This window comes from Pezoporus wallicus, unplaced genomic scaffold (assembly GCF_028554395.1).
Source record: "Pezoporus wallicus isolate ANWC-B61680 ecotype Strahan unplaced genomic scaffold, APGP_CSIRO_Pwel_v1 contig_6155, whole genome shotgun sequence".
Lineage (NCBI taxonomy): Eukaryota > Metazoa > Chordata > Aves > Psittaciformes > Psittacidae > Pezoporus > Pezoporus wallicus.
The window spans coordinates 2,783,953-2,856,041 of NW_026637610.1; the positions used below are offsets into that span (position 1 = coordinate 2,783,953).

General features: G+C 41.6%; 2 protein-coding genes across 5 annotated transcripts in view; one reads left to right on the forward strand and one right to left on the reverse strand.

The window, feature by feature from the left end:
- Positions 1-35,326: 35,326 nt before the first annotated feature.
- Positions 35,327-55,174, reverse strand: TMEM114 (transmembrane protein 114). 3 transcript variants are annotated; one of them, XM_057406648.1, is made up of 5 exons: positions 54,961-55,174; positions 53,964-54,044; positions 44,946-45,083; positions 42,083-42,322; positions 35,327-36,263 (listed from the first exon to the last, which is right to left on the reverse strand). In XM_057406648.1, exons 1-4 carry the CDS (start codon positions 55,142-55,144, stop codon positions 42,090-42,092), a joined length of 636 nt encoding a protein of 211 aa, XP_057262631.1. In that variant the 5' UTR covers positions 55,145-55,174; the 3' UTR covers positions 35,327-36,263; positions 42,083-42,089. The 3 variants fall into 3 exon arrangements, with proteins under 3 accessions (XP_057262631.1, XP_057262630.1, XP_057262632.1); XM_057406647.1 differs by lacking the exon at positions 35,327-36,263 and having other exon boundaries at positions 41,732-42,322; XM_057406649.1 differs by lacking the exons at positions 35,327-36,263; positions 44,946-45,083 and having other exon boundaries at positions 41,732-42,322.
- A 13,688-nt stretch (positions 55,175-68,862) lies between these two features.
- Positions 68,863-72,089, forward strand: part of METTL22 (methyltransferase 22, Kin17 lysine) — an 11,223-nt gene continuing 7,996 nt past the window's right edge. For both annotated transcript variants that reach the window (XM_057406642.1, XM_057406643.1), the window contains exons 1-2: positions 68,863-69,121; positions 71,642-71,992. In XM_057406642.1, the coding sequence (XP_057262625.1) occupies positions 68,995-69,121; positions 71,642-71,992 (478 nt within the window). In that variant the 5' untranslated portion in view covers positions 68,863-68,994. The remainder of the gene's footprint in view (positions 69,122-71,641; positions 71,993-72,089) is intronic.

Sequence of the window (72,089 nt, forward strand, 5' to 3'; positions counted from 1 at the left end):
GTTTCGATAGACAGCCTGGAAAGATATTCAGTAGAAGTGTATCCAAATGAGAAATGAGAATTAAAATAGTATCAACTGTTTTGTCTTGTGCCTCCAGATTTCCTCTTCTGTCCAGCCAGTTCTACCGACAGAGATAGCACAATGATGTACAGTTAGAAGTTATTAGCAGCATTACCAATATACAAACATAACAAACAATATTTGTTTGATGCTGCAAAATGATCAGTAGATTTATAGAGTCAGCAAGATTTTCTGTTTACTTACAAATATACATATGGGGAGGATGGGGGTGGTATTTGAATGAAACCATCCCAGACATCGTATATTTCCTCTCATACGTACAGTCCTGGAGAATGTTTTCAGAGATCCATCCTCTAAAGAATATCATCCTATCACAGTCAGATAAAAAAGGGTAAACCTGAAAAGACACTCTATTCAATTTTATTCCAACAGAATTGCAAACACTTTACTTTTTTCACGGTGGGCTGCAAAATTCAGTCCAGCTTCCAGTTCTGATACCCAGAAGCTGCAAAGAGAACTTATTTGTTCATTTCCAAAGAGTAAGGAAGATTTGGGGCTTTAATGAGTGGAAGTTTCTTGGAAACTGCTGATTTCAGTTTTCATTACTGGAGATCAAGCTTTAGCATGGAGAGACTTTCATCATTTATCCCCAAAAAGGTAGCATATGCTCAGACTTTCAAAATTTATCTTTCTTCTGCCCCCACCTCTGATTATGTGATACAGCTGGTGGGGCTCTTAGACTGTAAAATATGACATTAAATCAGAGAGCTTGTGTTTGTCCTACTTTCTTCACTTTTCTGCTTTCAATTCCACATTTAATAGCAGCAAAGACAAAGGAAGGAGACATTTTTAATACTCAGACCCTAATAATATCCCTCTGGGATTACCTGCAGCTCAATACATCATTCAAAAGCAAAGATTAAAAGTAATAGTCACGTTAATATTGTTTCACAATCCACAAACATAAATCCTCATTTGTTATTCATAAGCTTATCACACACACCTCTTCAGGAACAAAATACTGCACCATGTGCAGAAAATGGTAACACAAAACAAACAGTGAAGGAGAGGCAGACAACTTTATAGCTCATTTAAGGTGAAGATATTGCAGGTCTGTTTGCTAGCGGAGTAGAATTGTTCCTGCCTGGCTTTGACAATGCCCCATGCACTAGTATTTATTGTCTCCCTAATCACTACTCAACCAGATTCTAGTCCCTAAGCACGTTGGGTTTTTGTGATGGATACTCATAGAAATTACTTTTTTGTAAGGGTTTGGAGGTGGTGGAGGGCACTGGTGCCTTGCACCCCCTTCATGCAGGGTGACAGACCCAAGTCTTTTATATGCACTGAATGAGATGAACCCCTTTCCCAAGGAAGCTCAGAGCTGAACCTAAACCTTTTGCCCACCACCACCAGGATATTTCTGCTTTCTGCATAGACATGAGCTGCTGACTTTGAGCACAGCATGTTTCCTATGCGTGTAACACACTGCCTTCTGCACACAAAGCTATTCACAGGAAGGTTGGGAGCAGAAGAGGCTGCAAGAATCACTTGCAGGCAGCATAGGTGGCCCCCATCCAGCACGCCATCACTGGCCAGAGGCAGATGTAAATTCAGAGCCAATTTTTATTTCACAAGTGATCTTCAGGTGTTAACTCATCACTTCATTGCCCACTGTCTGACTACTCTGAGCTTTGAAAAGTTCAATGCAAAGGCAGCAGTGCTCTGTACGTGACATGCATAGACTGCTTTGTCTCTGTAGCCATGCAGTGAACCTCAGCTAGAGTAAACATGTACACAGTCTTCCTGATGATGGTTACTGTAGAAACAGAAAGGAAACTTTCACCAATGTTTCTCTCTTATTTCCCAATAAATAGCAGCATCTCCCCGAGAAACTCTATTGATCTCTAGTTGTTCAAATAACTACTATTGCAGTAGTAGAACTCTCCCTTGATAGACCTGTCAGACTCCCTGCTGATGAGAAGGCTTCCATCCAATCCATATCCACAATTGCTTTGGAAGCAGACAACTGACATTCCCTCCCTTTCCCCCCTCCAGCTGTATGCCTGTAGCTTTTTTCAGTTTCCTCCATCTATGCTTTTTTAAGCTGCTACTTGTTTTAAGAAACAGCTCAAGACTGGGACAGAAACTTCTGAGTTATCCCTGTAACTGGCCTAACTATGAGGAAGGGAGAGAGTGAGAATGACAGTGCAAGGGAAGAGAACCTTGAAAACATTATGTCTTGGGAAGCTCCTATCATAAATAGGGCTGTGTTGTGCAAGCTTGCCATGCATCTGCAGTGCTCTGTACCGTGAGTATTTCCTCTCAACTCAATGTCTTTTCACATATTTATAGTTACAGGGTTTGATTTTATATATCAATCCTATTATGTCAGTCTTGTGTATTGCTATAACTATTGCAAACCATTTTCTCCAGCTCAGAAGAAAAGGCATTAAGTACACATTTAATTGCAACTGTTGCAAGTTTGATGATGAAGACTCAAACGCTGAAGAGTTAATGTAAGCAATCAGAACCTCATTATTACCTAGAACTACTAAGAAACCTAACATTCATCATGTGCTAAAGCATTTTATTATATGAGGTTTAAGCAAAAATTAGCATAGGCCATATCCCCAGCTGTCACAAGCCAAGAAGCTTGCATTGATTTCACTGGAACATCACTTTTGGGAGCACAGACTTTGGCGTGCAGTGAAGCTGTCCTAAGCAAAGACAATTTGCTTTCCTCCTAAAATAATTAATTGAAAGCTGTTTGGTAACTTTCTTGACAGATGGGTAACACAGTACACTGCCTGATTTTCTGATGCTCATGGGGTGACCTAACTGAGCCAGCAAAGCTCTTAATACTTCACCACCTTGGCATCCAGGGAAAGATTCAGGCATCTAGCTTTTAAATGTGGTTTTGTATTCTTGTTTAGTGAAAGAGACAGAAAAACAGTACTGCTTATGCTTTCCTGTTCTTGTGAAAAAGGGATGAAGGAACACCCTCCTGAGCAGACTTAATGGCATGCAGTCTGAACTAGAGCTGAGAGATTTCCACTGCTCGTTCAGTCTTCCCACAGCTGACCTGATGCCATGCAGAACACAGGGAGACCTGCTGGATAGCACCATCTCCAGCTTCCCCACAGCTCTCACCTCACCAAGCAATCACCATCCAGAACCTTCCTGAAGGAACAGCTAAAGCGAGGTAACCAGGAAAATGAGGGCATTCATCTGCCAACTAAATATGCAGGTAAGGAAAACTATGGTTACACACCTTGATGCTGTTGCCTCTGTAGTAGTCCTTCAATGGTGTACAAAACTGGGTGAGTGGTGGAATTCTATGGATTGCAAAGAAGCTGGCTACACTGATTCTTCCATTTCAAACTTTAGTATAAAATTGGGCAAGGGGGAGATTATAACTATACTATGAAAACAAAGCTTTAAAATTCTGCAGGTGTTAGCTGTCTGCTGAAAAGCTCCCACTTAAACTGTCATTTAGCAATGTTTTTGGCATTGCTGTTTTCCTAAGTGTATTTCCCTGTTCAACTTCCAGATAATTTCATTACCTGACTGAGTGAGACTCAAAGAAAGACTTAAGTAAGGGTTTCTGATCTGTAGGCACATCCCAGTCCAAAGCTGCCTATTCCAGCCCTTTCCAGGATTAAAACAAAATGCTCATTCCCAACCTTTCCATCTTCTCCAACTTAACAGACCTCCCTTTTCCATGCTTCTGTTTTTAAATGTAGAAAATACTGCTACCAGTCAGATATTGGAGCCCATCCCTCTCTTAAGAATGAGCAATTTAAGTGTAGAAACTGCTGCTTTCAGACACCAGTAAGAATCAGCAGATACATCTCCCAAGTTTTTTGGTTTTGTTTAAAGTGACATCTGCTTGAAAATTTGCAGGTGTCTGGAAAATTACAATAGGTCTCACGGGAAGGAATTAATAGGCTGCAGACACGTGAGGCAAAGCTAAATGCCAAATAAAATACCTCACCTAGCACTGCAGTTCATTGCATGTATGGGTTCCCATACCTGCAATAAACTTCTTCCATCTGTGCCTGCCAACACAGTTTTCAACCTTCTCCAAGAAGGGAACTCTAGTCACAGTAAGGTCGACCCTGGCATAACTGCTTTGACATTATAAAGTGTTCAATCCATGTAACAGGAAAATTGCTGACTCTGCCTCTCAAAAGTAAAACGAGCAGGCAAGGATTATGGTTTTTTTATAACTAAATACTCCAGAAAGTAAGACATGCAAAGCCTGTGAGTGGTAATGCACTCTGTTTCTTCTAAAAGGCTACCAAATTGTCTAGGCTGTAATGTGAAAAATGCTGTCTCAGTATTTGTTACTCAATTACTATTAAAGGGAAGACTGAAAGATACCCTAAGATACTCTAGTGTGGTCTCCATGTGTTTATACTGGATGTGTTGAAGGATGGAGGGGAGGAGGGGAATGTTGCTAATAATGTTTGAGAGTCTGACTCAGCAGTGAATGGCCCTTCACAAAGCATTGGAAGACCTGTATTTAACTTCAAAAAGTTAAATAAAAGATAATGGCCTTCTTCTCAGGCTTGAGCTCATCCAGGTACCACCACCTCAGCACAGAATGCAGTCACCAGATTCACTCACTCAACACAAAGGTGAGCTGTAACATAGAGACCAACAATTACCAGTAAGAGAAGAGAGCAGATTACACAGTTCATGCTGCTGGTTAATACATCAGTTACTGAGCTAATATCATGCTGAGATTACATCTCGGACCCATACACACTTCTGCCCCAGGGCTGGAGGGTCCCCAGCATGTCTGGAGTGAAGACTGCTTCCCCTTGCAGCAAGTGCATGGCCTCCATTTAGTGGGAGGGATGCACAGATTCAACAGGAGCCTCACAAGGGTTACAAGAAGGAGGACGCAAAGGCGAAAGGTCCTGGCAGCTTTCAAGTTGAAGAAAGAGATCAGGAATACCAGGAAAACCAAACAAATGGTGATGGGAAACAAGGTCTGCAAAGAAGAGCTGTAGGAGAGGAGAAAGAAACTGTCCCTACAAAGACACATAAATTAATAAAACAGAGGGTTAGGCCAGAGCTGCAAGAAAGAGGGACTGTTTTTCCCCCTACATACAGTAAGTACAATTAAAACCATCACCTACTTAAAGCAATGTTCATTCTATGGTGACCATAACACAGTAGCCCAATTCTACTTTCACATGGTTTGTAATACTCTGCCACTCCTCTGACAATGGCAAGTATTGGTTTTAGTGGTGGAGATGCCTGGACTGGCAATTCAGAAAACTGCAGATATTGATATCAGAGCAGTTTCCTCCACAGAAAGCACAAGGCAGCTGAGCTCAGCCCACCTCATTAAGTCCAAGCCCATTGGCAAATGGAGAGTATTTTTCCTGAAGGGTGCTCAGTGCATCCATCCCCAAACCAATAACAGTCTTACGCACTGACTTAACATTAACTCCAGTGAGCCTGTTCATATCCTTGAATTTAAAGTCTGCACATAAGTGCTTTTCTAGACTGAGAACTGGAGTGCACATCCCATGTCAAATCAAATCTTTATTACATGATTTGCTGCTCCATTTTATGCATATTTAAAAAATCCCTTCAAATCTCATGTCTTTTTATGTTTTTATACATCTATCTTATAAGATTCTTTAAGATCCCCATATAAAATGCTTCATATGAATGAGAGTTCATCCCGAGAAGCAAATTCTTTACTCAATCCTCATCTGCATCAGTGGTCTACCTCAAAAGCCAGCCATTAGCCTACTCTTGTGTAGTGTACCTCTGGAGAACGTGGACATGACTGTAAAGCACTTGCCCATATGGCAGGAGCTCTCTGCCCATTTAATGCTCTGGGAGCTGGGGTGTGGGCAGAATTCAGCAGAGTTGTACTGTTAAGCCAACCAGTTCTTACAATCTTTTATAGACGCGTGATAATTACAAGGGAAGACACCTGGTATCTAGGACCGTGTTTGCCTGATGTGTATTTAGCTCACAGAAGGGTAGCAGTTCCACTTCAGTAAATACCAAAATCCAATTCAATTCACAATTAACACTCCACACTTCAAACTTCTTGTAGGAAACCCTGAATGACAGCCTAACTGGCTGTACCAGACAACAAACTCTGGTGTCAGGGACCAGGAAGAGTAGGGCTGCTCCATGAGGGAAGAAGAACCAGAAGACAAGGCAGCACAGCCAGACTGTACCTGCTGCAACAGGCACAGACTTACAGTTCCTGCACCGAGCTGAGGGCTGATAGCAGTGCCCATGAAGAGTCTCAGACCAAGTGAAGGGATAAACTGTGGACAGAGGGGGAGGGTGGAGGCCACAGATGAGGATGCTCAGGTACATGAAGGACTATTAGTGCCCAGACACCTAGGTGGTTGAGGAGCCACAAATGATGATAACAAGGTCTTAATCAGCAGACAGACTGCTGCGAAGCAGAGTTGCTGAGGTGTCAGGAACAGACACAAAGATCTACAACTCTGGCCTCTAGTTTAGAAAATCATATTCCTTTCATGCACCGTTGAAATTTGTTTGAACAAGTTAGCGGCCACAGAAAACTCTTATTTTACCTTTTTCTTTTTTCTTTCGCTAACCAGCTTTATCTGCAGTTCCAAGGAGGAGAGTGTTAAGAGAATTAATGTTTGTTCTCATCACTTCCCCCAGTGCAGGCATCGAGATCGGGCCTGAATGAGGACCAGAACCCAGAGTTCCTGCTTCCCCCCCAGCCACATCACTGTTTGTCCTTGCACCCACGTTTCTATAAATAATGATCATACAACATTATACTGCAGGCATGACTGTTGGTTGACCAACGAAATGATCTCTGGGTTAGTTAGCCTTGGATCTCATGAAAATGTCTTTATCTTATTCAAAGCACCACACTGCTACATGAACTGAGCTTCTGCTGGAAAGGCTTCAGATTTCATGCTTTCTTTACGGGGGGACTGGATGATGCCTCTTCACCATCTTCAGACATGTTAGCCTGGTGAAGGAGCCATAGGCTGAAGAAAAAAAGAAAAAGTTTCTGCTTTTTTTGTTTATTTTTCAAATGTTTTCATTAATTGGTAATTGCTTGAAGCAGATGAAAAACTATTAAATTTTATGTGGAAATCTTGATGCAAATAAGGGACAGGTAGAGATAAAGATTTTTAGTAAATTCAGTTTGGAACCCCACTCTGTAATTTATTTGATGATGGCCATCACATGTTATGCATAACTGAGTGCACTTGTGTGTGCATGTGTATGCAATATATAACTTTTTAGTTTGACAATACTGATTGAAATGCTTTCAGTTTGACAAATGGGTACCTTATGCAGTGAACAGTGGAACTAGCCTTGATGAGTCATTGGCAGGATTTTCTCAACTCTTTGAAGGCATCCTCTCCCATAGGCTAGAAGTCAGAAATGTCCTCCCAGCATGTCTGCTGGAGCCCAATTTTTGACTGTGACTAGACAAGCCCAGGTATTACTTCAAGCCTGTCAGTTCCTCCCACCTCTTCAAATCCCTCTACACATCCTAATATACACACAGAGGATCACGGGATGGAAAGTCTCTCAGGGTTCATATGGACTTGCAATGCAGCTCTTTCATGTTAATTTTCTTTTTCCTTCACCTCAATTCACTCTGACTTTTTGCCACAATATTGTCAGTCTCAGAGAAAACAACAAGCCAAAGCAGATGTGCTGAACACATGGTCACCAACAGGAGCAGCTCCCAAGCAAAGTTAGCATGTGAAACCATTCCAAGAAAGGGATGTCTTATCCAAAAAATAATCTGCATCTGCTCCTGTTGTTTGGTGGACTGGAAACAAAAAACAAAAAACACACACAAAAAACCTTTTATGTCTAAGTTTACAGTTTGAGTTTATCCAATGCTCTCAGATTAGAAGGGTCTTGATTGTAGCCCTGATACCATTATAATGAATTTATCTTTTTTGTTCAAAAACAAAAAACTTCCCTAGTGTTTTGCTTTGTGGCTTTTTGTTAAGACGCAGTATGATATTGCAAAGCCCCTTATGTTCTAGTGTCACAGAAGTTATGACTGGCAACACCACATTTCTGCAGGTACTCTAAGAATATGAAGTCAGAAAGATGTAGGTTTACAGTTAAAAAGGGCTACTTTGCTTACAATGTTTCTCTAAATTTTCTATTTCATTGTCCTAGGTGACTAATCTGAAATTGGGCTGTGAACTCATCCAAATGTAATGTACAGAACAGCAATCATACAGTTTTACTCCTATTTCTGTTCCCTTAGTGATTTGTAGTCAGTGAAAATGGGAGAACACTAAGTAAACCCTCTGAAGAGCAACACACATCTGGCAAGCTCTAAAGATAAGCTCAGCCTGCCAAGGAGAGAGCACAGAGGGCTGAGGTCTGGCTTGGTTCTGAGGATAGGTGGGGTGATAACTTTCTATCTGAATCCCGAGTTTTTAGCTGGAGTTTTGTACTGGATAAGTCCATTCACTAATCTCCCTGGTAGTGGCTGTCACTGCCCTGCAATATAAAGAGAAGAGGTACAGAAAAGCAAATCGTAACAGTTGAAGGGATGTGACAGCAAAATTTATGCCCATGTTTGGGAGGAGTGGCCAGGAAGCTCAAAACATGCAGCCTCTGTATTTCTGATTGTCCAACTTCAACACACCCCAAGTGACATATCTATCGCTATGCTTTGATTACCCATACATTCAGATTGAGTATGCACCACCTGTTAACATACAGAACAAAATTCTTGCACCACAAGCATTTGATAAACAAATGGCTTGGAAAATATTAAGCTCAAACCCCAACATTTTACCATGTTTGATTTGCCACCAGATGCTATGGGATCTAAAGATACCAGGGCGGGGGGGGGGGGGGGGGCTAGGGGGGGAAGTCAAGCAGTGGTAACAAGAGACTAAAATACAAGGAAAAGACAAGGTTTTTGCAAAAATATGATCAGAAAGAAAAGCTAGGCTCTTATTCTACCCTGGACTATGTCATGTACATGGCAGGGGTGTTGGAACTAGATGATCTTAAGGTCCTTTCCAACCCTAACTATTCTGTGATACTATGAACAGTAAACCCAGCCTATTCACGGAGAGCAAGCATCCCTGACAGTCTTTACCATGTACCTTATAAAGGATATTGTGTCTCACTCAAACAGTAAATAATACACTAACATGATTCTGATTTTTTGCAGTGTATTGCCCCAGCTACACCAGGGGAGATTTAGATTGGATATTAAGGAAAAAATTCTTCAAAGACAGGGTAATCACATATTAGAACAGGCTCCCCAGGGCAGTGGTGGAATCAACACTGGAAATGTTCACAAACCTTGTAGATGAGGCCTTCAGTGACATGGTTTAAGCGATGGACTTGGCAGTCCTGGGGTCATGGTTGGACTTGATGGCGGACTCGATCTTAAAGGTGTTTTCCAACCTAAATGATTCTATGCTGGGACAGATTGATGTACAGATTAGTGGCAAAGAGGTAGTCTCTCCTGTTGAAAACACTTAATAAGCCTTCAAAGACTGCTTCTTGCTGGGAAGGTGGATGCCAGTAAGAGCACCTGGTAAAGATGCCAGCTCCACTATCATTTTTTGCCCCCTTTCCCAAATGGAGGAGCAGGGACTGTTAGTATGAACAAGCAGTAACATTTCTCTTAAATACCATGAGTTTAGCAAACACATACAGAACTTTCAGTCTTCAAGGGTCCCTCCTTTAACTGATAAACATTTGCAGGATCCCTTTGAGACACAGGTGCATGTGATTCTTGGAAAAGGAATGCTAGTAACATGCCAAAGACTGGTTAGAAATAAGCAATGGCCATTGAAATGAGACAAAGCTGTTTGAGTCTTCCCAGTTCACTCTGCTTGATGCCTTTTCACCCTGAGTTCACATTGGGACCAGCACTCCAGACAAGATCCTAAGGGAGGCCTTCACACGGTCCAACTGTCCTGCTACAGCATGGAAACAGAGGCAGCATTCTCTAACATCTCCATACTTCTAGCAGAAGGCACTCTGCCTTCTTGCACATGGAAGTGTTAGCATTGAACAACTCAGCTTTAGTATCACTGAATTTTTTATTGTTCTTAATCTATACCCAAGCCTCAGATTCAGATACAATTCTAGATACCTACAGTAGATTGAGCCACTAAATGCCTTCAAACTGAAATACACACAAAGATGGCACATTTTTAAGCCGATATGCTTATCTTCCTACTGCCAACAGCACTGTTACATGGTCATATCAAGAGACCACTAAAGAAGTCTATCCAGGAGCACATGCTTTGCAGCCAGCTCAGCTGGTTTTGGAGACCAGTGCTGGCTATCATGCCAATTTAGTCTCTTCTGGCATTTTTCTTCCCTTTATAATATTTGAACTGAATTTTACTCCACATCAAACTGACTCCAACACTGTCACAGGGGGGTAAGACCTCCTGAATACGTGACTGCAAAGTTCTACTTTGTGCGTGAAGCAAGCCTGTTACACTGAAACAGAGACCCTCACTGGAGTCCCTGCTGTCTTCTAAGTCATAGGATACTGCACCTGGTATCTTGGTCCCCAAGACAGACAGCACCAAAAAAAAAGACCATTTCTTCAAGTACCGGAGTTTTAAAGTCATCTAGTGACTTGGGAAAGAAAGATTTCCCCCCACCCCCTGCTTCTGCTTTAAAGTGAATGCAGGATGAAGTTATACGACTAGCTGGAATCAATGCAGGTTCTTAATGACGCATGAAATGAAATATTGCTGTCCAGTGCACAGTGACTACTCAATGTTCTGCTCTACAATAGATACATCCTGTGCTGATCTGACAGGGGGAAATGCCCTGCTCAGGAGCCACAAACTCTGTCCTGCAGCCCAGCCCATACTGTGTGTCAAATGGGATGCTATCTTCTTCTGCTACACACTCTTCTCTAGGCTAATATATCTGGCAGTCAGTTAAGCTTCTTTAGCCAAGAAGCAAATAGAAAGCATTTTCCATGTCATGGTTCCTGCTTTGGGAAAACAAAGGCAATTATGGACCTTATGGAATTGCTAAACAACTACATATCTTTATTCAGGACCTCTGCAAGGCTTTTGTCCATTGCACTCCAGCTTTTTGTCCTTTTAACACCTGTGAAAGCTTTGCCATTTGAAGCTGGACTTAGATGGACTAAAGCTCAGTAAGGACCAATGTATCTGTAATTCAAAGTTATTACTTAGAGAAGATGTGAGTAACATATGTACCCAAAAGAGACATGCTGGAGCAAGAGCAGGGAAACAGCCTATAGGTAGGCTATAAGGCATCAGTAGGTTTGTGTTTTAAAACCATATGATGCTCCATTTGAAACTGCTGCAAAAATAAACAACTTCAGGGCTTTTTACCCAAGAAAAGCTGACCAGCAAAGACACAAAGCAGAACAGGACTATGTAATAGTGGCTACATTGCTTCTGAACAACAGCTGCCTTTCCAAAGCGAAGAGGTCTTTCAGGATTTGCACCCACAAATACTATGCAGTCAGGTTTCTTACTCGGAACAGTTTTTTCTGCTTTAATTGTGCTTGCTTTCTTACGCAGTCAAGTGGCATCATCTTTGTCATTCTTGTGGAGATTAATTTGGTATAAGAGAGAATTAGAGAATAAGTAAATTAAAAGAGAAAGGTGTAGGTTTCCCTTCAGTAGTCCCAGCTCCAGTATAGCATTCTCCTTCCTCTTAAAGAGTGGACACAAGCGACTAGGTGAGACAAGCCTTTAAGGACATAATACGAAGACCAACCCTCTATCTGATGCAGATTGCTGCAACACTTTAGATTTCTAACCTGAGCATGGCCAGATGGCTCTGAGGCACAGCAGGCAAACCTTAAAATTAAAGCAAAGAATTCAGAGGGAACCTGCATCATTTCAGAAAGAAGTTGTTGCCCTTTTGCCCGTGGCACCACAAAGCAGACTGGGGCAATTGCAGCAGAGATCTCTGGCTGTCAAAGGGCCAACCTCTGCACTGGCTTCAGGGGCATCAGCTGGTTCACAGTAGCCGTCAGGCAGGATTGGGTCAGGTCTGGGAAAACACACATAGACAAACAGTGGCATAGGGTTCTGGCAGCTGCTGCCTTCTACTCCATCTCAACCAAATAAGCAGGACTGCCTCATTTTCATTGATCAGTCAAAAATACAGCACCCAAGGCAACAGAAGAACCTATTCCTGGCACCTTTCATATTTAATGGTACACACAGATTTCCATATTCCCTTTGTATCTGTTGATAAATAATCTGGATGCTTTTTCTCATTGCTCTTATCCAGCTACAAGGACAGTGAAGGCTACATGCTGTGCCTCATCTTTTCTCCTGGTGGGCTCTGTTCAAAATGAAAATGCAGCCAGAGAAAGGATACCAAGAGCTGTTTGTTCAGTATTCCCTCTGTGATTAGATGATTACACCGAGGAACAGAAAAGGAGGGACAGCAAAACTAAACAGTAGGAAGCCAAGACCCAACAATCAGAAAAAAACAACCTTTTTATCCCCCAGCTAGTGCGGAAAGTCAGAAGAGGAGCTGTTACTGAATTGCTATTTGTTCTTTCTTGTCCCTTTGCCAGGGAAGACTGTAGTTTTATTATCTTAGTCTCAAGTGTTTTAGGCAGTCTATGCTAATTCTCCATGCCTTCCTCCCCACCCCCTTCAACTCCTCTCCTATACACCCAACTTCAGCTTTATCTTCATCTTTTAAAGCAGCTTGAATTGCTATTTCAGACCCTCCAGATTTACGGTTAAAATTAAAGTTTTGGCAAGCCTCTGTCACTGCATTGCCCATTACTGTGGTACAATATAATGTAATTAATGTTTTTATGCTTAAGGAAGAAGAGGCACATATGTTCCTCAGCTGCTGATGAACAGATTTATAGGTAACACATCTGAGTCGGTGCCCATGTTTAGATGTTAGCCTGACACATCACTAATCATTTTCTAAAAGCTGTGCACCATTGCCCTGCTTCCCTAGATTTGCAAGCAGGATTGTGCTGGGAAACCATAGCGAGATGATAGATTTCAGGTGACACAAGGGGAGGAAGCAAAACATTAGTAAGTATTTCACCATATCCGTCTCTTTATAAGCAGATGTTCTTGTTAACAGGTACCATTAAGCTAGAGCACACCATGTGCTTTCTTAAAGAGACACCCTGCGCTTTCTTAAAGAGACACCCTGCCTGCTCAGGGTAGGCAGTTTATGAAGGTACCCAAGCCAGCCGGTGTTCTGGGCCCAAAAACTTAAGCAAAATCAAACAAAACCCTCTCCATGAAAGGGAAGCTGCCACATCCACAGCAGCCCAGAAGGAATGAATTTGTAACTTAGGTGGACCCTTTCCATCCCTTGTTGCCATTCCCATTTTGATTAGACTTAGCTAAGGGGTACAAATCTCTTGGTGCTGGAACAGTGGCAGGTGGCCCCCACCTCATCTAAAAGACAGGGCACACAGCTATTGGTAGCCAACCCTCCCGCTGGCTCAGAAAGATGCTCTAGATATCTATCAGAGCACTGTACAATGCCTTTGTTACAAGACAGAAGCATGCACATGCATGAACACGACCAGTTTTCACAGCATTTCTTCAAGTTTGCATCAATCTAGCCAAAACAAGGCACAGATGCCCACCCAGCCACTCTTACACTCCCCCTTCACAACAGGCCAGGGGGAAAAAGTAAGATGGAAAAGCTCATGGGTCAAGATAAAGAAGGGAGGACACTGACTAATCACTGCCACAGGTAAAACAGAATTAATTTGAGAAAAATCAATTTAATTTATTGCTAATTAAAATTAGAGTCAGATTGTGAGAAACAAAGACCTGAAACACACACATCCCATAACCCCCTTCTTTACTGACCTCAACTTCACACCTTCATCCTGGACTCCTCTACCTCCTGTCTCCCTCCCCTGAAGGACACAAGAAGAGCAATGGGAGCTGCGGTCAGTCCATAACACTTTGCTCCTCACACTTTTCTTCTGCTCCACCAGTCTCCTCAAAAACTGCAGGAGACTCTCTACTCCAAGACCTCCTGCTTCTCACACTGCTTTCCTTACTACCTCAGAGGGTGTTTGCCCTTTCTTTAATCTGTTTTCCAGAGACATCACCTGCACCACTGATGGGCTCAGCTGTGTCCCAGCATGGGGCCATTAGGCAAAGAATTGGAGCCAGCTGTGTCCAGAGAGATCCCAGTCTCTCCTCAGGTCCTGGGCACCCAGTGCAGTGCTATATATCCAACATGAAATGCACTGGAACTACGTCTACCTGGGTAATTGCAACAGCAGAAGCGCAGTGGAGAAAGTCAGATCTAGAGCATGCTGAAGCACAGTGCTCTGCTGTACCTTCTGCTGCTCATAGCAGTTTGAAACTCGTTAGAAATAAATACAGTGGTGGCCTTCTCTGGTCAGTGAACAAAAGTGTGTATGCTAAATATGTGTGATAAATGCAGAGATTTAAGTGGAGAAACAATTGCCTTGCAACAGAGGAAAATCTGGAGCTTATATCTCTTTTGCAACAGTCAAGTTTTCCTTTTCCTGTTGTTTGGTTTGTTTTTTTATGGTCTCCAATAAAAGGAGTCGGTAACCTGGGAACTTTTCTTTCCTTTTCAGTTCTGCCCTTAGGGGAGAGCATACTGGTAAAGGGGGAGATTCAAGGCCTCACCATACTGTCCTACACACCAGAGAAGGAAATTCCTCTTCTTCCAAAAGATGTAAGCTATCACTCAGGGATTTAATTAGACTAAAATATGGAGTTTTCTCCTATACTTATAGCTGGGGGCTGCTTATGCCTTTTGGTGAGTCATCCTCTACTTCTCAGCATAGGCTGTCTTTCAAAGCCCGGTGTATCCAACCTACTGACTACTGACTTAATGGCATTAAGAAAAAATAATGCAGTTTAAGAAAATCTTTGCACGGAGCAGATTTGCTAACCTGTACTAAAGCCCATTCTGGGCACTCTCATTCAGAATTAAAGTGCCTTTAATTCAAGATAGTGTTTGAGTTAAATCTAAATTAAATTTGAATTTAAATCATTAAATCTGCGTAGGGATTTGGTGCAGTTTACATAATCAATTTTAAGTTCATACCCTTCATTAATTTGGATGACTATCATCCAGTCTTTGCTTACTTAAAAATAGCTCTAATGCATTTATTAATATTATAATACTCAAACTGGGTTATTCGTGAAGAAACAGGGAGCTGGAGCTTTCTTTGAAGTTTCACAAAATGAAAGTATCTTGCTGAAGAAACTCATTTTGTTCCCACGCATATTAAGGGCAGGAAGGGCTTTTAATTCCACTTAAAGAGCTTCTGTGTAGTCACAGCCAGTAAAGCAGGCAGAGAGAGCATGGCTCTTCCCTCATTAGCACCAGCTATGGAGCCCAGGCTTGTGTTGCACTCACACGGCACACGCAGCCTCCCTTCCCAAACACGGGTGGCATCCATTCTGCTCCAGCACTAGGTCCTGCCTGCGCCCAGCTCACACTTTCTAGCCATCTGCCTGCTTTAGGTCTGGGAGCATCCCCAAGCTGGAGTTGTGCTGTGAAACCCACATTGAATAGTGATGCAAAGTCAAGCCTAGCCAAATTTGCCCCCAGAGCTTTGCACACGGAGACATTTACACACCTCCAGCACAGCCCCTACTCAGTGTTATCCTTTTCTGGAAGTGAGGACCAAATGCGACAGTGTATGCCAAGGCTGGGCAAGCAACACAACTTCCATCTCCTGAAGCAAACTGCTAGACTAGTATAAGGGGTTTATGTGGGCACTGCGCACCCATCTCTGCCACAGAAGTTGAGGTGCCTTTGCAAAATTCAACCTTTGGTGTAAAGTCCCTACTTTTTCCCCTTTTCCATGAAATGCCAGCCATTTTTTATTAAAATCCCACCTGCCACCAGCTTTCAGACAAATGCAGGTTGGATTCATTTTACAGTATCAGAACCAGCTGCTCACAAAAATAGCTCTCACTCTCCCAAGGTCTACTAATCATTTCAGGAGACAAGCATAGAAGCAGATATCTCAGCTGACACTGGAGAGCACAAATGTTGACACAAATATGAATCTGAATTTTCTGACAGGAGCTGATTGTGTTGCTTTAGAAGGTTTAACAGACATGCCACTCAGCCGACAAGACCCTGTTTAATGCTTCACTTTAAGTATTTGTATGATCTTTGGGGTTGTCAGTTCTGGAAATTGCAGTGCTTTGAGAGCAGTTTCAGCAATCTCCCTATATGTTACACCTGTAGAAGTACAATGCCTGCTTCTTTTTCAGGCTGTCCTGCTGATAATCTGGAATCACATGGTGCCTACTTGCAAGAGCAGTGGCTAAATCGTTTTCATGCTTTCCCTGCTTTACAGTGGCTACTTTTCACTGCTGCCATGTGCTCATTACACCAATCATCAGATACGTGCAAAAGCAGTAGTTGTGTCACATGAGGATGTGTCCTGTCCATGGTCGTTGGAATGTCATCTCAGATTGCTCATGCTTTAAAGCCTTGGACTAGAAATCCTGTATTAACCTGGGTTGTGTTGCTTCTAATTTTCAGTTGATCAGGGAAATCTAGTTTCAGACAGGTCAAACAACATTGAAATGTTTCAATACTGTCTTTCCTCTTTTGTTGCAAAAAAATATTTGACATGAATTTGTATCTAGTCATAGGTCTCCTCAAATAATGCTTAGGGCAACCAGAATATTTGGATGAAGGCTAGCCTATGTCTAGCAGAAGTAAACTGCTGTGTTATGTTTGTAAGGCTGCATTTGTACATTGCTTGTTTCTGGGGATCTTTAATTTCATGGGAATGCACTGAAAAATGATTAAAAATTAAACTTCATATCCTCTTTATATGCTTGGCATTAACATTGTCTTTCATTGTTTTCTAATAGTGATAATTAGGTGTTGCATTACTCTCGGGTATGCCTTGTAGCACCCCTGGGAGGGCTTTATGCACAAGATAAATACTACTGTATACATAAAACTAAATTCTGTTGAGATAAAGCCTCTGTTGTTTTCATTTTCATAACATTCACTTTCACCTTCTTCCTCCAGACTCTCAAGATTCTTTTAGAATTTCCCTTTGTCAGCTTTTTTTTTATTCTTTCTGCATCTGACTTGCCATTTATCTCAGACCTTTCATTCTGCACCAGTGTCATCCCAACCACGTGTAGACTTAACCAAGAAGTTAATGCTGTTGTGTTGTCAGATCCTCCTGTACTGGACTGTGCTAGTGCACATCAGCATCAGCAAGGATGGGAGTCAGACAAGCACATGGGAACTGTCACACAGGGACCAATGTCTGTTGGTCTGTAATTGATATGTTCCCAGTGTCCTGTTAGAACAAATGACTGTAAAGGCAAACTCTCCTCACAGTAAATATAACAGCAGACATTTTAAGTGCCTAACAGTAAGAGCTATGAAAACTGCATTCAGCTGATTCATGGACAGGTTGGGCCATCTCTGTATTGATTAGAGACATTCAAGGCCAGGCTGGATGTTTTTCTGAGCAATCTCATCCAGCTGAAGATGTTCCTGCTTCTTGCAGGGGGATAGGGCTAAATGAGCTCTGCAGGTCCCTTCCAACCCAAACTATTCTATGATTCTTCCATAAGTAGTCCTCACAGTCACTAGTGCTCTTTAGTGGGGACAAGGAAATAGGAGTTTGCCTATATGTAATAATAATAACAATGATGATTATGATAATAACAACAGCAAGAGTAAGAAAGAATAAGGATGAGGTTAAGAATAAGAATAGAATAAGAGTAAGGATAAGAAGGTAGGCCAATAATGATGGATATCTGTAAGTTTTCAGCATTTTTGGACACTGAGAGATTTCCTTAGCCTAACTTCAGGTTTCCAGTGTAAAATTCCTGGCTGCTACATGATAATTGGAATTCTTCACATGTATCTACATGGACACAGTGTCAAAATGCTCCAAAGTGAATGACTATTCAGTTCTTCCTACTGCCCAAAGAGATGGACATAGGCAAGCTGTTTAATGAGCTAGAAGAAATGCAGTAAGAATACTGCTGTCATACATGCCTCTTTTAGAAAATTTTAGTTATGATTCCTAGATGTTTTAAAGTGGGTCATGTGTTCCTGCTTTTAGGGTTTTCAAGAGTAAAAAATTCACTCTAGACAAAACTTGGTGCAGCAGTCATGCACATTAAAAAGGCACCCTGGAGCTCCAGGAAAGTACCTATCTGATCTGAAGGTCTTGACTATAGTGGTACAGGGATACTAATCCTAACTTTCAACAATAGGAAAATGGTGAAAGTGGTGATAAAAATAAAGCTGAGGTAATAATTGTCTGAGCATGAATTGTAAAAGTAGATCATCAGTATTGAAACCCCCCCCCATAAAAAAGCACATAGATTGCTAGATGTTATTTGTTTAGTATTATCACTATAGCTATTATTATAACAATTGGCATGAAAGTCTAGAGCTGAGTGACCACCTGCTGTTTGTGTTGATGCTCAATTTGCAAACAGTCAAGTACCATTTGGTTTGTGCCAGCTTGCTGCATTACTCCAGCCATAAAAGATATTGTGTAACCTAACAGCAGCTTTTTAACTAAAAATAGGTGTTCTGCTTATATCCAGTAGAAAACTGGTATTTAATGATTACAATACAACGTATTCACATTCTTTCAGCTGCTTCGAGCTGAAATAACAGCTTTTTCAGCTGCAACAAATGGGGCAAACCTCCTTAGAAGAAAATATAGTAACACCAGCGAACTCGGAGACAAGACAATTGGACAAATTTACTGCTGCCATAGCACTGCAAAAGGCTGCCTGTGTGACCTTGGGCAAGCCTTCAGATGCGGTTTCAGAAAGGTTAAGCATTTAAAACCCATCCTGAAGTTACTAGCTAAGCCAGGGCCTGAGCACCTACAAAAATCAGACCCTTTAATCTGCAACATTTGTCATTCTGATACCACACAAGGGTGAAAGGGATCTTTTGTGTTGACCTCAGGGAGTCAGACCAGGCCCTCACTTACAGGGTCCAGTCTGAATTCAAGGGGTTTTATTTTTCTTATGATGACAAATCACCTGTCCAGAAAGAGGTCAGTTGGTGCAGGTACCTGAGAAAGGAAGTGTGATCCTGTGTTTAGAGGGAGAAACTGAGAGTCAGAACTCTTGGGAGCTGCTATTATATCACACTGTGGCTTTGGGCCTTTATCTTTCAGTTAACCCAGCTGTAATATTTACATGACCAAGCACGGTAATACTTAATTGTTATTTATAAAGTGCTTGGGGATCATTGGAGATATAATCATCTAAAAATTAAGACAATCATTTGCAGCAAAGGTATAGAAGAGGGAATCTGTGTCTGGGCAGACAGAAAAGCTGTTCAGATCACTGTTGCTGCTGCTTGGGCACAGAACGTGTTAAACTGCAGCATGCAGAGATGTTTCTTATTCATTAACAGCCTTATTGTGTGATGAAAAGAAAGGCAAACTCTGCGACCATTTTGCTGATGTTAAGGATTTCATACACATAATAAATTATATGTGAACATTGTTGCCATGCATCCATCTCAGCCTTCAGCCCCTCGGGGGCTCAATCATGCTGTTCTCCTGTAGCTAGGAATGTCAATGCACTGAAACAATGAGCTAAATGTACACGTATCTCATCAGTGGATGTTATGAAGATAACATAAAAGGGGAGTGAAGGAATGTGGACCTCACTCCCTACCTGATCGGGGGAGAATGTTACTGACCTCATCATCTAATGTAATAAACACCATCCAGGTAGGGAGCTATCACAGAGCCCTGAGCAATATGAAGCCCCGTGGAATGAGATACAGCGTGGTACATGAGACTTTCATAAAGATTTCCGTGTGTGTAGGTTTTGTTTTTGATAAGAAGAAAGGAGGCTGTGTGCCCAGCTGTGGAATATGGACCAGCAGCGCCAAGCCTTTTCTCACAGCACCCTCGTGTGCTCTCAGCAGAAAGCACTCTGTGTCACAGGGGGAGTGCTGTGTCTTTCAGCGACGTTGGAACTTGTTGAAAGAACTAATTTAAATTAAATAGGACAGCCAGTACATAATAATTAAGTATCAATTGATTCTTAAAAGAGTACTTATTGAGGGTTCTCAAGTTGGGAAGGGATAAATCTGGCTGTCATGTAATTAATTCAGAATGACACAGGCAACAAATGCATATTACATATTTTTCCTCTGAATATTAACTTCTAAAGAATGTTTACATATCCGATTAACATTTAATGAGATAACCTTATACTATGTTAATTAGCTACATGCTAATTAAAAATGTACCAAAATTAATATAGACATTAAGCAAGTCAACTGCATAACTGCTTATGTGTAAGGGGAAATCAACACGAATATTTGGAAAAGCTCTTTGAGGCAAAATACGGGAGGATCTAGACCTGTTATGTCCCTGCCACTGACTCTGGAAACCAGCATCTGGGCAAAGCAAACAAAGAGCAGTGGGGTTTACTATTCCTTATGTACATGACTAATGAACTTTTTTCTGGCCACATCTCATCCCAGTGTTGTTGGTCTCTGTTTTGGAAGCTTTATGAAACTGAATTGGATTCTTCTCTTTGTTTTTGACCTTAAACACGGTGGGTCACCAAAAAAAAATGGGACTTTGAGAGCTATGTGAAATATGATATATATATGACAAATAAAAGTAAGAAACTCAACTGTTATTAAACTAAACACCTTGTTTGACCTCTTAAATACATCGATACTGCAAATATCTGACCAGCTCCTGTGTACGTAGTAACGTATCTTTCCTGCAGAGTATAATAAACCAAAGGCTCAGTGAACAATGAAAGGAAAATGAGTGGTTGTCTCTGTGTTTTAAAGGACAGAAACCGTTCTTGCCCATCAAAATAAGGCATTAAATAATACTTGTGTTTGTATCTATTTCACTGATCTTAGCATTTGAGCACTTGTTTTGGCACCAGTGAAAAATTATATACCGCTGGTGGAGGGTCATTTTCTAAGGCATTCTGCCTTGCCTTTACCACTAATTGCAGCTAACTGGAAAATCGTGCCTGTTTGATTCTAAACAGTGCAAATTGGCTTATTTTTAAATGTAGTAACTCTGAAAAGCAAAGCAGAACTAGGAAAGAATCACTAAGTCTTTGTCTCCTCTCTTGCACATAACAGACCTCTTGCTTACAAAGGCCCACAAAGTAGAAGTGCAGCTTCCAGGCGCCAGACAAATGTGAATAGTTGTCTATGTGGTACTTCAGTATACCATAAACCTTTGGAGAAATGTCTTATACTGATCAGTTTAACAGTTGACTCAGTTACATCTACTGCGTGTGTTTTACTTCTGGTGTGTATGTGCATGTCTGTTATGTGTACATATACACACATGAACCTCTGAATCTTTTTGAATTTCTCTGTTTCCAAACTGTAGCTCTGATTAAAGTGCTTTGAGATATAATTGATCTCTTTAATACCATTTTCAAGCCATTTACTTTCTAACAATATTCAGTTTTCATCTCACTTTAATCATAATATGGGTATAATTTCATCCCTTTTGTGAGGTTTTTAAGATCTATGTAGTTAAAAACCTGATAAATTATAATAGAAGAACAAATGCAAAACACAAACAAAATATTATAAGAAAAAAATAAGAACAATGAGATAAACATTGACTTGTAGCAGTGAAAGGGGGAATGGAGAAAGATGTCATGGGAAGAGCGAAGGAAAGCAACTAGGATGCAAACGACAGGAAGTGGAAGGTATGTGCAAAAATAATGGAAAAAGCTGAAAATAGAAGGTGATTCTACAGAGTTTAAGATTGATCAGCAGAAAGACAAGGAGGACATGGGAGGGAAAGACATATGTCATGTTCTTGTAAGGGAACTGACTGTGCTGATATCCCTGAGAAGCCTCTCAGCGCGCCCCTTGTAAATGAGATGTTTTCAGAAGCCTGAGAAAAATCAGACACAGTTGACAGCTTATGTGGTCAGAAAAAAAAAACTCTGGATGTAATCTGTGGGCCCTCTCTGCCTCTTACTGCTCCCTAAATCTTATAAGAAAGCGCAGACCTCCTCAAAAAGCCTTTTCCAAGTCCCTAGGAATAGGAACATGTGAAGAAATCTGAAGATTTTCAGCATACACGCAATACTGAGGAAGGCTTGCAGTCATTCTACTGCTGTATTTTCAGCTGTGTTAATAAGGTAATGACCAGTTCAATTCCAGCTCAATAAAATCCAAGCAGCAGGGATAAACAGCAGTGTTGGACTGCAGAAATGTGACCAGATGGTGGAAAGGTACAGAACAGTTCTGAGCGCAGTGAATAAACAGAGCTGCTAGTTAGTAGCTATGAAAAGGAAGAGACATTATTGTGGGCACTTGGAAGCACTTGACTCGCAGAAGCATCATTACTGCTAAATAGCATGGACAGGTAAGCTAGGCTGATGCTAATGCAGCACCAATATCTCTTCAGGGTGAAGGAGAAAGTCAAGCTGAGCATCAAGCATCATACAGAAGAGATGTTTTCTAATAGTAGAGCAAGATTTCTTGAAAGAAAGTGAAGAGCTAAAGGACAAGCTGAAATTAGAAACAGGCACCACATGAAACCATGAGAATGCAGCAAGTCATTCTCATCAGGTTAGGGAGCACTACATCTGCAGTGAAGAGGCAATTCTGCAGCTTAATGCTGCTGAAGTGCAGAGCAGTTAGAAATGCAGAATGATATAGCAGGAGGAAGACCAGGAGTCACAGTGGTGCAGATCAGGAGCCAAAAGCATTGACTCCAAATGCCTTGACAAATACAGAAAGGGGACAGATAGAAAAGGAATTCTTGTCAGCACTCTCTGGACCAGAACAATTCTGTGACTGGCTTTTGGCGTAAGGTGGATATGCTGGCTGATCACAAAGCCAGAACGTATGATGAAGAAATAAATGCTCAGTACTTCCACAGAACTACAAAAAAATACCCACTTTCATAAAAGGTGAAGGCATCATTTGGGAAATCCAGCCCTGGATGCAGTTTAGGGAAAGGATGCCCTTTTTAAGGTTCCATGGGGAGGAAGGAAGTTATGGATTACGTGGCTGTCTGAGGTGAACGTAACAGTGGATAGGCTAGACTTCTAGACAGAAAGAAACCATTTTTTACTTCTCTAACAGAGGAAAGGGAAAAGATACTGAGTAGGCCTTCACCTATCTATTGATGAGCTCCTAAATCCTGGTTTTAGATCTGGAAGTGTTGCAGGTATTGTACTGATGAAGTGCACAGCAGTTCAAAGTCCCACTCCCCACAGTTTATGACTGTTACATAGGACTGGTATCCAGGATGTGATTCTAGGGCTCAAGACTCTAAGAACAAAGCCTTTTTTTATAGGATGAAGATAATTAGTTTAATCTGATATCTCTCCAGGTCTTAGAAAGTTTTACTAGCTTCCAGGAAGACCAGTTTTGCCCTTCACCAAACTCACTGCAAAATTCAGCTTTTAACCTTATGACAGGCTTCTCATGGACCTTTCATAGTATACTGTAGCTCAGTGATCTGTAATACATTCTTTACTTCCAAGCTTAATCTAACGGGTTTTGCCTTTCTAAAACATTACTTAAAAATCATAGAAATCAGCATGTTCCCATTCAAATTTTAAATCACTGCAGTCTTTCGGGGGTTTAAGCACCTATTTGGAAAACAACAAGCAGGTAGAAGGTATCTACATTGCTGAATTATCTTCCCAGTTCTCCCTAGGAGAGAAATACTGGTTCACATGTGAAAGAAACTGTTAAGTAACAGGTCATCAGTACTGCAGTGGGGAAAAATGCTAGCTGTGGGAGGGTTTCTAAATGTCTTATTATGATTGAGCCTGCTCTGAAATTTGTGATCAGCCCAGAAAAACTCAGTGTACTTTACTGCCTTTGAACTACTACTATCTTTTTTGGGGTGTTCTGGTTCAGTGTATTTTGGTTTGAAAATGGTCCTGGATTTTTTGGGGTGCTCGTATTCCAGTAATTTCAGGCAGGGAGCTGAAGTAACAATAGCACTTGCTAGCCATTTTTTTAATTTTAATTGCTGCCACTCTTTTCACATGTGCTACTCGTTCGTGTTTCTTGGTGTCTCTGGGTGTCATTTCCCCCATCTGAACAAGCGAAATAATGAGAGCTACCTTACAGATGAGTCATGAAGCACAGTTATGCTCATGTTTGTAAAATACTTCCAAGACACTGAGTGGCTTGGCTTATAAAACCCTTTGCTATTATTAGATGTTCTGTTATCCTCTTTTCCAGAAATATATATGAACACTGTAAAACAAAGAAAGCAAGCTGCTACTCACTTTTAAAAGCCTATGTGTGTACATGATCTGCTGGATTCCTCACTCCTTAGTTGATCTATCCACTTTCTTATACTCTTACCAATCACAGAAATTGCACAATGAGGGATTTTAGACTGTATTTTTACTTGCGGGGGAGAAGGGAAATTTGAAATAAGAATGCCCATGGAAACAAGGGGGCAGGAAGTGGAATGGAAAGGCAGACAAACAATAAAATTTTATGTACTAACATACAAACATTTCTTACCTATCAGGTGATTTTAAATCAAATATTAAATATTCCAAATCAAATATTTGGAAGAAGTGGACTGCCTGAGATTTTTAAAGTGTTAAGATTGCTTTTACACAAAACTGTGTAAACAGAAGCAATCTAAGAATTCAAGTTAAATTATGTGTGTTTCCATGTTTTACCCCAGAACTCAAAGTAAAATATATGGTCTGTACACGGAGCGGGATGACTCCTATTTGGAAGCATGATAGCTGTAGCCCCAGAGGAGACAATAGTTATTTGCTATTTATTGTTACAGACGGCTGCATTACCAGAGGGATTTAAGGACATTTAGCACAACACATGCACTCTATAACTGAGTGAACATGCCCTTTTGCAAACACATCTTCCCCTCTCAGTGCCGCCTGGAGCACTGAAACTTTCAGGCATTGCCTTATCTGCAATTGCTGACACCAGTTCTATGGGAACAGATAATTCTAGAGGCCTGTCATATTCTTCTCCACCTGCCATCTCACCTTCCAGTCTCCTAAGGGCCCTGTCAACCTTAATCACAGTTTTCTTTCTGATGGAAACCACAGGTGAAGAGCCAAACAGGTTCCAGACTTGCCCACAGTGGAAATGTTTTCACTTTATTCCCTGGAAAAGGATGGGGAAAAAATGGGGAGACAAGGGCAATAATGCAGATGTACTACAATAGACAGCTACACTAAAAGCAAATGAGCATGAATAACTCTCCTGTTGGATTTTCTTCCTCACTAAACCCTTTCTCCATGTGGAGTTCAGGTATACTAATACTTCAGGCAAGGATCATGGTGTCGTAAAGTTTGGGCTGAATTATCGCTTGTCTTTGCAAGACTGAGAAACAATTTTCATTCAGAGATCTCTAACCTACACATGCCAGTTTCATTCAGGTCAACAGCAAAACTCTGATTTACTTTTGTAGAGCTGGAATTCCCATGTATTTTTCAGAACTTTTTCAGCCAGATTTTAAGGTGCTCAGCACACATAAAACCTTTTCTTCCATTAGGTATCTACATGAAAACAAAGATGAAAAAACAAACCCAGTGTTAGGACAGTGCTGGACAGATGCTTCCATAAATATAGTACATGAAATACTTGGAAAATATGGCTGTGCCAACGATGGTAAGCCTTTTGTGAAATCAAGTCCTCAAATAATAATTCCTTGTTTCTCAAGTAGGACTTCACCATAGGTATGGCTGTAGGGATGGTTACATGCCTCTGAGAAGATGAAGTAAGATTTTGTGAAGACTAGGACCAATGTGACCCTTTAAATTTCCTTTAAATTTCACAAAGTGGGGCTTGGACTGCATAGAAATTACATTCATCATTTTTCAGGTTCATTGTTTTGACATCACACCTCAACTCTGACCAGATCTAGCATTCAATGAAAGGATCTGCAGAAACAGCAAACCTCACCCATCGCTACTCAGAATCCTATTCAGCCCACAATTCTGACCACAGTCACCATGTCCTGCACTATGATTTGTGATGGGAGTTGAATACTGTGTTCATTGTCCAAAACTTACACAACAAAAGCTGTGCAGCTAAGGTAGAGTATGGTACTGGTCTTCCAGCGTTACTGCCATTTTTCTTTGCTGTCACATTAAAGAAGGGAGGAAGGGAGGAAGTGAGGAAGGGGGGGAGGGAAGGGAAGGGAAGGGAAGGGAAGGGAAGGGAAGGGAAGGGAAGGGAAGAAAAAAGAAGAGAGGGGAGGAGAGGAGAGGAGAGGAGAGGAGAGGAGAGGAGAGGAGAGAAGAGAAGAGAAGAGAAGAGTAGAGAAGAGAAGAGAAGAGAAGAGAAGAGAAGAGAAGAGAAGAGAAGAGAAGAGAAGAGAAGAGAAGAAGAGAATGGAAGAGGAGAAAAAAAGAGAAAAAAAAGAAAAGAAAGGAAGAGAAAAGAAAAAAGAAAACAGAAAAAAGAAAAAAGAAAAAAGAAAATCATGGTCTGGGGTATAGGATGCCTAATTTAACCAAAACTGTGAGAAAATGTATTGTGCTCCTACTGCAAGGTTGTGTGCGTTTGCTGCACTGTGCTTGTTAACGGCTCGGCAAAGACTCGTATTACCTTCAGTGGTCTTTGGATCTGCCACTAAGCGAGGCAGCATAAATAGATCAGGATTTGGAGGAAGGTTTAACTGTGCACCATCAATTTTATAGCACCTTTAAACCAATATTTACAATAGCTAGCATCAAGTGATTCACTATTTAAAATGCTCCCAAACAGACTATTGACAAACCTGCAATTTGCCTTCCATCTCCAAACTCTACATGGGTATTTTTTGCCCTATCTTTTTTTATATATTGACACTTAAGTTTTTCAGCACAGAATGTATATTGATGGAGCCATCAAGAAAGCAAACACATTAAACCTAAAACAACAACTGAAAACTCTAAATAATACAAAGCTGGACCTAGAAGCATGAATGCTGAAAAGCTTTAGATAACTGGGTTGGTAAATAGATCCTCAAGCTTCCATTTGGGCTCATGTAGCAAGCAAAACAAAAGCAAATCTTGCCATTTTACAGACCATAACAATTTATGGTCAGATCAGAGCCAGAGTTGGCTTCTCTGGCTCCAAGCATTCAGCAGTATGTTAGTCACACAAAGAACATGAATCTTTTGGGAGCTGCTTTGCTAAAAACTGCAAAGTCTGTTCTAACATTTCTGTACAGTTAAAAATCAGGTATTGCTGGTTTAAAGGATAATTCCCAGCTCAGGCAATGGGCAAGGCAAAGCACAGCTCTTCCTTAGCCCTGCCTGAGGGATGAATTTGCTGACAATTAGGCTCAAGAGCCACCGGGCACCAGGACATCACTAGGCAGCAGCTGTGACTCCCCAAGGCCCCACTTTCGCTGCCAAGGCTTCTGCTTGAGAGGAGAATCTGGCCCACCATTTTTGTCAGATTTCTTTCATCTGTTATTTATAGGAGAGAAAACAGCTGCAGGTCGAGTATACTTAGGGCAGTTCAGCAGCAGGGAGCATCTTGACCTGCATGCTACCATGAGGTAGAGACCAAGACACTGGAAATTACACATCTCTTAGCAGCACAGGAGTAACACAAAATGGAGAACAAAAGTTGCAGGCAAAGGTAATGCTGTTTTCTCACAAGTCTGAAGAAGGACGGACATTTTCAGTCCTCTGCCTTCAGTTCTAGACTTTGATTCACTTCTGTGTCCCTTCACTTCTTTACTAGCTCAGAAATCTTGAGGCAACTGTTTTGATCGCCAAGCATGTATGTTTTCTCTTTTATAAATCATCCCTGTCTCAGCAGGATGCACTGTTACAGCCCAGTCATTTGCTTCAGGAAAGGGTTTCCTTCCCTCTGGCAGTATGTTCCCTTCTCTTCTCATGTTTGGATATTGGCTTATGAAATAAACATTGGTTTCTTAACCTCAGAAACAAAACTCTTTGTTCTTGTGCTGCATGAAGGATCCTGGCCTGAATTTAGGTCCCTCAAAGGATTGAGATCACACCTGGAGGTCGCAGGATAATTTCTTTTTTGGAATTTCCTTCCTTTCTGTGACACAGGATCTACAGCATGCAGAGGCTTAACTTCTTCATACAGCCAGAGAGATGCTGGTATTTCTGTGTTTGAGCAAGTGTTCCCAGTGTGGGAAATGCCACGGCTCAATCTTACAAAGTTGGCATCAGATTCCTGCTACCTTTAGGGAAGAAAAGAATGCTTATCTCAGGTTGTATCTCTTCTGCAGATTAGAGATGTGGAAAAGCATATGTAAAATAACTGTAAGCATCACAAATCAGGGTAGTATTATCAGGAAAAATGCAGTGGCACAGGACTCATCATGTGCCACACAAGCCTGTCAGGAATACAGCTACTTCATGCTGGAATTTGTCCCTCAGCTTTGTGACTGAAGCTGGAGCTAGATGAGTAAACCTGGTTTGAGTATGGCTACATGGCACCTCAGAGTCACCTGCAGCTGTAGTGTCACTTCCTCCTTATGATCCCAGATCCATGGGTTGACACGCAAACAGAAGCCAAGTTAGGCTGCAGCAGTGGGATCTGGTAAGTATGGCTATCACTGATGGGTTGCAAGCACAGCGTGAAAACCTATGGATGGGGAATTACTGCTTTTAGTGTGCTAAGTGCAACAAGATCCCATAATGTCCCTGCTTGCTAAATAATTTCCTGTTGAGTTTATATATCTCTTTTATTGTTAATCCCACCTAATATTTTCTAATGGGTTTGTTTTATTTTTATTTCATCCTTCAGCATCTTCCTTTCTCTCTTTACTGGCAATTTCATTCCTCTTGAATTGTTTTGTATGAAATTTTATTGAAAAAGGAATTAAGCCTCTCCATTGCACTCAGACAATATGACAACTGCTAAAACCCTGGAGGAACTGGGAATATTTCTGTATTTTTAGTGGCAAATACTGGAAGGAGTAGTTTAGTGCTAGTTAGCTTATGTGACCTGAGATAGTTCTTTGCAAAGTTTTCTTAGCAGTGCCACGCTTCTAGAAAAACATCATTCAGACCACTGGTTGTAGCTGCCTTTTTAGGCTTAACAATCATGCCAAATTCACAAGCTCTTTATTTCTAAAATCGCAACATAACACTCCAGATTTCCCCCTTAGCTTGAAAGGAACAAGTGCTCCAAATCTAAGAAAGTATATGTGATGTGGCTCTTACAGCTATAGCCGAGCATTTCATACCTTTAATTCCAGAAGTCACAGTAATGCTGTGAGGCAGGGTACAGTGTCATTGCTGAAGAACTTAAGCATCAAGAGGTTTAATGATTTGCTGCAGTTCACACAAAGACCTGGCAATTCCCTCAGGATCTTTGTGTCCCTGGCTAATGACCATTCTCTTTTTCCACTTTTAAGGAGAAAAGATGGCGAAAACCTTTTCCACAGGCAAATGAAAATAGAAAGCACAGGTGAAAGAGCAATAGGTATGGCCTCCCTTCAATCCCCCTTGACTTCAGTAAGCTCCATCCATTGGTTTGTAGCACATTTCCTACCCTTCTTTGCAAAGGCAAACACACTCCTAGTACTGCTACCCACTCATATATGAGTAGCTTTTGACTCTCCTGTGTGGAACAACAGTGACATGCAGTGGCTTTTCAAGCAAAGCACAGCAATATAGAACTGGGAATGGTGTTATCAGAGGGACTGCTTCTGTACAGTAACATTACATTCATACTTAACAGCTAGCAGTAAGCTGAGCACCCATATTGTGATAATAGTTTATATATGAGCTTGGTGAAATGCCAAGTTATGATTATGTATGTTGCTAAATCCATTTCAAGTGCTAATTTATACTATATCCTTATTTCTTACATAGCAGCACTATTTAGAAGGAAATCACAAGTTAATTTCCAAATTAGTAGAAAATATTTGTATTGGCTTGCAGTGCTTGTATGGGTTGCAGCTAACAGTGCAGGCTGAAATCTCTACATAAAATGAAAGAAAATCTGATGAAAATTATTCAGGCTCTAAATGAGGTTTAGTAAAGTCTTTTATTCAACTTGAGGCAATTGAGGAATACTGCCAGTAAAGATGGTGCAGTACAGAAAAATATATCAGTTACTCCATTGTCACAAAGTCAGTTAGTGGTCAAGTAAATGTTTGGGGATGCACTTGCCGTTTTGGATGGACATGCTGCTTTCTAAGAGCCTTTAGTGTTTTAATACTTGTCATATTGTCTAAATTCCAAAGGAATTAGGAGTTGCAAGGGGATTTGCTATATGAACAGTTTGCTTTCTGTGGGATTATTTACTGAACTCTTTGGGGCAACTGTTCCCATAGGCAAACCCAAGACAATGGGGTTAATCACCAGGTTAGCTGGTCTTTGAAAGAGAAAGGCTTACCTGTATCAAATTCAGTCCTCTTCCCAAACTGGTGAATATATGGTTCATCAGGCTTTTGGAAATAAAATGGCAGAGAAGCAGCTTTAGAAGTAGTGGGTGTAGGAGTTACTACTCCAATAAAGAATGTAGAATTGCTCAGGGAAGGATTGATGAGCTCTAGACAGTGTGTAGGAAGAGGCCCTTGAAGTTAGAGAGGGCAGTTTGAATAAGACAGATAGCCCAGTTGTTATGGTGACAGAGGGTCCTGGTGCACTGCAGTTACTGCCAAGGAGGAGTAAAAGGACTCTCTGGTGACAGGAGAGCAGTAAAGTGAGCCCAAGACAGAACCTGAAGGGCAGGTCTCTGCCCAAGAAGGGCTTGGGAGTGGGAGTATGGTTTTCCTATTGGGCCAAATCAAGGTCCTATCATTTGTGAAGTTTGTCATAGACAGGATGCTCTTCCAAGTCTGCTGGCTACAGCTGTTGTCATGCCTGGATTGTACTATTTATAAACAGAAAGGCAGATAACTCAAATGACTTGTTATTGCAAGTCTTACAAAATTTGTTCTTCTATGCATTTTGCCTGATAGTTATAAAACTCTTTTTATGTGGTTTTTTTTTTCCTAATTAAATGCTTCACTGTATAAATATTAGTCAAGTGGGAGCTGTGGCAATAAAAGGTTTATGATGCCAAAGGGTTTTCACAGTACTGAGGAAGCCAACTCCAAAAGACTATGGAAATAGAGACTCCTCCGCAGTGCAATTCAGTTCAACCTCTCTGTATGCTGCAGGCTTTACATACAACATTAGCTTATACATATTTGAGAAGGCCAGGTTGGACAGAGAAATACGTTAGCTCCTTCAGCAGCCAGATGTGTTGTCCAGAAGCATAAACCATTAGCAAGTGCTGTTCAGCTACTGGCAGATAAATTCTTTTCAACACCTAGGGAGAATTACACTGAGAGAAGCCCAGCCTTCCATGACAAGTCGCATTGCCTTATCCTTGGCAGAAATGGAAAGAGCAAAATAATGAGCCAAAAGCTCTTCATGGAACTGCCTGCCATCCCTCCAACCCCAACCAAGGAGTCTTCTAGCTAGCCTTGAAATGAGTGGTATAAGCAGACTATTACAAGGATTAAGATGCCACTTTTTAATACTTCACTGCTCATCAGCTCTGGCCTGCTCCCTGCCCAGGGAGGTTGTGAATGCTCCATCCCTGGCAGTGCTCAAGACCAGGCTGGACAAAGCCTTGGGTGAGATGGTTTAGTGTGAGGTGTCCCTGCCCGTGGCAGGGGGGTTAGGACTAGATGATCTTAAGGTCCTTTCCAACCCTAACTATTATGAGCCAGCTTTAGTGTGGGCTCACAGCTCAGAAAGCCAACCGTATCCTGGGCTGCACCAAAAGGAGCGTGACCAGCAGGTCGAAGGAGGTGATCCTGCCACACTACTCTGCTCTCGTGAGACCTCACCTGGAGTATTGTGTGCAGTTCTGGTGTCCTCAACATAAAAAGGACATGGAGCTGTTGGAACAAGTCCAGAGAAGGGCCATGAGGATGATCAGGGGACTGGAGCACCTCCTGTATGAAGACAGGCTGAGGAAGTTGGGGCTGTTGAGCCTGGAAAAGGGAAGGCTGCATGGAGACCTCATAGCAGCCTTCCAGTATCTGAAGGGGGCCTATAGGGATGCTGGGGAGGGACTCTTCATTAGGGACTGTAGTGACAGGACAAGGGGTAATGGGTTAAAACTTAAACAGGGGAAGTTTAGATTGGATATAAGGAGGAAGTTCTTTACTGTTAGGGTGGTGAGGCACTGGAATGGGTTGCCCGGGGAAGTTGTGAATGCTCCATCCCTGACAGTGTTCAAGGCCAGGTTGGACAGAGCCTTGGGTGAGATGGTTTAGTGTGAGGTGTCCCTGCCCATGGCAGGGGGGTTGGAACTGGATGATCTTAAGGTCCTTTCCAACCAAAACCAGTCTGTGATTGTATGATTCTATGCTCTTGCACCACAGCTAAGAGCACTTTTTTAAGGAGGTGCTCTACCCTAGTAATTTGGCTTGGAAGAATTACAGATGTGTCTGAGCAGTCTATGCAGAGGTATATTTGTAGATCAGGAGTGGACAATGGTGCCACAGTTCCCAGGAAAGGAAGACTGAATCTAGTAAATGTGAGAGGGTAGAGTTGGTCTCTTTTACTTTGACAGTTGTTGCATAGTTTCAAAATTGAACAATGTCGTAGTGTATCTCACTGAAGTTGCTCAGCTCCCACTGAAAGCAGAGCTTCCTGACTTTGTTTGGAAAAATGTTTTTATTGAGGGGGGTAAAGAAATTAAGTGCCACAGGATAATGTAGCGTGCTGTTTCCTGCAGAATGCCTCTGATATTTTCTGGACTGATCCTGAGGTCTGTCCCTTTCAATTGTTCAATTATTAGACAGTCAGTCTTATTCAGGAAGTAAGCCATCATATACACCACTTGTAACACCACTTGTGACCAGTCCCCTACTGGATTTAATTCCACTCACTGCCACATCTTTGGTTTGGCTGTACAGCCAGGTTTTTACCCAGTAAACAACGCACCCATCCTAGCCATGAGCAGCCAGTTTCTCCACAAGAATGCTGTGGCAAATGGTGTCAAAGGCTTTACCAAAGTCTAGGTAGACAACATCCACAGCTTTTTCCCTTATCCACAGAGTGGGTCACCTTGTCATAGAAGGAGATCAGGTCAGTCAAGCAGGATCTTTCATAAATCCATGCTGGCTGGGCCTGATCACATGGTTGTCCTGTATGTGCTGTGTGGATGGAAATGAATGGTTTCTTCCCAAATACAGTCAACTGCTCAGTGTAGCCATGAGATGTCAGTAGAGACCGCTCTTTCCATGCAAACCATCATAAAACAGAAAATGCCTCTCAAGTCAGAGCATTCAAACTATGATTACAAGCAACACAAATGCCAAAGTGGGACGTGACCCAGCAGTACACACTGTCATTAATAATATGCATCCAAAGACTGAATGTGACATTGATATGGCTGCTCAAGGGATTGGCAAACAGGGAAAGAAAAGTTTGAGGGCCTAATTAGGGTTAAAGCTGATGTGTAAAACATAGGAGAAAGCTACTACAGTAAAACAGCACAGTAACATTTCAGTAAAAGCAAAAAGATCTTATTTTTTTGTAACCTAACTGGAGCATAATTCAGTAAAGACCTATAACTTAACCCAAGGGTAACAAAACTCTGGGGTTGAACGTGGTTTTCAAGGTAGTTTTGTCTGGCCAAGAACATCTGACCAAATTCTTGTGAGCTTGCAATTGCTGGGCTAACAACTGTGCCCACTTAGCAAACAAACTGGGGTTCCTGAGGCACAGAACAGTCACAGAACAGTCTCTCGTAAACATGGTTATAACAGTTCTAGGGATGTTTGATTCTCTAGTACAGAGCCAGAGCATTCATTCTAACCTTTTTGATCCTTAACTGGGGCAACTTAAGTCTGTCAATGAAAAAACAGCAGTCAGGAGGCCAAGTGACGTGTTTTTTGTGGATATATCTTGGCTAACTATGAACTGATTCGCTGCAAGGAATTTACAAAATGAATCAGGGAAAAGAATATATCTGTATTCACGAAGTTGACTCAGATTTCTTTAGATTTTGTTTTCAGTTTTAAATAGCTGAGATCACTGGATTTCATTTGCAAAACAATACAAAATAAGTAATAAAATTGGAGGCCTAGATTACTTGAGATCCCAAAGCGTCAATCAAGCTTGGGAAAATCTAAGTCTCTTGGATCTGTCTTGTGGGCCAGTTCCAGTTTCCCTTAACAGCTTCAGTAGGCAGGCACTCCATGCTTTGCTGTGGTCACCTTAGTGGGGAGGTTCTGGGTAGATTTTGGCTCTCCTCTGCTGCTGACCAACTAGGCATATACAGAGCATGTCCTTTTGGATCTCCCTCCTGCCATCCTTTCAGATTTGGGAGAAGGAAATTACAAATCACATGTGTCTGCATAGGGTCAGTCAGGTTGTACTGGGTTTGCTTGGCAAGGCTGGAGGGAGAGGGGACACAAGGGTGGCTTCTGTGAGAAGCTGCTTGAAACTTCCCCACATGTCCCACAGAGCCAGTGCCAGCCAGATCCAAGACAGACCCTCCACTGGCCAAGGCCGAGCCCATCAGTGACAGTGGCGGTGCCTCTGGGATAATATATTTAAGAAGAGGAAAAAGTGTGCAGGAGCTATTGCAGCTGGGAGAGATGAGTGAGAATATGAGAGCAACAGCTCTGCAGACACCAAGGTCAGTGAAGAAGGAGGAGGAGGTGCTCCAATCGCAAAAGCAGACCATGGTAACCCAGGCTGTCTCCTGCAGCCCATGAAAGTCTATGGTGGAGCAGATACCCACCTGCAACCCATAGAGGTCTACGTTGAAGCAGATATCCACCTGCAGCCCACAGAGGTCCATAGTGGAGGAGATATCCACCTGCCGCCTATGGAGGACCCCATGCAGGAGCAGGGGGATGCCTGAAGGAGGCTGTGACCCCATCAGAATCCTGCTCTGGAGTAGGCTCTTGGCAGGACCTGTGGCCCTGTGGAGAGAGGAGCCCACACTGGAGCAGGTTTGCTGCAGGACTTGTGACCCTGCAGGGGACCCACACTGGAGCAGTCTGTTCCTGAAGGACTGCACCCATGGAAGGGACACATGCTGGGGTAGTTCATGAAAAACTGCAGCCTGTGGGAAGGACTCACGTTGGAGAAGTTCATAGAGGACTGTCTCCTATGTGAGGGACCCCACGCTGGAGCAGAGGAAGAGTGTGAGGAGCCCTTTCCTGAGGAAAAAGGAATGGCAGAAGAAACATGTGATAAACTGACTACAACCTCCATTCCCCATTCCCCTGTGCCACTGGTGGGGGAGGAGGTAGAGAAAATCTGCATTGAAGTTCAGCCTGGGAAGAAAGAAGGGCTGGGGAGCAGTGTTTTTAAGATTTGGTTTTATTTCTCATTATCTGCTGACTTGATTGACCCACAACACAGGTCTATGGGCTTTGGACCAGTGATCAACAAATACATGGAGCTATTTTAACTGAAGCTGTGCCAGAACCAACAATGTCCTCTTGCTCTTCAGAGGCAGGTAATTCTCACCTACTCCCACAGGAGCTCCCACAGCACAGACCCAGACTAAATCCTTGTGGTTTCATGTCCACATTATATTCACCAGCATCTCCTCTAAATGTGTGCCATTTCTGCACTTTTTTCATCCTCAAGGATCCCTTTGACCTCCCCCATCCCTCTCTGCCACCCCTTGAGGAATTCTTTGAATTCGTGACTAGTATTGTCCAGTAGCTCTGTGTACTCTAACCATTCAAACAGTACTGCTTGCTCAGTACATATGTTTTTCTTCAATTTAAATGAAGCCAATTGCCTATGAGTTTGCAATTCACTAGAAAATAATGGCAACAGTCAGTGTCTTCATCTCAGTAACACATTTTGGGGAAAACACAGCAAAGAACTGGGTATAAAATAAACATTAGCTTCACCAAGAGGAAGATTATAATGTCACTTGTACCAAATTACATGAGGTCCTTTCCAGGATGTCTTCTCTTTCTAGCATAATTCTTCAAAATGTTCAAAGCTAATTTGACTATTCCAGACCATCTTTTTTAATTTGTATTCAGGCCAAATTTCAGAGAAATTCAGGGGTTATACAAATATTCAGGAGCAGATGACACTCTTTATTACCACTGTACCAGATCTTGCAGGAAGTCAGAATTAGAAGTTTAGGAAAGCCATGGAAATGAGAATTGCTCTAATTCAATAACAAATTCATTGGCTTTCTAAATTAGATTTGATCACGTGACTATTTTATATTGTAGCCGCATAAATATCTTATAAATACCTACCACATGTGACACAGGCACTTCAAAAGCACATGCAAACTGTACAATAGATCTGCAAAAAAAGTTAAAGAAAAATATATATCTTGGATCTTCCATGTCTTAGTAAATAATTCCCAGCTCTGAGAAGTCATTTTATTTAATTTTACAACATTCAAAACCACTGGAAAATAACACCTGTAATAAATATTCAAAAAATAACTCAGATGGTATTTTACTGTTACAGTTTTCAGTAACATCCAAGTAACACCATACAAATTGCATTATAAATAGCTTCACCAGCACCAAAATATAGAAATATCACATTTTACATAATTCACTTCAGCACATAGAATTTAGGATACAAAGGATTTTTTTCTTACTCTTCTTACAGCTCTGATTTGATACGCTTTAACTTGTAAAATGACTCAATTACACAGTCTCAGCACAAGGCAAAATGGAAGATACGCAAAAACCAATGTGGGAGCAGGTGAGAATTACAAAATTGTACTGTCTACTCACAGAATTTCTACTGCTCAGTCTATTCAGGACTTGCTTCATCCCGATAACAAGCAAGGTGTGCCAACTAAGGTCTTGGACTGAGATTCAGAAACTCTGGTTTCAAGTGACCTTGGACAGTTTTTCTGCCTCTGTTCTCCATTCACAGCATGGCACTAATAATGTTTCCTTATATCTCCAGAGACTGTAAGGCCTCAGAAGCGCCCTGCCACTATCTTTTTGTAAAGTAATTGGTACTGTGTGAGTAAGATTAAGAGCTGAGCTCCATAAGAGTAAATGTGCAAACTTTAACACAAGACACAATGATGAAATTGTTCTGATATTTAACAGAGGTAGGTAAATGATGCCCTTTGCGCTACTGGGAAAAGCACAAGGGACTTGCCCAGTGACACAGTGTGCCTTGCTGACACGGCTCTTGAGCCACAGTCGTGAACAGCGATATGCTGAAGTCCTCCAGAAATACATGGTCTAACAGAAATGTAGCGGAGCTGTTAACACATCCAAGTCTTTATTGAAAGCCATAGCAGGCAGGGGAAAAATTCTTCCTTAACTTCAGTAGGCAGTGAAGTAAATTTTGTCTTAAACACTTATTACCCAGAGGAAAAACTCATTAAGAAAACCCAGACTTCTTGGCAGCTAAGATGAAAACACAGGTATTCTGTGTTTCCAGTTTATGCCAAAAGTTTTCAGCACAAGTTAAGCATATTCTAGCACAAAGCATGTGAACAAATTTCATTAAAAAGAAGCACTGTCAAAATTGCTACATAAAAAGTGGGAAATGCATCAGATTCGTCTTCTGCACTACAGAACTGAAAAAGCAGGCAGTAATAAGCTGAAACTGGTTAAGTGTATAGCCTGAGCAACTGAAAGACTGTGGCTGGCTAAGTAGGTACTTAAAACATCTGGAAAAGAACCTGTATCTTTCTCTTGCAGTACATTCCCCACTGCACTACACTTGAGAATTTCACCATCATAGTCACTACTACATGGCTTTCTGGGTTGCAAGCACACACTGCCAGTTCATGTTGAGCTTCTTGTCAACCAGCACCACCAAGTCCTTCCCCTCAGGGCTGCTCTCAATCCATTCTCCACCCAGTCTGTAGTTGTGCTTGGAATTGCCCAGCCCACATGCAGGACCTTGCACTTGGTCTTCTTGGACTCCATGAGGTTTGCACGGTCCCACCTCTTGAGCATGTCCAGGTCCCTCTGGATCCCATCCTTACCCTCCAGTGTATTGAAAACACCATGCAGCTTGGTGTTGTCAGCAAATTTACTGAGGGTGCCTCAAGATCACACTCTCTACCACAAGGTAGCCATCTCAAAGCACCTCTGCTGGTAGAAACTGCCAACATGCCTGGAATCCTACAATGCACACTTATCAGGACTCTCAGAAATGTAACCAAAAGCTAAGTGAGCCGTGCATACCAGCCTGTCCCTTAATTCGCACCCACAGACTTTCCACTTGGTCCTCATCTGCCCCTGGACAGAACTCAATGCACTCTTCAATACCCTCTAACCAGCTTCAGAGAAGTAACCAAAAGCTAAGTGAGCCGTGCATACTGGCCTACAAGGTATAGCTGGTTAGAGGGTCTGGTAATGGGATGGCTGGTTAGTGGGTCTGGAGCGCAAGTGGTGTTTGCCTCCATACCTGTTACAAGCAAGGGCAAAGAGATAAATAGGAAGAGACTGCAGATTAATGTATGGCTATGGGACTGGTGCCAAAGGCAGGGGTTTGGGTTTTTCAATCATGGGCTGCTATATGAGACACCTGGTTTGCTGGTGGCAGGTGGGATACACCAGACCCAGAGGGGGAGAAGGTTTTTGGGGCAGGAGTTAGCAGGGCTCATTGACAGGGCTTTAAACTAGATATGAAGGGAGAAGGGGAGATAACTGGGCCTGTTAGGGACAAGCCCAAGAGAAACACGCTAGGGCCTGAAGGAGGGTGGACTAGGGAGGACTCTCAATCTGTTGTTTCATTTGAGGGAAAGGAGAGTTGTTTAGACCCTGTCCCGCAGGGGAAAAAGGGTACCAGGGCAAGAGTTAGCAGAGCTCAGTCACAGAGCTTTAGGTTAGATTCAAAGTGCAAGGGGGTTGTAGCTGGGTTTGAACTAGTGGGGCATTGTTCTAGTATGAATGAAGACCAGAAGGCCTCCCGCCTCCCAAGGGTGCCACTAGGGTGCTCTGCTCGCTCCCTGAGATGCCTGTGCACCAATGCACACAGCATGGGGAATGAACAGGAGGAGTTAGAAGTCTGTGTGCGGTCTAAAGGTTATGACCTGGTGGCAATTACAGAGACATGGTGGGACAGCTCACATGACTGGAATGTGGTCATGGACGGCTATGTCCTTTTTAGGAAAGATAGGTCAGCAAAGTGAGGTGGTGGAGTCGCTCTTTATGTGAGAGAGAGACTAGAATGTATTGAGTTCTGTCCAGGGACAGATGAGGACCAAGTGGGTGCGAATTAAGGGATAGGCTGGTAGGGGTGGCACAGTTGTGGGGGTCTATTATAGACCTCCTGATCAGGACAAAGGAGTTGATGAGGCTTTCTACAGGCAACTGAAAGCAGCCTCACGACTACATGCCTTGGTCCTTATGGGGGATTTTAACTACCCTGATATTTGCTGGAAGACTTACACAGCCAGTTATTCACAGTCTAGGAGGTTCCTCCAGTGCATTGATGATAACTTCTTAATGCAAATGGTGGACGAACCAACTAGGAGAGGAGCACTGCTGGATCTGGTACTCACCAACAAGGAGGGTCTGGTTGAAGCGGTGATGGTCAATGGCAGCCTGGGCTGCAGTGACCATGAGATGGTGGAGTTTAGGATCCTGCGTGGGAGGAATAGAATACCTAGCAAGGCCACATTTCTGGATTTCCGAAGGGCAAAATTTGGCCTCTTCAATCAATTGCTAAGGGAAGTATCATGGCAAAGGGTACTAGGTGGTAAAGGGGCTCAAGATAGTTGGTCAGCATTCAAGGACCACTTCTTCAAAGCTCAGGATCAGTGTCCCAGTGAGTAGGAAGTCAAGTAGGGGAGCCAGAAGACCAGCATAGTTAAACAAGGAACTGCTGGGCAAACTCATATGGAAAAAGAGAATCTATGGATTATGGAAGGAGGGGCTGGGCACTTGGGAGGAATATAGGACAGCTGTTAGAGGATGTAGGGAAGCAATTAGGACAGCTAAGGCCTCCTTGGAACTTAATCTGGCAAGTCGGGTCAAGGACAATAGAAAGGCCTTCTTCAAATACATAGCGAATAAAACTAACACAAGAAGCAGTATAGGCCCGCGGCTGAATGAGGTGGGTGCCCTGGAGACAGAGGATATAAAGAAGGCAGAGGTGTTGAATGCCTTCTTTGCCTCTGTCTTTACTCCTGCAGACTCTCCCCGGGGGACCCAGATTCCTATAGCCCTGGAAGCAGTCAGGATAAAGGAGGAGTTTGCTTTGGTAGATGAGGATTGGGTTAGGGATCAGTTAAGTAATCTGGACATCTATAAATCAATGGGTTCGGATGGAATACACCCGCGGGTGCTGAGGGAGCTGACAGAGGTCATTGCTGAGCCACTCTCCATCATCTTTGGTAAGTCGTGGGAAACAGGTGAGGTGCCTGAGGATTGGAGGATGGCAAATGTCACGCCGGTCTATAAGAAGGGCAAGAAGGAGGACCTGGGTAATTATAGACCAGTCAGCCTTACCTCCATCCCTGGAAAGGTGATGGAACAACTTATTCTTGACACCATCTCTAGGCATATCAAGGATGAGGGGGTCATTAAGAGCAGCCAACATGGCTTTACCAAGGGGAAGTCATGTTTGACCAACCTTATAGCCTTCTATGAGCAAGTAACTAGGTGGATGGATGATGGTAGAGCGGTAGATGTGGTTTTTCTTGATTTCAGTAAGGCATTTGATACTGTCTCTCACAGCATCCTCATAGATAAGCTAAGGAAGTGTGGGCTTGATGATCAGGTAGTGAGGTGGATCAAGAACTGGGTGGAAGGAAGAAGGCAGAGAGTTGTGGTCAATGGGGCAGAATCTAGCTGGAGGTCTGTGACTAGTGGAGTCCATCAGGGGTCGGTGCTGGGACCAGTGCTGCTTAATATTTTCATCAACGACCTGGATGAGGGAACTGAATGTACCCTCAGCAAGTTTGCTGATGATACTAAACTGGGAGGAGTGGCTGACACACCAGGGGGTTGTGTTGCCATTCAGTGAGACCTGGACAGGCTGGAGAGTTGGGCGCAGAGGAACTTGATGAAATTCAACAAGGGCAAGTGTAGAGTCTTGCATCTGGGGAAGAACCCCATGTACCAGTACAGGCTGGGGGCTGACCTGCTGGACAGTAGTGAAGGGGAAAGGGACCTGGGGGTCCTGGTGGATAGGAGGATGACCATGAGCCAGCAATGTGCCCTTGTGGCCAAGAAGGCTAATGGCATCCTAGGGTGCATTAGAAAGGGTGTGGTTAGTAGGTCAAGAGAGGTTCTTCTCCCCCTCTACTCTGCCTTGGTGAGGCCGCATCTGGAATAGTGTGTCCAGTTCTGGGCCCCACAGTTCAAGAAGGACATGGAATTGCTTGAAAGAGTCCAGCGCAGAGCTACAAAGATGACTAAGGGAATGGAAGATCTCTCTTATGAGGAGAGGCTGAGGGAGCTGGGTCTCTTTAGCTTGGAGGAGACTGAGGGGTGACCTCATCAATGTTTACAAATATGTAAAGGGTGAGTGTCAGGATGATGGAGCTAGGTTTTTTTCAGTGATGTCCAGTGATAGGACAAGGGGCAATGGGTGTAAACTGGAGCATAGGAGGTTCCATGTGAACATCAGGAAAAATTTCTTTACTGTGAGAGTGACAGATCACTGGAACAGGTTGCCCAGGGGGTTGTGGAGTCTCCTACTTTGGAGATATTCAAGGCCCGCCTGGACAAGTTCCTGTGTGATGTACTCTAGGTTACCCTGCTCTTGCAGGGGGGTTGGACTAGATGATCTTTTGAAGTCCCTTCCAACCCTTAGGATTCTGTGATTCTGTACTCTGAGGCACTTCACTGGGACAGCTGAAAGGAGAAAAGAAAGCAAGATATCTGCCTGTTCTAAGCAATGGTTTGAGATGCCGTATTTGCTGACAGATGAAACTATTTTGGAGATGCTAACACTGCAATGTATTTTCTTCTAAAGTCATAAGAGTTTCCTTATTGACAACACTTCGTATGTTTTACTGATTTATCAGAATCTTTGTTTTTTGTAGCTAACTGTGAGGAAAAAGGTTTATGGCAGCTGACAAGAAACTCAGTCACAGCCTTGCCAATTTTATTACCCCTAGTGACCAGATGGACCAAGCAATCCACACTTCTAGGCTCTGTGGCGTTCTGATGCTGCAATGATACCTGTTGCTCATAACACCTGTTCACGTCGTTGTTTCAGACCCACAACTCTTGCTGCCAGGAGAAACACAGCCCCAGTGAGCACTTCTGCGACAAAGGAGATCCAGACTAGTGCCAGTGACCAGCCAAACCTGATGTCAATTTCTACCAGGAGATCCTTACTCCTCAGGAGGCAGACAGCTTCTTTGAAGGCAGCAGCTGAATATGCAATATAAACACTGATCCCAGTAAGTGTAACAAGAGCTGGGAAAGAAAAGCATATTCAGCTAGTTAGCATCCACTGCAGAAATTAAAAACAATTAACTGGGTATCTCCTAGGGCTTCTTTGTCAATCCTTTCTATCTACCCAAGCTAGGTAACTAGCTAGCCTGTTTAGCTCTGAAATCTATCTGAGGCTGTTTTCTGGGGATGAGTGAGGGGGAAGTAAAGCGACAGTTATTTCTGTCCACTGAGTTTAACGTGTTCTCAGTGTTAAATACTGAATCAAAATGTGTAACAGCAAGCCTCCCACAATAAAAATATAGTCATGTGTTTTACAGATATCTAATGCATGTACATTTCCAGACTGTATTATAAAGCATCCTGATTTCTCATTGCTGTGCACCACGTGCAGTTATGTACTTCCACGCAAGAAAGCCCAGAGATTGCCTCTGGAGACAGAGATTGTCGCATTTCAGGTCAGTGATCTGAATTTACGATGTTTTCTAATTTTGGGTATCACAAGTTCTGAGTGTTTAATGTACATGTGTCTGTCTTTACTGTCTCCTCCCACCAAGTGTTGTGGAGTCATGACTATTAATCACTTCCAAATAATTGAGCAAAAGACATCCTTGGAGCAGACTAAAAATAAGTTAATAAAGCCAGATGTTTTCAGAATGAAAGCACTGTAGAGAAACTAGCAAACTTAGGGAATAGCACATCTAGCACAGGTACATGCTACATCCTGGGCCTGGCACCTATGTTACTCAAAGGACATACGTTAACGAAAGTCACAACTTTACTGGATCAGTGGCAGGCAACGTGATAGAAATGCCCTGGATTAAAGGACCGTAGCCAGGGCAAAATAGATCCTGGAATACTTGTAGGACAAGATAGTGTCTTATCTGATTCTGAGATAAATTTTGGTCTAGCTTTTTGCTAAATCACAGTGTAAGTCTAGACGAGTTTGCATTTTTGGCAGAAAGACAAGTTTGAGTAGAGGCAAACCAAGACAGAAGAGTATTGGGTTATCCAACAGTCAAAATTCATACTCATATTACTGTTTTTAACCATGCTGTGGTGACTGTACCTTATTCTAGTCCTCTGCAAGGGTGAGGGGAGAAATCACTTTATACCTTTTGCCAGCAGAAATGGAAATGACTGTTTTGTTGACATTTTCAACAAGGTATGCCAAGGTCTGTGATCCCCTTAAATGTGGCTGCATTTCAACAAAATGGGGAAGCAAAATGAATGTCCTGGGGTGTGGAACAGTTCTGGTACTTTGGAAAAACCGCAGGTTTCTGAAATTGCAGCATAAAATATTTCTTTCTGCTGAGATAACTATCTAATCAATACTGAACTTTGTGAACTAGAATATCCTACACAACTGTGCATACCTGTTACATGCATCAAGCCTCAGTGCAGTTGAAAGAGCTGAGCAATACCACCTGAGCAGGAAGAGGGTCTGGTGTCACATCAAAGTGCCCCCTGCAGTCACTCTGTTTATGCTGTCCTGGGAAACAGCACTAGCTGCAACTTGAAAACATGTTCAAGCGCTCCTCTCTTACTACCGTCTTTGTGTTTCCTTTCCCCCTTTGCAACCCCAAGGGTGCTAGAAAGGCATAGTACTCCACTCCTCAGCAGGGTAATCATGCTTTGCACTTCATGGCTTTTCATTTTTCACTTACTATTTGGAGTAGTTTCCAAACAGCCTAAGCCTTTTTAGTGAATACAGCTTTCTGATGTTCTAAGGAAATAGAGCTTACTTTTTCTTTTTGAAGAAGAAAAGCATAATGGAAGATGGTTGGTCTTTGTAAGAGCATTTCAGACTAAAAGGTCATTCAAGACTTTGAGACAGCAGCATTTGCTTTCAGCAATCTCTTAGCATTCTTTTCTTAGAAACAGGGATTGTATGATCAGGTTGCGAGGGCCAATACCGAGGATCCCCTTTTCTGCTGGGGAAAATTTCTGTTTAAGTTACATCGTGAAACAGTACTGAAAATCTATTTGGAGAAGAAAAGGGAAGTGGATTTAAGCCCAGTTTTTCTACTTTGACAGAACATTTTTAATTTCATAAAGGAATTGGTTTTGGTTACAGCAAAAATAATAGAACACAAAATGTAAAAGAATTTTAGCAGCTTCAGATTGAAATGTTACACTCCAACTAAAATAACTCTTTGGGGTTTCCTTTTGTGACCCGAAGTCTGGGGACTCCTCTCTAGTTCAAAGCTGGCACTGAATCTGACCCAGAAATGCCTACCAAGGCCCTTTTGAGGGTCAAGTACCTTTGAAAAATGTCAGTTTTCTTAATAGTTTTAAGATCTGTGCAAGTCTATCGAACCCTATGCTTTACTAATTACAAAGTCACTCCTCCATTACTCCATTACCATGTCTGTGGAGAATTTGGGTACTGAGCTGAGAAGGTATTGTATCTTCTGTGTCCACAAGGATATATGATTGTATGTGATTATTTGTTTTTCCTGACTCTGAGTGGCAGCTTTCTATTCCAGAACCCTGTCAGGAGCTGAGCAGACCAAGTAAATGAACACCAGCATTATTCTGAAAGTAAATTCTTGCTTAGCTTTTTTTCCCAGGAAGACAAAGCGATGTTTCCCAGATAAAATGTCTTCTTATTTAAAACAGTAAAGACAGGAGTCTGATATAGTACCTCCAAAAAGAAAGAGCAGTCCTGTCATTAGAAGTAGTAGGTAGGCCCTGGCAATAATACTGATGAATCCAGTCATTCCTCCAAAAATCATCAATATCAGGCTGAGAGGCATCAGGATGACAAATGTTCCGTGCATATCTGAAGAAAAATTAAGAATTTTAGTATTTTATTATGGTATCATTGGATGTAGTAATAATTATTGAGTGCAGAGCCCCTGAAAGGATCAAAGCCTTATTCTGTGCTGCAAAAACAAGGAGGTGGACAATCTCTTGGGTTTTCAGTTAGCAGGACAAATAAATGGTATGGAGAAAAAGGTAAGATACAGAGTGAGCCTTTCACAGGACCACAGGCCTGCGTTTCAAAGAGAGACCACAAATATAAAGGATATGCCTACATGGATATATTTAGGCAATTAAACTGTTCCCAGATATTAAACCTAGCTGGATAACAGAAGATGCATTGCATATCAGGTAGTAACTGACAGCCTTAATAAAAAGTAGCCCTGGCTATCTGAATCATACAGAGCACAGTGAGTGGCATTGTTCTCTTCTGTGTGGGTAGTGAGATCCAGCATATATTTTGGTTAAACACTTTCTTTTCTGTCACGTGTCCTCTGCTGAACGGATCTAGCAAATTGTTGACCTTTTCCTTTGTTGAAGCTGACCATCAACTAGAGGTAAATTTCCCCATCCAGCTCTGATTCTATGTCTGTCATTGTTTTCTACAGCAGCTTCACTAAGTACATTAACCTATTCTCATTGCTTCCTCTCATGCTAAATGTTTTACATTAATCTTTCTTGATCGCTACAACATTTTAATAGCTGTGTAAACAGAGGGCTGCTATGTATTTTTTCATATCACACCACTTTTTCCATCATAAACCATCTTTGTGTCATTGCTCTCTCTCATGCAATCCATCAACAATGTTCAACCCAACCTTTTCTAGAATAATAACAAAAAAGTAATTTCAACTTCCAGAACAATTTATTTCATACCAGAATGAAGTGCAGAGTCATGGAGAAAGGAAAACTTAAAATCCATTTGATGAAGGGCTCTAGGCTTTGCTGTCTCATTTAATTTCACAGAGGACAATACACCATTACCTGGCTCCCAAGGAAAAGGAGCCAGTTAAGAGATCACAGTTTGTGTGTGATCAGATTATCAATTTTTTAAGTCACTGTAACTGCCCACTGAATTGGAGATACTGCACCTGCCATGGCTAAGGATCCAGCTTGTCCTCTTCAATAACATTATAAGGCTCAAGCACATACATATCTCTGTCCAGCTGTAGAACCTGGGAAGGTTAGGAAGAGCCTTCACAGGATCAAGGCAGATGCTATTAATTTCTTTACTTGGGTGGAATGTGGCTTCAAGACATAATGATTTGTTTTGTGTAGTACAGAACATGCTCACAAGGAAAAATGTGGCAATTGACAAAGTTTCCATTTACGCTTATGCTGATATTATATTCTCATATTTAGTCCCATATATGCCCACATCAGTATCAGCTGATGCTTAGGAAGCATGAATTCAGCATTCTGCATTGAAGGGAGCACTTTCTTTGCTTCTAAATCTGAGGATACTCCCTTCAGCAAAACTGGCCACAGCTGCTGTTGCTGGCTAAGAAACCCAAACCCATAGCAATTCTCAGAAACTAGAAGTCAAATCAACCTTCAGCTGCGTATAAACCAGTATGTTGAAACTGCTTGCAAATCTTAGTTGAATACCAAGAGGAGAAATAGCCATGAAACTTAGTTCAGAAGTGGTTGTCAGGGATTAGATGAGACCTGATATGACAGTATAGAGATGTGGCACACAATCTAGTTCTCATATTCTAGAGAGGCAGCAGAACCAGGATAGTCTTTGGCCTCGTTTTTGCTTCCTGTGGGTATTAGGTCTGATTTTGCTTCCCCAGCATTTTCACATCTATGTGTCCTCTTAGATTTTGTCTTGCAAGTAAGAGGTGAAAAGGGCTTGCAGGAAGGTAGGAGGGTGTAAAATCTGATGCAATTAACATTTTAAAAATATGAATGGTGCAACTCCGTCCTCAGACCTGGCTTTGCTGGGTGGGAAGAAATATAAACAAGGTCATCACTGGGCCTGTGCTTTGTGATTTGCCAGGTGTTCCTCACTAATCAAAGTTGCTGCTAAGAAACTATTCCTCAGGATATTAACTCTAACAGTTGCTGTTTCTCTTACTTTCCTTTTCATGGTGTCATTTCAGCTACTGCAGCTAGGATACCTTAGCCAGGACAAGTGTGGATGAAGGAAATAAAGCTCTGAATGTAACGTTTTGAAGCAAAGGGAAAACAACACCGTATCAGGCTGTTCTCCTGGGGAGTGTTATAGATTGTGTTAATGATCTGTGACAACTGCATGCAATATCAGAATAACTCTGATTTGTATGCCCTCATCAGTGGAAATCAAGGTTTCAGTGATATCTCAGCTGAAACCCACAGATCCCACTGTGACCAGAGCCTTGCTTTTCCTACACACTGCTGGGATCACATTTCTCATGAATCACCTGCAGCTTTTTAAAAATGAAACATTTAATGGATTGAATTTGGTTCAACAGCACTTGTATCACCTCCAGTGTTCTAGTTCAATACCTAATAGCCATTGGTCCTTCTATGAAATCTGCAACTGTCTGGGAAACTTATTCTAAAATGCTGCCATGGAAACCACTCAGGAATCTGAATTCATGCCGTCTGGCGTATGATATTATGCTTAATTAGAGGGACAGAATTAGTTTATAGAAGAACATGACTTAAAATATCTTTACTGTGTTTCTGTCTTCAATAATCATCTGTGAAAGAAGTTAAAACATTAATTTTGCAGTCATTTTAATGTTTCTTAGTTTGTGTTGAAACACATATATGATGAATTATCCATATTACTGAATTCATTTTGATTCAATTAATCTAGTATTAAAAAAATAACAGCCTAAGTATTTTGCACAAGAAGAGGTATATGCACTTGCCTAGAAAACAGAATTAGTTTCCCACATCTCAATGCCCGAGTTCCCACTCAGTCCAACAAGAAAGATCCTGTAGTTTAATCTTGACAATACTGAAACAAACTGACGAACATTTACAAAACTTTTTTTTTGTAGAAACAATACTTAAATTGCTTGATCTGAATTAATAAAGTTTTACACCAGCTAGCCAAAGCTTTTTTACTACAGGCCTGACCAAATGTCTGTATGAATGACATCTGCAGTGTGTGTCCAGATTTGGCAGACAATTCTAAATTATCACCCAACACAGCTGTTGATGAGTGCTTTGTAACAGAAATCTGTGGAATGAACGAGAAAACGTGAATGGTGTCAAAAGTAATCAACTGCAGCTCTAGCAGTTTTGTTAATCATCTCCTGCTAGTATGCTGGAGCTTGTTTCAGACTAACTTTGGATCTGTTTGCACAGCTTACAGCAAACAGTCTTCAGACATCTAAAATAGTCACCTCATCAGAAATACTCCACAGCCAGCAGCTCTGAAGAGCTTAATTAAGGACTTGTTTGTTTGCCCCAACAGCAACTAAATAGCCAGTTAGAAAGACAAAAGCCTCTATCTGAAACAGAAAGCTGGTAGTAGCTAAAACCAGTGGGACGGCTCTGGAAAGACTTGGTGAAGTCAGGAAGAAACAGTGCAATGAGAAAGCCTGACCTGCTTGCAAGGAAAGAAGGAACTTAGAGAAATAGTGAGCAACAGAGAAGAACTGCTGTCTGTGGCTAAATGTGGGCTTGAACCCAATGGACACAGATGCTTGGATTCCCTCCTCTTCAGTAGAGAAAAGATGATGGTGGAGGAGAGCTCACAGGGTTAGGGTATTCCAAGATAAGTAGCTAAGCTTTAGACTTGTGTTACATGTTTTGGCTTTATGCTTGTCTCATGCAAGAAGTCTGAGCTAAACTGGAAGGCAAACTGCAGACGGCAGAAATAAAATGATGCTGCACTTGGTACAGGTGGACATTGATGAAAACCTTCGATACTAGGAACGGGTAGAATGATAAACATAAGTGATGCATTGTGGTTCACATTCTATTGCTACGGCAGCAAAGAATTTGAAAATGAGAATATTCATCAGAAGTTGTCACTCATTAGGTCTTGGATGCAGTGATGCTAAAGTTATCTTGGATTTCTATGTCTATTTATTGTAATATCTACTGCAAGCACTGAAGCAAGTGCTCCCTGGAACCTCTTTGAAGGAAGAGCAACCACTGTTGCTCTGAAACAAAATAGATCTGTTTAGGTATGCACCTACCATAAAAGTAAGTTAGAATTTCTATGTACATCATTTGGGTCTTATTTCACCCAGTCTCTGAACTAGCTCTTGACGGCTACTCCAGCCCTAGCTGTTTCCTTCTAATTACTTTAAACCAAAAGGAAAAAATACAAAAAACTGTGAATCCCTCATGAAAAATGTAATGGCAGTCAAAGGCATTCTGGGATTATATAATTATAAGCATGTAAATTGGTAAAAGTTAAGCAGGATCATAAAGAGTGGGGAGAAGTGTGAAAGCAGCTGGTTGGTGACTGTTACAAGGTCTACATGATGTAAGGAAATCCAGCCTTGTTTAACTGCACTATTAAACTAATTTTATTGAGGAAGAAAGCAAGGCAGCTGTAACACTGTAATAACTAAGGCATCAGGAACTGCCCCTACTGCAAAGACTGTTTCCCTTCAGGAAGCACCAGCTTGTCTGCAGCCTCAGAGTTCCAGCTACACTGATGTCTAAAAGGGAAAAATTAAAACACTTTGGGCAAAAGAATTTAAGCAGTTGTGCATGGGCAGCTGCACACTTTTTGGTTTTGTAACAAGACAAACATTTTCTTCTAGCCATATATAAGCAGAAACCACATCCATTAACTGATCATCTCTGGAGGTCTCAGGAGTGGAGTACTAAAAATGACTTGTAACAGGAAATCATTCACCAGCCATGATGTTCATGTTACTAACAAAAAAAACAGGGTTGCCAGTGGTTGTCAGCTTTGTGGCAATTTGGTTTTAAACTCTAAAGGGTTGGGGGGGAAGGCACACACACACAAAAAAAAAAAAACCCTCCTCATGTTAACAAATTTCATTGTGCTTTAAGAAAACCTTAGCTGCTGTTCAGAACATAGAAAGAAGTAATTTTCCTATTACCAAGCAGGGGTCACTGTCCTGCCGTAACAGACACAAAGGAACAGGTTACTTGGGTTTCCAAAAAGTCAAGCTCATAGAATGGTTTTGACAGGATACATTAGTATGCAGCAACCACATTACTTTCTTCTTTTGACAACTCGTCTATCCTGCAGGAAGCACTAAGTCCAAGAGTATAAACTGATTTTAATTAGAAACACTTCAAAATTGTTCATTTTGCAGGGATTACACTCGGGCTGTCTTTAGGTAAATCTATATTGGTATTTACTTCTTATTAACAATACAGACTTTGGTAAATGAAAAATATTTATATTACATAAATGCCCCAAGAGTAACCTTCCCAGTTGGGCTTTGGGTTTGATTTGTTGGGGCGTGGGGGTTTTGGTTGGTTGGTTTGTTTTGGGGTTTTGGGGGGTTGGTTTTTGGTTTTGATTTTATTTCCTTTTTTAAGAATTTTTTTTTTTTAAATCTGCAACTCTTAAGGCAGATTTTTTTAGTTGATTAAAAACTGCCATTCCTTCTATGCACCAATTTCCCTCTCTCTGGACATGATGCTCAACATTTAGATGCCTGAGGAAAATGGCAAAGCTGCTCAGAACTCCTAGTGCAGCTTCCTCTGAAGTCAGAGTGACATCCTTCTTCTACCATGTAGCAAGAGATTGAATTCAGCTCATCATGGAAAGAAGTTGCTCTTTCTGCTTGTCTCTCGTGGCTGGCACAGGAGAATGAATGGCAAGACAAGATATCCAAGGTGTCTTTTGACAACAGATTTCAGTTTTAAAGGTGACTTTCAGAGGACTATCTTTAATCCTAGTACTTTAATACTAGCTCTTTAATCCCCAAGAGACCTTAATAACTGTCTAAATGGTGAAAAGTGACACTTTTATTTTAATACTGCATGGGACAGAGTAAAATGTACATTTCTAGAAAAAAGAATTTTTTTTAAATGTGGAATTTTCAGAAGAGCTGGTGGTAGGCAGGCAGGTGGTGTATTGTGATGATTTAATCAAATTTAAACCATGCCATCATGTGATCTTTAGTAGGAAAATACTTTTTATGCTCTGGGTTTGAGGGTACACACCATATGTTCAGATGGAGGGAATGGCAAAAAAGAAATACAAGCTTAAAGTACAGGAGAAGGCACGTGTTTGATCCATTAGAGAAACTGCTGAGGAGTACTCTTGTGATGTGAAAAATACATTGCACTCTCAGGCTTAACAAGACCTAGGTTGATTGCCTGAGTAGTATTGCTGGCAGCACAGAACTTTCATTTGTACACCCTTCTTTTCTTTAGCTTGCCAGTAGCTCTACTTGAAGTCTGCAATAAGCCTAAAAGGAATCTGCTGGGGATGAATAGGAGAGAGATTGGAAATGGGGAGGGAGAGAACGTGAAGGCTTTTCATTCTCTAATGAAAGGTTTGTCTTCTGGCACTGACTAGCACTTCTCTTTCCACTTAGACCCAGCTCTTTGCACTCAGATACAGACTTTCTCCCATCTTTTTGGCACTTTTGCCTAATTAAGACATGCCAGGAAGAGTATGGGAACTCTGAAGAATGGGGGACAGGATTCTCAATGTGTTACTTAAGCACCTGTGTTAGGAGACAACCCTCCTACATCTTTTTAGGAATAATCAGCATGAAGCATGTTTAATGGTGCCAGAGCTCCTGAAATTCAGCCTGCCAATTTAGCAGTGAGAAATATGGGTGTACAGAGGGACAGAATGAGATTCATTCCACATGAATATGCCTCATAGACACCTGCACAGGCACACACAGAGAAGAAAAGTCATTTCTTAAAGTAACCGATTAAAGTTGTGCGATTAGCCAGTTTGCCCCATACAGCAACACATGAACAAATTACTGTAACTACACTGAAATCCACGATTTCAGAATTGTCCTCTAAAGTTCTAGTTATCTAGTGTTGTAGATGAAGATGAAGGTTTGCCCTATCTGCCAAAATACAATTCAGTGAGCACAGTCAGAAATTAGTTAAGAAAAAAGTGTAAGGCTGAAGTAGAAGGCAATATCTCAGTACTTAAACTTAGATGTCATTTAGATCACGATTCTCTAGAAGTACTGTCGTGGCACTTGCTATGTTCAGCTGCTATTGCTATGAGTCTGTAGCCTCACGACACTGAAACTGCATTGAAGCTGAGCATCCAAGTATCAAGAAGTTCACTCTGTAGGGCATTCAAATCAAACCTTAAGTTCTTTCAGTTAAAGTATCTCTGATTTCTCATCATTTTTATGCAGACTATGCCTACTTATAGTAAAATCTGGAAGTGTCTTTGCAGACCTGAAGTCTTTGTCCAGGAGCCTAAAAATAGTACTTGATGTAAAAGCAAGAGATAAACAAATTCTCTGAGGCTCTGAAGAGTCTGTAAACATAGCTATGAATCCAATTTTTACTCATATTCACTATTTTCTTACATTTCATGACTACCAAAGAGCTGTCCTTTGTTTCCAAGCCAACATAATTTTTATAACCAGAAAAGCTCTGTACAGTCTTTGCTTTTGTTTTTGCAGAATTCAGCTTTCATTGAAGAGTCATAATCTAAAATCTCCTCCCCTGAGGAAAATTACAGATATGAACACAACTTTTGAAATGCTAATAATTTTATCCTGAATTTTTATACTATCTCCAACATAACAGCTGAGATGCCCACACTTAAAACATGATCAGTCTTGCTACTTCCAATTAACGTTAAACCCTCAGAGACTTAAGTGATCCTGCAGACAATCATTTTCAGTGATCCTCACAGTTTTCAGCAACATGAAGCAGCTAAGGCCCTCTGTCTTAAGCAAGGAAGATTAAAGAAATGGCACCTTTCAATTTGAAAGCACAGAGAGACAATCTGCTCCTGAGCCTTGAACCTGTCAATATGCGTGTACGACTGTGAAGTAGCCCACCAGGATCTTACTCCTACTTTACCTTTCCAGTTGCTGTTGCAGCACAGCTACATTAACATCAGTACCTCACTGGCTTACTTTGTTACACATACTGCCCTTCTAGCTCTCATCTTCAGAAGCTATTCCAAGAGACTAAAGACACTCTAAGCCTCTCTGAAGGATTGCTCAGGGAAATGGCTGGCTTTGAGGGAAAGAGTACCATTTTAAGACACAGAACAAACGCATATATTCTGCTTGCAAGGGGAAAACAGAGTCAGCGAGGAGAGTGAAGTAAGCAAAAAGTAAGAGTGCAAGTGCATACACAAGCATGTATGAGCGAAGCATTGTGCAGAATATGAGTCAAAGAACATAAATCAAATTTTTGGACAAGCCTAGAAATATTTGTAAATCTTTAGTTTGGACTTTGTGAAAACATTCTGACATTTACAAATGAATCTAGAGAAAAAGGAGTAAATATCAACCAATGCAGTTAGAAACTTTATGTTTTTGAACACAATGTTCTTCCAAGCCTTTGAACACTGCTTTTAGTCATCTATTTCTTTCCTTAAAATTCCCACATACTTCAAATTTTCTTCAGTGTAAGTAATCACACTGAAAGGGTAGGTAAGTGACTGTCTGAAAGATTTGTTCAAATGTGTGCTTAAGCATTTTCAGTGATCAAACTCTTTTGGGGGGATTTTGAACATTTTTGCCTTTCATTTATGGTAATTTTGCACCTTCCTGAGCCATTCCAGACAGAAACAACTTGCTCCTGGGGAAGAATTTAGCTGAACTTGACATCGACTAGATGGCTATTTTAACAGTAACAACATTTAAATACCACATGCGGTGACAGATATCGTAGAGAAGCAGAAGGAAAACACTACCTCAAAGAACTGCCTCTCTGAATCAGAAATGGGACCTTGTAACGGGCCAAACAGGGAGGGAAGGGTGGATGGAAATGTAGAATTAATATAGAAGTTACTCACATAAAAGCTGTCTGTGTGAACCAGTGATGTTTGCATTCTCTTGCCAGAAAGGGTTTATCAAAGGATAACATTCATTCCTCACTAACAGAGAAGGGAAAAAAACAATGAGAAAAATTAACGCCATAATATCTTATTGCAATATTTCCTCTATTTTTGTGTGTATACATTTGCTCCACAGTAACAGAGAAGGGGAAAAAAAATGAGGAAAAAATTACACTTTATCTTCTTGCAATGTATGGGGTTTTTGCACATACATATACTTCATATAAAATTATCTGTTCTAAAAAAAGTCATTCCTAGGTAGGGAAGGGAAGGAGGGGATTTTCAGCACTCAGCATTGGCCAGCTTCTGACCCCATGGGGCCTGACACTGAAGTCAAGATGGAAAATCTGCTAATTTCAGTGGGGCTAGGGGTACAGCAAAGGGAAGAAGTCCTTTAACCTGCACCCTCTCCTCTTCTCCACTGCAAATAACATCCTTTCTTGCCCTGATGAACATTACTTCTTGTTTTCAATGGAGGAATCAAAACCCAAAGAATATGCCCGGCATACAAACTAAACTAAATGGGGAAAATCCTGTCATATCCACATAAGGCTAATGGATCTATCATTAAAATCCAGAGCACTGAAACACCAAGCAAGACCAAATGCAGTATAATCACTTGGTGAACTTGGTAAATCTTCAGACACTTACCTTTAGTTAGCATAGGATTAAGTTAATTACATTATTTGCAGATACACAACTAATATTATTAACTCATATAATTTATATTCATAGTACTTGTTTATATAAATTATATATTACCATTATTTCAATTAATATTCTATATGTTGTTACTTTTTTGATGGCTTTCACCCAGAGCTTTCGCCCCTTAATCCCCCCCTCCCCCGAGTAAGACACAAAAGATCTCTCTTTCCTTCTAAATGGTTCACGCTTATTAAGTAAGTTTGGATTAAAAGTTAACGCAAACGCGGGGCGCCCCGCGCCGCTCACTCACCGCGGCAGGTCCGCCACAGGCCCGAGTGGGAGCTGAGGGCGTCCGTGCCGTTGAGGGACGTCTCCAGCTTGGAGGCATCGATGATGTACCAGAAGTCGGTCGCGATGGCCACCACGAGGAAGACGAAGCTTGACGCTCCCACCAGGGCCACGAGGAGGGACAGGCGGCCCAAGCTCAGCTTCATGCTGCAGCCTCACCGGCACCGGCCGCTCGCGCAGCCACGGCGGGTCCCGCCGCCCGCCCCGAGCCCAGCCCAGCCCAGCCCCGCCCCGCCCGAGCGGCGGGACGCGCAATGGCCCGTCGCTGCTCGCCTGTCGCCGGGCGGAGCGGCGAGCCCTCAATGATCCGGCTTCAGCCCCGGCTCCGCACCGCGACCGGGTCGAGACCGTACCCTGCTCCCGACCTGACCCGGCCCGGCCCCAGCCGCCAGCCCCGGGCGCTGTCCCGGCTCTGTCCCCGCGGGTGTGCGAAGGAATGTGTGTGGGAACGGGGGGCAGCCCTGCGCTCCGCGGCACGGACAGGGCAGCCCTAGACGAGAAGGCTCCTAGAAAGCGATACCTGATAGGACACGCGGGGAGGGCGGTATCCCAACAGCTCATCCAGCTTCGGAACTTTTGGATGGTCTCACCTCAGAAGCTTCCTTATTCCAAACACCGGTGTCCCTGAGGAGAGGAGGGTGCAGAAGCCAAGGTCTGGGAAGCAGTAACCGTGCTGGTGTTCTTGCAGCCTGTTGTCTGTATTTAGAAGACTTCCTCTGTTCTTTGCCTTCCAGATGCCGACCTCAAAGGACAGATCTAATTTGAAAGGTGGTGTGAGTGGAGACAGTCGTGTGGCAATTGCTGCCTGAAGCAGTGATGTCTGTACCCTGCTCGGGATCATTTTCCTGTCAGAATCACCACTGATAGAGAGAAGGATACAAGCAGCATTACCGTCTTCCAAAAACTTCAGAAGGAAGGCAGGCAGTTTCCAATGACATATGCATGATCGCCTAAGCCACATTTCACCTAGCCTCTTGCTTATCTTCAGCCCACTGAAATCTGTTGGATAACAAGGTAATTTGCAGAAGCACAACCTTGTTTTTAAATCTGCAGAGCATTTACTATGGAGTTTTACTGCGTCACTTCGCTTGCATGAAGATACAGTGCAGGTAGGGTCAATAGGGCATCCTGTTTTTCTTACTTGTAATTCACTTCAGCCCTTCCAGAGAATTGCTAAGTAACTCCTAGTCATTAAAAAAAAAAGCATTCTCGTTTATTTTCTAGCATGGACACAGGGCAGGATGTGTGACATCATTACCCATCCATGACAACAAGCTATTGTGAACCAGTAGGGTTTCAGCAGTAGGATCAGTTAAAAGGAAAATACTCTTTGAGAGAGCATTTACTTAAACACAGTAATCATCAGCACTACAGACCACATTTTGTTCTGCAAAAGGTACTTTTGCTGGGATTATAATAGTCTTTCCATTCAGGAATACATTGTTAAGCAGGTATAGCATTACTCTGAGCTTTTGCCATCTCTTGCCTACATCTCCAAGCTGTATTTGTGATATATGAAAGTGCCTATGTAGTTCTCCAAAATAAGCAGCTGTTAGCTTGTTGTAATTGTGACAGTTGGGTAATAGAAGCTGTATGAGGTTTATGAAGCAAGGTGAAATGTTCTGTCACACTAACTGATGCAGTAAGAAAAAATGAACAAGCTTTGGGGCACATGAGTCTTAATTGGGACTCCAAGCTTCTGTTTATTCCAGCTGTATTTGCAGTTACCTGAAAGTTTTATGTAGCCCCACAAACACCATGTATTAGGCAGATGATTTACCACCTGTATTACAAATCTAAACTGGAGGCATTCTTACATCTAAACCACCATGCCACTGCAATGATCAGCCATTGTCACCTCCGAGTTAGAATCAAAAAAAAGCAAAGGGTGTAAAACTGCACGAATATTTAACTCGGTTGGGTCCAAGCTGTTATCAGGCATTGTACAAAATGCTTACCAGTGATCATCTGTGTCCTGGTGTCGTGGTTTAAACCCTAGCCAGACAGCTTGTTCACTCACTCCCAGTGAGTGGTGCCGGGCTAAAAGCTATCGAGGCCCCCCCCCCCCGGGCTCTCCCCTTCCCCGCTCCCGGAGGAACGGGGAGGAGGATCAAAAGAGTGCAACTCCCACAGGTTGAGACAAGAACAGTCCAGCAACCAATGTACAACACAAATCACCACCGCTACTACCAACAACAACAATGATAAGAGAAAATAACAAGGGAAGAGAATACAATACCACTGGCCAAGAAACGAGTCCCACCCAGAAGCCCGTGTCCTTCCGGGTAATTCCCAGTTACCCCCCACCCCGGGCATGACGTGCTGTGGTATGGAATACCTCTTTGGCTCGCCTGGGTCAGGCGCCCCGTCTCTGCTTCCTCCCGGCTTCTCCTCCTCCCTGGCAGAGCATGAGCCTCACAAAGTCCTTGGTCAGGGTAAACATCACTTAGCAACAACCAAAAACATCAGTATCACCAGCACTGTTCCCAGGCTGGAAGTCAAAACACAGCACTGCACCAGCTGCCACAAAGGAGAAGCATGACTGCTACTGCTGAACCCAGGACACCTGGAGAGCTCTTGTCCTAATCTTGGGGCCTGCAAACTCTGCAAGTGTGTTTATTTTTATTATTAAATACTATTAAATAATTTGATTTAGCCATCAAGATGTAGGAAGGTCCTTATAGAATCTGTCTAGACTAACTTTACAGTAAACAAAAGTTAGAGCCTGCTAACACCTGTTCCTTTTGTGACGAGACTGTGATGATAGTAAAGTTTTCGTCAAGAATAAATCAATGCTACATGCAGGTTTAATTTCCACATGAGCATAATCTATTTAGGCACTCATGCTGAGGAAAAATGTATTTATACGAAGTCATAAAACTAAAAAAGTAGAGTTCATCAAAACATCTTTATGCATTGTCATAAAGATTATGTTTATTGAATAAACCCAGTCAGGCAACTCGTTCACTCACTCCCCCCCCTTCTTTCCTTCCCCCTACTCCCGGAGGGATGGAGAGAAGAATCAAAAAGAATGCAACTCCCACAGGTTGAGATAAGAACAGTTTACTAACTAAGGTATAACACAAATCACTGCTGCTACCACCAATAATAATAATGATAAAGGAAATAACAAGGGAAGAGAATACAACACCTCACCACCAGCCGACCGATAATTCGCCCCACCCCACCAGACCAAGCACCCACCAATACCTCCTCCAACCCTGCCGTCCTAGCCCTTCCAGGTAACTCTCAGTTACATGCTGGGCATGACGTGCTGTGGTATGGAATACCTCTTTGGTCAGTTTGGGTCAGGTGTCCTGTCTCTGCTTCCTCCCGGCTTCCCCTCCTCCCTGGCAGAGCATGAGGCTCACAAAGTCCTTGGCCAAACCAAAACATCGCTATCAGCTCTGTTCCCAGGCCGAAAGTCAAAGCACAGCACTGCACCAGCTACCAAGAAGGAGAAAAATGACTGCTACTGCTGAACCCAGGACATGTATTTGTTAGGAAAGGTTTGTAATGAAAGGAAAAAGTCAGTATTACAGATCAGCTTTTCCAGAGATTTAATTTCCAGTTTACTGAGGTCTCTAAAAAGAGCACAAGACTCTGATGGTTAACTAGAATTTTCAGCATAAAAGATTCAAAGTTTTAATTTAGACTTAACTTTGTTAAAAAGGAGTAATTCACTTTGCATAGACACCTTAGGTGTTGGTCAGATCTGCTAACATCAATCTGCTGCTCAGAATACCAGAGGTAATTCAGAAAATGCTCCCAAAATTGCAGTGAATTATTAGTCCACAGAGTGTGATGCAGCAAAATTAGCAGTCTTACAGCTTGAACACAGTAGAACTTGTGTAAGTAACTTCTACACTATCCTTTCTCTTTGCAAGTTTGACATGGGTGCTGAAGGCTTCAAAGTGCATCGCACTATGGAATCACGAGCGTGGCTTCCTGGGACTCCTGCTGGGTAGTACAGTTCCTTCTGAGTTGTCCTCAACCTGTACTGTACTGCAGCAGAGGCCACAGCCCAGTTACATACGAGTTATGTACATTAAGTACCAGATTAGTCCAGTTGAGATCCTTGAGGTAGAACTGCTGTGGAAGTACTACACTAATTGTGTTAATACTGGAAAGGAGTGAGTGAAAGCCAGAGAAAGTGATTTGGCACTTTGTGGTCAATCATTCTAAATGGTTTACTGAATATCAGTTCTCAGAGTAGGAAACAGCATGTCATTAATTGATTAACACACTTGCTACCAGCAAAATGTCCACCTTCTCTCTCTTCTTAACTTCTGTCTGGATTTATAAGAGCAATTCCTCTCATAGGAATTTATCTTTTCAACCTACATAAACTGTCCATGTAAGCTGAGTAAGCACTTATCCTTTTTAAGACATTCATCAAAACCTTTCTTTTAAAAAAGACTCTTCTCACAAGATGAATTCCTCAGTATTCCCCAATGTTTATTTTATTTCATTTCCCCTGCTCTGTGTATTTGTGAAAGAGGTGACTGAGTTACTAAAAGTAAATTGTATTTAAAATGAGGACACGAGGCATTCCCACAATGTTTACCCATACAACCACAGGAAAGTAAAAGCCAGTCATCATAAATGTGCACCAATGACTGTAATTAATTGCTGACACAGAAATAAGTACTATAAATCAACACACCTGATGTCATTCACAATCTTTTCCCGGAAATACCACAGTTTTTCTCCTGTTCTTTTTCTTCATTGACTGAAGAATTAAACAGAAACCCAGTTTGCCACTCAGCATTCCAGTAAAGCTCATTGGATTCTGAACTTCACTATTCTTTTAAACTATTAAAAGATTACCACAAGAGCTTCATCTGTGGTTCAAAAGAGAAAAGCTGAAACACAATGTACAATATTATGATTTTTGAAATTACTGCCTTTTGGCTGGTTGATCTGAGGTTTGACCATTACTTCTCAGATTCAATCTTTTCATCATGCAGTTTTACATACTCGTTTTCTTGAACACCCACAGCTGCAGAGAATTCTAAGGAGGACTGACTAGTCACAATTTATCTCTGACAAGGGAATACAGGGCATGTATCACCATGTCCTGACTCTTATTCAGTATTGCCTGATCTGCCAAAGAAACCCATGGAGTCTAGACATGCCATGTTGAATTAAGAGGGGAATTAGAGGAGGGACGTGCCTGAAGTAGCCAGCATAGATTATCACAGCCAGCTGTTTTTTTATATAAGACTTGTTGTAAATTGCTTTGGTGAAGATCTAGTTGTTGAGGTTATAGTAGGAGGGACATCCCCTTTTGAGCCAGTTGGCTACATTATATTCTGTGAACTTATGGCAACAAATTCTAGCAATTTTATTCTAGCAAATTACAGCAACAGAAAAAATTGTAGTAGCATCTACCATTTCACTTACCATTTACCAGGAAGCATATTCTACATACACATGCACAGAACCACCCATTTATAAATGTATGTAGAATAATAATACCTCTACAGTGATGCCTGCATGTATAATAAAGAATGCATGGTTAGTGTTCGGGTTTCATTTGGATTGTCTAGAACATTTTTCATTACAGTAAGTGTAAATGGTTTAGTCCCAGGTTTAGTTCCACAGTGATAGGAGAGTGGCTTCTCTCCAAGGTCACTCATGAAGGACAATGGCAAGGACACCTAAGAAGGCTCGTTTTTATGAAGTCATTGCTTTATATATTGCTTTATATTTATAAAATATTGCTAGAATGTGCTGTGGGAAAATGAATATAATTATCTGTCTTTCTCATGCAGGAAAGGCAATGACCATTTGTGAAGTATTCAAAGCAGTATTTTTGAATAGCACAAATCAGGTATGTCCTTATCTTTACAAAGTTGAGGTTCTAATGCTGAACCATGTACAGAGAGGGAAAGTGCTAGGAAGTTAAATGCTTTGTGATGTAGCTGCTTGTCCCATTAGAAATAGACCCCACTACATGAGGATTTTCTGCAAGTTTTGTAACCATCAGCAAGTGCTGATACATACAGGAGCACTAGTAAATACTTTGTGCAAGTGTTCAACTGAAAAAACAGAATGTAAGTTTGTCTTGTATGAATCTGCTGGAGCTACAGCTCCTGTAATGCTCTATTCATGGTCATGCCACTAAAAGAAGTTGCAGTTATATTGAAAAATACTACTCTTTAAACAAAATCTACTATCATACTGTCAGAAACAAACTTCCTATGCAGTTGTATCAAACCTTCCTACAGGAGCCACAAAAGCAATACAAATGGTTACTGTAGGCCACCTGCAGTCACTGATCAAAAGCTGCCTCAGAGTGCAGCTCAAAATCTTCTTCAAAATTAAGCCATGTTAGTTTACATCACAGTGGTTTCCCAAATTAAAAATCCTCTTGATGTTACTATGGCATATACATTGGATATAGCAAAGCTCTGGCAAAGCCACTTTGGGCTTTAGGTGTATCTGGCAAAACTATGGTGTGTAATAAGTTACTATTGCTGCACACAATACAGGATTGTGTTTTGGTAAAAAAAAAAAAAAAAGAAAAATATGCCAGTAAGTCCTGTACACACCATATTGGATCATTAGGACTGTTACTGATTTATGGTGTGCCCCTTAGGGTCTCAGCAGTTGCTTTGACTACACGTACCAAAACTTAGTATTTTATTGTCTTCGGAGGGTTTCTTCTTAAGACTGGGGTGAACTGCAAGTCCCAAGTTTTACTGCTTTCACTACGTGAGAACACAGAGCGTGGGAAAGCTTTGATTATCCATGTTTGTACTTGGTCCTGCTGTGAACAAAAACTAGACTGAAGAAAGATCTCAAGAGGCTGGTTCAGATAAGCCTTGTAGGTAAGATTTTCCAAATACGTTTCTGCTTGAAAGGCAGTACAAAACACTCATTAAAGAGATTAGTCACATCTCAACCTTTTGAGAGTTCTTGTCTAAAGACAGAATAAAAAAAAAACATTATTTTTTAATCTAGCTTTTCTTTGAATGGAGCCAGTAGCTGTAAAGTGTGCAATACAGATAATCCAGTGCTCTTGAACATACAAAGCATTAGCTCAAGTATGTGAAAGAAAAGCTTCTGGATTACACACTCTACTTCTAATCCTACCTAATGACATCTGAAAATTATCTCATCATTGTACTGAATATAAGGTTTCCTAACATTTGTTCTGAGTTTGATCTCCATCACTTTACAACACCCAAAGATCAGGTGTCACTTTTCTCAGTAATAAGGCCTCCAAGTCACCCACATGGCAATCCCCAGTGACAATGGTACTGTGTTTTACCATGGGGCATCCCAGCTCAAGTACTGTATTTAAACATATCCCAAAATGCTGCCTTAGCCTCACATCCCTCAGATACACAAGAAAGATGCCAGGCAAAAAAGAAATTGGCATTGAAATGAAAAAGCAACAGCTGGTCTCGTTTCTCTTCTCTTGAAAGCTGCACACTCTGGAAATGGATTTACAGAGCCTTGTTTGAATTCTGACTTGGCTACATACATAGAACTGCAAAAAATTCTGAGAAGCATAATTTGATTTACTGGAAGTTGCTGTAGGAAACACAAAACAAAAAGAAAGTTTGTGTTACTTAATCTTCGTCAAGCAAGTATTTATGTTGTGTGTCAAGCAGAAAAAGATGTATAGTTAATAAGAGTGTATTGAGCAGGCAGAATAGATGCAGATAACCTCAAACACTGAAAGTGACAGGCTGAAAGGAACAAACACTGATCAGGAAGACTAGGGAAAAGAGGGCACAAGAGAAAGGCAGTGCAGAAAAAACAGGGAAGGACTAATCAATTTTTGACTTCTGAAGAAGTATCTGGAAAAAAAAAGTTTGAGAGAAGTTCCCCCTTAGTGTCTCAGCACCCTGCCTTGCAGGATGCATTAACTTTGGTCTCTAGAACCTATCAAGAAAAAAAAAAAAGAAAAGAAAAAAGGAGCACACAGCTTTTAAAATAAATGAATACTGTTAAAATATGGGACTTTTTTTTTTTTTTTTATTTTTCATCTTGTCGTCTAAGACTTTCAGAGGGTGGTTCTTTTCCTTTTGCCTCACCGTGCAGTCTGGAAGTGGCCTCTGGCACAGGCTCTTCCAGGTCCCTATGTGAGCCTCCTGATCAGCTCTGACAGCCAGTCAGGCTCTGTTCTCCATCCATACCAAGGCAGGAAGTTCCCTACATGTGTTTTTCCGTTGACATTGTCCAGCCTATGTGATTCCCAGCTGAGCGCACCCATTTGTTTTCCAAGAGGCTGCATTTTCCTGCTTCTTCCACAGATCTAGTGGTGCATAATGTAGCAGGGAAAAATAGACATGTAGCAATAATGAAACCTACCTTCAGGGTCATTATTGAGACATTATTTATCCAGGCTTTTTTTTTTTTTAAGATAATAAGGCCCCAAGTGCTCAGTATATGGAAGAGAATTGTAGGAGTCATAGAGAATAGCCTGATCTGAATCCCCAAACCATGAACAAAGGTTATGTTAAAGACTGCCTCGGGAACAGATCAGAGAAAAAATGAATGAGGTGATACAAAATTTTGTGATACAAAAACTTTTCATAGCATCAAGGTCAGTTTGATGCTGAAGTGCTTAGTTTAATAAAAGTGTCTCATTTCCATTGCACAGCTATGATTTGTTACAGCATAAGTGAAATACTGCTCACTTGAAGCAGATGATAAAGGTGACCTCGTTTGTATGACTTTGTTTCAAGGGAATTACAGGACACTTAACAGTCCTAATACCAGTAGACACGACACAGGTCTGTATTAAGTAACAGAAGCAGTAGCATTTTTTGGCTAGCCCACCTAGCTCAAAAGAGGATGTCTGCCATGGTACGGGCAAGAAAATACAGAGGAGATGCAATGAGAGGGAGGTGAAAAGTACAGGATGGCAGAAGGGCAGGTCTAATGAGAAACTGCATTGAAATTAAATGACCTCTGATGATGATGTGAACCGCCCATAAGAAACTGCTGTACTATGCAATTATTACTCTGTCTTGAATAGGCCTAGTTTATCCCTAACACAGACTCCTTAGGACTCACTCAGTGGATGAAACTGGACCAATTAATCATTTAAAACAAACAGTTAAGCCTCTGTAAAGCTGTCTGGTATGTGAGGTAAATTAAAGTCTTTGCCTTCCTCTTTTTCATACAGTACAGGTCTAAGGCTGAGAAATTCCTAAGGCTGATTCACTGCCTCCTTAGGCTGACATGCTTGAAAAAGTAATAGTGATGAGTAGAATGGATGGATGGAGCTTTCTCTTATTTCTGAAGTATTGATTAACGTTAAAGTCTTTTGCTAATAGAGCATTTGGTATGGAGCACATAAATATAATAATACTTTTCTGCTGTTCCTCACTGTAATCTAGCATAGAGACACCAATTCAAAAGACAATTGATGATTGCTGCTAAAGAATCAGTATGGCTTTTGTATTTTGTGGATTTGATGTGCTTGGGAGTGAAGGAAGGCTTTTCATTTACCTGAATTTTGCTCCTTTTCCCCTGACTAAAGAGAGGTATTTTTGGTGCTTACAATCACAGTCACTGGGTTGACATTGTTCTGAGAATCACCTGAGACATTACATACATGTGTGTCTCAGAAAAAATCCTGTGCAAATCAGCTTGTGTTGGACATGAGAAGTCATGATGGGGTGATGTCAAAGGCATGCAAATTATGTTTCTGAATAAGCCCAGGGAGTAAAATGCTGTAGTAAAAAGTGTGAATGTATCTGATAAACAACCACAAAATAGTTAATGAAAAAGAAATCACTGTGGATTTTAGCTCTGTGCTGCTAATGTGTTTTGTAATTCAGTTTTCTTGCTGGTGAGGCAGTATGATTACTAGCTTCCCCTGGGAAGGAGAAATGGATATTCAGGAAATGTGGAGGCAAAAAAGCTGACAGCTGCAGTTGCCCTTTTTAATCATTTTTCAGCTATTCTTCTCGTGTACTTTTCCACTTCAAGCAGTTATTTAGGAATTTTCAACCTGGTGACCAACACTGATGTGTCATACATGCTTCAAGAGCAAAGCAAAATTCTTCATCCATCTTCATCATCCATCATTTAGACCAGTAGTCCTTTTATTCAGTTGTTGCCTGACATTTCTCCCTGTTGCTTGATGGCTTAAGGAACTCGCCCCAAGTACTGTGCATGCCAGCATACCAGCAAACAAGATGAAATGACAACTAGTTCAGCACATCTCCTTTCAACAGTCCCAGTACAGTAGGATTGGAATGATGAGGGCTGATAGTTTTTTTCTTCCTGACAGCCTTCAGCTTGTTTTGTTGTTTTATTTTGTTGGTTTTCCTGACCTAATCGAAACACAGAATGTGCTTCTGTCTGGTAGACATACTATGAAAGAAAAGAAGACAAGCAAAGAGACAGTACTGGAATGATATCATGAGCTGTCAGGAATATGCTATTGCACAGTACAAGATCAAATATGTAGTGGTGTATTAATGCACCTGGTTATTCCTGTCTGCTTAGAATCAGCTCCATTCTCTTATCAGTTCCTCAGGAAACAGATTTTCCCCGAGATACCTATTTTTCAGGATTGTCCGTATACTTTTCTTCTCTGAGCCTCCTGCAGCAGTGCTGGCATTTTGAAGGCACTCTAAGGAATTATCCTAGCAATGTCCATTGGGCCACGACAGGATTAGGCAAAAATCACAAGGGGAACAACCATTTCTTTAAGTCCCCTAATTCTTGGTGTGATGGGACTAAGGGATACTCTTAGATACTTTCTGTAAGCCGATTCCTCACATGGCTGTGAGGAACATAGGAAATGTAACTGAGGTGCATCCTAAAGTCTTTTAAAAAGAGGTAGATCTCAGGAATTTTCTGCCGAAGCCCTCTTGCGTGCATCACAGAAACTGCATCTCTTGGGCTACGTTGACGCTGAGCAACTCTTATCACCCATGTTATAATGCCTGCAGCCACACTGGCTCCATTGAGACCTTCTGCAGCCACAAGATAGTTTTGCTTTGCCTCATGATTATATGTATGTGAAACAAGGTAGCTGCATTTTTTAGAAAAGAAATGATAGCAACCTCATTTCTCATATAATGCACCTTTGTGATGAGAAGATCCTGTGCAGTGTCGTGACACACCTGGCTTTCTAGCTACCCCTCTAGTAATACTTAAACCTACATACCAGTAATCATCTTGCTACAAACTGGTAAGATTTTGTGACAAATATAATCTGCTTTGTCTGAATATTGTTAGCACTTTATAGCAATGGGGAATAAGCCAGCAGAGAGAGTGCAGTAATAATTTATGTGGCAGCATATCACCAGGGGAAATAAAATAATATTCTGCTCTTGCACAGGAGCCAGATAAAAGGGAAACAAATCTCCAAAGCATTTTTATCAGATGTTCATCCAACAACACTCCCCACAGAAACTCCAATGAGAGATCTGAATGGTTCACTGTGTTTTCCACTTCATTACCACTCAACATGCCAGACTGTAAAAATAGGGAAAGATTACTTCATTCTGTTCATAATTCTTAGCCTTTATAGAAGGATGCAGATGATGAGAAACCGGCATCTAGAAATACAGACAATGCATTACATTCCAAGTGGGTTTTTTTTCCTCAAAGTTAATTCTTTAATTCTTCCTTCTCCACAAGCATTCACTCAAGAAAATACAAGGATCATCTGTAGCAATTGACATTAGTATTGTATAACAACTCATTAGCTTGTAAATGCCGCTTTTGAACTGGATCCTTCTGGTGAAAGGTATTAACAACTTCAGCAGCCCTTGCGGACTTGCAGAGGATGAACTAGAATACAGATGGAGTTTGTGTCTGTGATTTTGCACAGAACTGCGGAACTGAGCAGCCAAAATCCCTGTTTCTCAGATGGGCAAGCAGATACTGCTATTGCTTCATCTACTCTAATAGTGGTAGTAAACCTCTGGCGTTGTTTGGGCTAAGGAAGAAGTGCCCGCCGGTCTGCATAAAGATATTTGGGGGTTTGATTTTAAGCTGTTCGGAGGTTTGGCATGGAATTGCGCATAGATGGAGAGAGAGTAAGTAACGCTGAAACCAAGTAATACAAGAACGGGGGCAGGAAACGTGGGTTCAAGCTTTAGGTAACTGCTGTGAAGGCCTTAGTGGCAACACTAAACGTGGCTGCTGATGTCCCCGTTTACCGACTCCCGAGGTGCCTTCTTCGTAGGGGTTAGTGCGGGGTGACTCGTACATGCAAGAGAGCCCGTGGGACGGCTGCTGTGGAACGGGCAATCGAGCGGCGGCTCAGCACAGCGCGGCTACCAGCCCCAGGCGTGCGGCCCGGGACCTGCGGTGGCTTCCGCGGGAGGCGCCCCGAGCCTGGCTGCACAGGACAGCGCCCGGCACCCTCCGCAGAGCCCACAGGCCGCGGCGGCCGCCCCTCCTTCCTCCGAGCCTCGCGTCAGCCGCGCGCCGGAAGGAGCCGTCGCCTCTGCAATGGCGGCGGGAGGCGGCCTGAGGCGGCAGGTGCGGCTGCGGGCGAGAGAGGCGGGGTCCTCCTCGGTGCCGGCTGGGGGGAGCCGCTCGTTCCGCAGCCGGCCCCCTTCCCGCGGGAGCCGCTCCTCCGCCCCGCGGCACGGCCGGGAGGGGCCAGAGGTTGCGGCCTGCCGCCCGGGGGAGCAGGAGCCAGTGCCGTGCGGCACAGCGGGTGGTGAGACGCTGCCGCGTTGCTCTGCATCAGGCTCGGATGTGTCTCGTGCACAGGTTTCCGCTGGCAAAGGGCAGCTTTGGGGGCTGGGTTAGGTGTTACAAAAGTTAGTACTAACTTCCTTACTGAAGTTACGGAGGCAGTCTGTGTAACTTGAAGCATTTTAAGCCTATTTATGCCTGTTTATACAATCTTGCTCAAGCACAAGCAGATAATAGAAAATTAGCTGAGTTTTCGAAGATACTAATGCCAACAAAGGACACGGCATCAATGATTTTTACATAAGGAATATTAGGGGTGCTCATAGCTGGGAGGCCTGAATGACTTTAGCTAAATCATTCGTATAATGCTTGATGATTTCTGTGTGTGACCTAAGCTTGTCATCACAGTTTTGAAAGACAGATTCTGTTTTCAGATCAATGGTTCATCAGCGTTTAAAGTACCCTTCACAAAATGCCAAGTTTTTAGAGCATAAGGAAATAAATGTCCTCTTTATTCTTTGTTCATAAGAGGTAATTCATTTGTTTGTGCCTGAGGAGAAGGAGACAATTCAGCCTTGAATATTGGGTAATGAGGATGATTCCTTTTTGTTGTTTTCTGGAAGAATAAAGAGTGTCAAAGATGGGAGACATTAAGTGCCCAATTAGTGGAGACATATAAAATGACCTGAATTTTGTGCAGGAAAAGACTCCTTTCACCACAGGTTAGTTCCTTGAGGGATCTATGATAAATCTGTGGTAGTGTGTTCGGTACTTTTGTCCATTTCTGGGGAAATTCGGAGACTTCTATGAAGGACAAAATCCCTTAAAATGGTGAAGTTGAACATGCAGGTCTTATGTTCCTTTGAAGACCTTTGACTTAGCACTGTAAGTCTGTGCATTCATGGTAACATCTGTTTTTTTCAAGGGGGTTATTTTTAAGATAAGCTAATAAGTAGCTCTTCCTAAAACAGGCAGTCTCTGCCACGGAATTACTAGCAATTAGGTGTCTGGTGATCCTTTGGACCATTGTAATAGCATTGGAGCATTGCAACTTTATTGGACAGTGTAATCTGATTTTTATCTTCTAAAATATTGCTGGAGCAGTGTTCAGTATCAGGATGTTACTAAAAGCTGTGTTTGGTTTTAGGTTGAATATCCTGATGCCCAACTTGCTGTGTTACTGGAGCATGGTGGAGCTTGCATGATCACATCATCCCTGAGGTCTTTTTCAGAAACCGTCATGAGGTCATGTTGCTGAGCAAAACTTACTTGATGCCTGATAACAGAAGAGTATCGAATCACTTCGTGTCACCACTTCACAGGGGACTTTGGGTACTGTAGATGTGCCTCTCACCAGCACATCATGCTGGATGTAACAGAGGAGATGGATAGCCCCACATTTAAAAGTGACACTGTACTTTCTGATGTTCACTTACACTGTCCAAATAAAAGACATCTCATGGTACGATTGAATGCAGTGGGACAACCAGGTAATGTATGTTTAGACGTATGGAGATGTATCTGAAGTCTGTTCATATCTTTGTAATGTCTGAATTCTCTTTTGAATAGCTGGTATTAATCATTACATGTTTTATTCCAGTTAGAAGCAGAATTACTTCCTACACAGTCTTCAGGGAGAGGTCTAGCTGGGTTCTCCTCATTAAAGTAACTACAGAAATGAAAGCTATTAATGTAGAATTTGTAGACAACCCATCTTAAAAAAAGAAATTGTAGATTACTTTCTGAGAAGAAGTAACCAAATTAACTTGCTTGCAGGTTTAATTTTATTTACTTATTTATTTATTTAGCTATAATCTCAATATAGCACTGTGGGATTTCTTTTAAAAAGTTGGCATGTTTCTTGTGTACAAATAAAAAGTGAGAAGTCATGTTTTAAATAGCATAACTTAATTACTGATAATTTTTATTTTGAACTTAATTTATGAATTTTAATAAAATCTTTATGTGATGTTTTACAAACTATTCCAGAGGAACCTAACAGATTTGTTTGGGCTTTGTTTTGTTTTTTTGTTAAAAAAAAAAAAAAGGCAACAAGAAAGCTCAGAATAGCAATGGTTTTAACTGACAACAATGTGAAGAGTCAAGGCTGTAGTGGAACTGAACTGGCAAATTCATCTGACTGATTGCCCACTTGTAGGTTTCTATAAAGTTGTCAAGAAAGCTGGCCTTGAAGCTGCTGGTAAAATGTTCTGTAAAAAAGCAGTGCTCCTGCTGTGACAGAAGTGTTGTTTTTTTCAAACTCAGTTGTGACATAAAAATAATAACTTTTGCAGCTGCTCTACTATATGACAATGTAAAAAATGATAAAAGTAGGTTTGACAAGTGGATAATAATTCTGACCCTGATCAGGTCAAAACCAGGGAATGAATGCTGTGGCATGGCTTCATGCTCTTCGACATTTGTTTGCTGTGATTTTGCTTGATGCAAAGAACCTTTCAATAGAATGAAATGGTCTGGGAAATTCCTTTATTAAGACAAGGATTCAGTTGTAGTATGACAGCCTTTACTCTTAACACTTATGATGGCAATCTACTTCTGTCACTTTACTGGTTTTTAGGGAACCTCGTGGGGATTTAGGCACTGCTGCTTTGGGTCAGTTTTACTTAAACCTTTTGAAATACCACAGAACATGCAGAGGGTCAGAATGGACTTGGAAAAGAAAAGCATTTCATTCATTGATGGCATCCTCTAATTTGTTAAATAAAAGTCAGTTTAATCTTCTTGTCATGCAAACAGTAGATGACTTAAAAAATTTCTTATGCTATGATAAGTAGTGAAGATTTTATTCGATCTAGCTGACAGTGGTCTCTCTAGAGAAGAACAACTCTCAGTTGTAGACCAGCTTTGTAAAGAAACTGGAATAGAACTCCATAAATAGTGAAATTGTTGAAAGCAATCGTGGCAATCACTTTCTCTCTTCCCTTTTGATGTGAATGAGCATAATTCTATTATATTCTTCTTAGAATCCTGCTGCCTTTTTCACTAGTCATATTCTTGGCTATCTTTTTCTCAAGTCTCAACACATTCTGTGTGATTTTGGAATAATAGTATCCAGCCTAAGATGCTTACAAACACTGATTTTTATACCACAGTTGAATCAAATTCCATGATCTGTGTTCCATGACTGGCCCATTTAGTCAAGCACATTGTGTAAGCATAGTGCGTAAGCACTGCTGTAGAGCTGACATCCACTGGAGATGTTAGGACAGATGTCTTCCTCATCTGTTGTATCCAAACAATACAGATTCCTATATTTAAAATTGCAAGATCCATTGTGGATAACTTAGAAGTTTTAGTAGATGTTCATGTCACTGGATAATGGTTGCAAAATGTTTGTAGTGAATTGGTTTATAGACAACAGTGGCCTTACTACTTTTATCTCAAAGATTAAGTTTCAAGACTCCCCCCAAAAACACATGCCTGGCTTTGGCATGCTGTCTCCTGTGATCTTATTTCTGCCCCCTCATACTCACAGTAAGCCAATTTCAAGGCTTGAAGTTGCTTGAAATCCTAAACTTAGTAAAAAAAAAAAATAAAAAAAGTTACTTGCTTTTTTCACTAGAACGTGTGTGTTTCTGATAGGATAAGAATTACAACTGAACCAAAAGAAACAAATTCTAACTTGTGTTAATTCTTTCAACTTGGTTTGAACTTGTCTCAAAAGAAAATCTGTTGGAAGATGGAGGAAACTGTCCTTTCTGACAATTGTTAAAATGTTATTAAATCAGATGAAAGTGCGCATTGTGACTATGTAGATGCTAAGTCAGCCAGTAGACTGTGAAAGTGCTTCACTATTTCTACTGTCAGAACTAAATAACTGAAATATTTCTTTGTAGCAAAGTAAACTTTATTTCAAATTATCTGTATAATTTTTTATAGTCTAGATTTTTGATATGTCAAAGGCAACAAAATTTAACACGTTGAAGTTGCACATAGATTCTGTTCTTACCTGATGTTTAACTTCTTTTTTCCCTCCTGTGTTTTTACAGTATTCCTGTCGTATTTCAAACTCCTGTGGAACATAGAAGATTTGTCATCTGAGAAACATGTGAGAGAAGCTACAACAGAAAGAGAACTCCAGTACCAGAGTGGAGATGAACTGTGTGACAAGGATAAGAATAATCTAAAAAAGGAAAGAGAATTTATAAATGGTGAAGGAGTAGAAGCTCTGCTAGATAAGGACGGAGACTTGGAAGTAGTCAGAAGACCTCAAAGTGCCTCTGATTTAGAAGCAGAGGATCTTTTGAGGGATAGAGTATATCCTGTCATTCTGATGAAAGGGAAAGAAGATGCTTTTGAAGATGAAGAAGAATGCACTCGCAGTGATGTTGTTAAAATAGGTAAATAGGCTTACAGTCAAGGAGAAATGGAATAAATATATTAGCATAAAACAAAAGGAAAATAGGTTTTCTTTAGAACTGGAGCAGCAGGTATGAA

Bases quoted from the DNA above. Each gene is read 5' to 3' on its own strand.
- TMEM114 (XM_057406648.1), bottom strand. From the start codon at position 55,144: ATGAAGCTGAGCTTGGGCCGCCTGTCCCTCCTCGTGGCCCTGGTGGGA. The intron at 45,084-53,963 runs GTGAGTAACTTC...ATTTTTCTTCAG, and splicing joins TTCACACAGACAGCTTTTAT to ATATGCACGGAACATTTGTC. The intron at 42,323-44,945 runs GTACTATATCAG...TTTCTTTCCCAG, and splicing joins ACTGCTCTTTCTTTTTGGAG to CTCTTGTTACACTTACTGGG.